Here is a 60,948-nt window from a genome sequence, read left to right as displayed (position 1 = left end):
GCTCAGGATGTTACAATATTAAAAAACATTGTGAAAAGTAACAGAACAAGTTGACACACTTTCAAATGTGACATTTAAAACAGCAATATTGCTTTTCCAATTTTTAACTCTTGAAGAAAAAAAATCAACCGAAGTATTTCCTGAAAATTTTGGTCAAACCTGCTTTTATGTTTGCGAAGTTGAAAAGAATACACAGCTATAGAATGCCTGAAGCACTCATGCTGATGTTTGAAAATTTTTGTAAAGCCTTCTCATGTAACATTCACATTGTAATCTGAATCTTTTCAAAAAATCAATCTCATTATCACCCTAGCCTCAGTATCTGACTTTCAGTTAACAAGCAAAGTTAAAAAGCAATGTTTTTTAGACTATAAAGTTACAATTACAAATACTTGAAAACTAAGTGACAAAAACACCCATTTCGCTGAGATCTTAACGGTTTTATTCACAAAATAAACAGCTTCGTCTTTTCAAAGGAAGAATTTAACAGAAAGACTCAATGCAAAGTTATAAAAAAGTGGTACTGAAAATTTGAAAAAGTCTGATAAAATTTACAAATGCAAACTATCACTTTGTACAAAATTTTTTTTAAAGAAGTTCAGTAATAGATTTTAAAATACAGTTTTAACAGCTCAGAAATGCACATTTATTTCAAACTCTGGTTAGGTATTATTTTCGTCTGTGTGGGGAATTCTCCCTTCGTCTGTCCTCATTCTTTCTGGGTTCTCTGTACTGCTCAGAATAACGGTTGTACTTCTCTCGGTGTTTTTCTGAACCATTTCTGTATCGGTCTTCCTGTTCCTCCTCTCTCGGACTTGAATTATTACGGGCTCTCTCTCCAGATTTTGTTCTTTCTCTTTTTCTACTGCGATGTCCATTATCTTTGCTCCAGTGTCTGTAATTTTCATCATCAGACAAAGAAGCTCTTCTCTCTGCTTTCTTCGGTTTTGAATTACTGTGTTTATTTTCTAGATCCTTACTTCTTTCATGGTTCCTATCCTTCCCACTATGGTAACTGTCTCTGCCATTGGACTCATCTCTGTGATGATATTTTGATACGTCATCTCTCCTGTGTGATTCTCTCACATTTCGGTGATTTCTTTCTGATTTGCTCTCAGTATCACTTCTTTCCTCTTGCTGCCTCCTTCCCATTTTCTTTTCAAGGGATTTCCTTTTCCTTTCTTGTTTTTTCCTGGAAACTTTATCAGATTCTCTATTTTTCTTTTGCATTCTCTTTCTTTTGGCTTTAGGAACATCTGAAATTGTAACAAAATTATGGGAATAAGGTTGCATTTTAATGTATTACGCTGAACTTGTTAAACTACATAGAAAGTTCTAGAGAGTTATTTTTTTGTCAGAAAACTTTTGTGGGTATCTGGACAAAGGTTTCAAAATAATGTGCTTTGATTTTATTGCTCCCCCTCACCCCCAACTGAGTGTCTCATGCAATGGGGGAAAATTCACCCATTCTTTAATTGAGCAGGTACTGATCATTTTTAAATGTCTGTCTGCATTACAGGCTTTTTATTTTACATAAGGAGAAATTCTCCATAAAAGCGTGAACTCACTATCAAGCCCGAGACTACTCTCCATTTTTCCTCTAAGCTTCACTATTTCTCAGTAACTCCATTGTTACTAACACAAGAACCTCACGTTAACAAAAAGCAAGGTCACAACGCATCACCCCAAAACCTTAAGAGCATACAAATAAGAAATTAGGGAATAACCTTCTGCATTTCATCCCATTTACAATGCCTATACAGGTATTGAGAACATGATGCAGCTCAAACTAAAAAGAAACTTCTTCCTCAACTTACAAAAACCCCAACAAACCTGCACTTGAATGCAAAACCTTACTAAGCAGTCGTATCAGTGTTAAAATAGAGTAACTCACTAAATGGGAATCTGACATAAGATCTGCAAACCTGTTGATCCAAGAATTTTTTGGTTACGTAAGATGTGCTTTCATATTTGAAAAGATTTGAATTTCTATGTACTGACAAAACTCCAACAACCTTGCCTCTCCCCCTCCCACCCAGTTAATTGCTTAAGAGGGAACAACTCAAATTTGTAGATGTGGCTGCCACTCACGAGTGTCCATCAGCAGGGCTTTTATCCTTTAGCTACCTGCAAGTCATGCCTGCCTTTTGAGAACCTCTACCCATCATCGTCCTCTTGTTGACTTGATACAAAAGGACCAGGCATAGGCTGTAAAGTCATACATCAAAGCACTCTCACAAATAATTTTTTTTTTTTTAGAAAGATCACCTTTCCCAGACCATCCAGTCTCTTAAAATCATTAACTTTTCCAATTACTTCCTGGAAAAGCTTATCAGTCAATGGAGATTAAAAACAGCAGATGGGGAAAAATCGCCAGCACTATCCTATGAGGAAACAGAGACATGCTGAAATGGCTTGAGATAGTGGTACTGCAGCAACATAACAATGGCCCTTTGGCTCATTTTCAGGAGAAAGAGTGACAGCTTTGTAAACAATTTAAGATTAAAACTAACTTCTTTATTTCTAAATACACAGTAGTGCTCATCTCAGTGGAAGAGGCCTTACTCTTCCTGTTTGCTCTTTGTAAGGAACCTCTAGATGTCACTCGACAGTATTTATCAGTAACAGCCATTTAGAACAACTATTAATTCACCTTATTGTATGAACTATAGTATCATATCAGCTAACTGTTTCTAATCACCTTTTGAAAATATCACAGCCATAAACTGATTTAAAGTACATCAAATATCTGAATTCTACACCAGCTGGCTAGTCTCATGTCTGAACTAAGGCTTCCTGGTATTCCGATAAAACGCAATGATGGATCAATTCAGACAGATTTTAATACATTAAGTTTTTTAAACAGTGTTTTCCCTATTATTTCACATCCACTAGAATGCAGAAAAAGACCTATGAAAGTAAATACAAAAGAACAAGCTGCTTTGATAACAGACAAATTTCGTCCTCTGCTGGACCTGTTTTGGTTGACCTCTCCAGAGCAGTGCCGAGCTGAGCTAACTGGTGAAGTTCCACACATTAACTGTCAGTAAGACAGTAATCTCTAATTTAGCTGTATACTCAATTTCTCCATTTCTAATCAGCAGTTTTTCTATTTTCTCTTACACACTGCACTGTTAAAAACACTGAAATACTGTAGCACATTCCTCTGAAAAATGCCTTTAAACTCTACCAAGTTATTTTAAAGATTTAAAAAGCTGCAAATAGAGGAAGACTTGGAGTTATAACCAGTAACGGACCTGAACCAAGTTTACCATTAAAGAATACAGTTATCTCCAATTAGTGTTCTGACCACTGTATCTAAGTACACAAGGACCAGGGGGGAAAAAAAAAGTGAAACCAGGCTGCAAAGATATAAAAATGCAAGTTTTAATGAATGTGTTCCTGAATGGAGAAAGGACAAGTAGTAAAAGGGAAGGTCCTAAACTTAGAAAAATAAAGTGTTCATACTAGCAGACTGCAGACTCAGTTGGTTTGTCACTAAGGACTTACCTCTCTGGTTCCTATCAAGCAGTTCAGCAGAGCTGCAGCTGTCTATGCAGGAGCCATCTGGCTCTTTGCTGAACCAATGCCTTCTCTGACCCTGTTTAACTGCGCCCTCCTCTAGTGCTTTGTCGTCATTAATGCGATTAATGCGATGACACACAAATCAGACTTTGTACAGCAAGATTGCAATGGAGAACAAAAACGCATTTCCAAAGCGTGAGCAGTTCACACTGCTTTTATTTTATTAACATTTTCATTTCAAAAGCATGTAATGAATCAAATTAACTTTGAATCAGCAAGCTTCTCTACTATAGAAAGTCATGCTGTGTTATCATCTGCTCATGTTATATACAATGGGGGAGACTGCACACACAAACTCATGCTAGCATGTACTTCATAGATTAAGCAATGTTTATGACACTTCACATCAAATAGAAGGTTCTACATCAGCAGGATGGTATAAGATGTTAAACACTAATTATAATGCATAAAACTACAAAATACTAAGTTGTCAGCAAAAGCTAATTCTTCCTTGGAGATTTCTCTACAGACAAGAACCTTCGCTATATCACCACACAAACTCTTCCTGAGGAAGAGGAATTAGAAATGGAGACTCTGAAGGAGGATAAAATTTAAACACACTGCTAGACCTGAACAATGTCATTTCTGACCCATGAAGAAGCACATATTTACAAGGAAGGACACAAGTAGTATCAAACTCACTCAATCAAGCCAAGCAAAAAGAGAGTTTTAGACATTAGTCTCTACAGTTCACCAGTAAGCATCCCACAGAGATATTGACAGGGAATGACTCTAATCCCTCCATCCTCCAACGAAACTGAAATGATAGTACTGTGCAACAGGTATCAACTGTGTAAAAAAGTAATCTACAAAACAATGCTCCTCAGATATTTAAGTATCTAGAAATGGAACTCAGTTTTTCTAAATTCTAAAATAAAATTTCCATGAGCAATATTTAATATTTTAAAACTTGTAAGTTTAAAAAAATTGGTTAGTTTTTTAAAGCAGAGAAACTAACACTGTCTATAGCTAGTTTTTCCTTAAAACAACTATATATAGAATAGAACTAGATAAGTATATAGAAGTAAATAAGAGAGAAGTACATAGTTATAGCTCATGTTTAAGTACCTGAGTCACTGCTGTTGTCACTGCTAGATGAGGAGTCACTGCTGCTGGATGACTCTGAGCTACTACTACTGCTGCTGTCAGAATCAGAATCTGAGGAAGAGTCTGTCTCTGAAGATGAAGAGGAATCTGATGACTCAACATCTTGTTTCTGTGTCATTATCATCTTTGGTGCATTTTTAAGATGCTCCCGTAACTCATCCCTAATTAACAAAAAAAAGGGGGGGAGTTTTCAAATTTTTTTTTCCTTTTTTGGCAGGGGGGAGGAGAGAGAAGGAAAGTAAATATCAAATCAGAAAAGTGTTCCTCACGTTAGTCCTCCAAGGCCAATAGAAGTGAAGAAATTGATGGCAAAGCGAGTGTTTCTTGGGTTATCCCGAGGCAATAATCCCTCAAAGAAAGGCTGCAATGTTCTGATGGAAACAAACATCTAAATTAAACACCATGCCAGCTTAGCACTAATTCTCATTGACATTAATAAACTGAAAAAGAAACTGTACGGATCTCCATAGGACAGCAAAACTTTTCTCTTCATGCACTTTTCAATACTTTCATTGTTTATATCTGTGATGTATCTGATCAAAATGCTATTTGAAAACTTGCTCTTTTATGAAAAAAATCTTCTTCACACACAGAATTACATACATACTGTCAGATTATGGCAACAGAAAGCCTGATTTTGTGAAGCCCTGAAGAGTCTTGTGAAACCACAGTAGCCTGTGATAGCAAAGGACAATACTTGTTGACCAAGAAGTTCAAAGATCTAGGTACCTATGCTGAAATCCCAAACAGGGCTCTAAGTATAGTTTCAAGTTTAAGTTTACATGAGCTAAAGCATCTACTAAATTCTTCATCATACACAGAAGAAATCCCAACTTACAGCAAATAGCTCAAGCAACTGCAAGGAACATTGCCAGAATGCAACGCATTCAATCACATACAGGCTTAAAAGAATGTGTTATTTACACTACACTTAAGGATAAGCAACCAATCCTAGAAAGACTGTTATTAACAGTTATGTGCTTTTTTCTAAGTTTTGTCAGAAAAAGAAACATTTATTAAACAGCTATATAGCTGACAATACACAAAAATAGACGTGCACTTGGAAAATTCTTATTCAAGCTGAATATCATTGGAGAAAAAAATGTAAGATACATCTTGCAAACAGTCATGCACATACTTGAACCCAAATTGGTGGTAACACACTCAGCTTAATGGGACTCTCTGCAATGACTAAATCTATACATGAACTTATTCTTGAAGTACTCCAGCTACAGAACTGCAGTCTTGGTTGAACTTGAAAACAAAGTTCTTATTTGTACTTTTTCAGATAAAGAAACTAATTAGATTTACAGTTTTGAAAGTAAAATTTCAACTTACTCATCTTTTAATCTTGCATTTAGATTAGGAAGTCCCATATATTCACTGAGTTCCTGAAAGAATATTTTGACAAAAATTCTACTGGAGGATGTGGTAGTTTCTTCACTCAGTATTATACATTCAAGGACCTGAAAATATTTAGAAACATATTTAGAAAAAAAACTTAAGTTTAAACATACATTCTTTTATTTATCTTAAAAACTTTTGTGCTCCTGAAATAACTAATAAAGACTGATTTTTTTTTTTTTTTAACACTGCCCTCCCCCCAAGAACATAAACCGTGTAATTCCTAGTCAAGACTTTCTTCCTCAAAAATTCTTTTCTACCACCTGGGAGCAGTTTCTAATCATATTTATGCTAATAATTCTTTAAGGATTTATTTCATCCAGGAAAGCTCCATAAGAGAAAATCAGGTCTGTGAACTTCTGGGAAGTTAAAGATTTGGGACTTAAGTTCTAAAGAGGTGAAATATTTGGACTGACTTGTGTGTGCCTGAAGAATGACAATTAGACTAGGCTGTGAAACAAGAATAAAACAGTATGAAAAGAGAAGTTACCTTGATATTTATTTCTTCATTTTTAATGTTATATAATAATATCTCAGAACGCAAGATTGCTTTTATTTGGCAGTTAAATCACAAAATAGCAGTATTTTTATATTTCTTATAATTCTATAAAACTTTAAATTTAATATATAAAGATAATTTTAAAAGGTTTCTTTAGGCTTTTTTTAGAGACATTTCTGCTATTTACATTGCTGATTAAAAGTTCAAAATCCTAAAAAAAGTACATTTTAATCAACCAATTCCAGCTGAGCTCCATAAAATAACAGCTTAAATCAACTACTTCGGAATGGGGAGGGAGGATGACGATGCACAGGAGGCAGAAAGAGGAGATGGAGCAACACAGAATTGTTCAACAGTGTCTGAGAAGATACTTAAAATAATCCAGTTTGCTACAAATACAAGTAGTTCCAAATTGTAGAATAAATACTAAAACTAATATACTATATATTATTTCTGAATACGGGAGATTAATTATTGAAAAAGAAATCTAGGACAATAGCCTTTTTTTACTTACACTCCAGGGAATGGAATCGGTGTACAGTAGATGAGCAAACATCTTGGCAACGTTCCTCAGTTTGTTCGTTTCCAAACGATGAATAGTATCATATTGCTCTTTGAAAATAGCTTCAAAGGATTCCATATATTCTTTTTTTAACATGCAGAAACGCTGAGACAACATTGTACAATTTAAACAACCAGATTAAACAAAATATTAAACAAGCAAATAACCTACATATATGTGACCTAATGGTGCAAATATTTACTGCAAGATTTTCCTTTTAAATAATGCTTGGAGGAGGAGAAAATACCTTCAAATGGATACGTTTCATCGCTTTCAGCGGTTTGTCAGAACAAGAAACTTATCTGCATTGCAAAGTAGTAATTACCAATTTTGAACTACAGCAAGTTATCCAGCAATTTCTTTTACTTCCGAACATCCAGTATTTTCACTTGATGTAACCCCATCAAATGTAACTTTTTTTCATGACATCATTGAATGAGTATTTAAAATTTGAGAGGCAGCAGGGAACACAGAGGTAAGACATTTTGGACATAAACATTCCAAAGAACATGGAAATTAACATTTATATTCTACTGAACATCTAGATGCATATGGTTAGTGCTTTGTAACTGACCGTCAGCAGAAGTACTTCCTCAAATACTGGATAAAAAATACAAATGGAAAAAACCACTCCCTTTCTGCATAACTTGCTCCCTTGAGAAGGCAAGTATTTTATCTTAACTAGTCAGATCTATCAATATCATAGATAGGGAAAACTTAACTCAGAAATAACTGCAACTAAATTAGCAATTAGTTACACAAAACCAAAGAGCTAGCATTTACTGAAAAACAAACAAACAAAAACCCCACCCACAACCCCAGGACAGTAAGTATTCAGTCTTGTGCTCTAAATAAAACTGACTAAGCAGCTTTCAACGAAGCCTAAAAGACAAGCATCTCCAAAATTCATCTTCAGCACTGCAAAAAGGATATTTTCTGGTAACTCATAATACTTTTACCTTTTTTTAGTACCATTCCTTTGCCACTGATTTATTGTTCTACCATAATGAGAAAAGAGGGAGGCAAAAAAAGCAACAATATAAAGAGAAAATGAGTTCTCTCATTCTGCATTCACTATGCTTACTACAATCAAAATATTAATTCAGTCCACTAATACAACCAATCAACTAATATAACTATTTTCAGAATGATAAAAAGACTATTAGTTTTATTTATCCATTAAAACTTAAGTTTGACATGCACAAAAAATAGGGTAAACCAGTGATATTATCTACCATAAAGTGTAAAATCTGAAAACAGAACTCACCCCTGCTAGTAACCCAAAGAATTTCTCATATGTTCTTTGCTGAGCACAGCAGTCAAGTATCATATTGCAGAGTTCTTTCTGGTTTAAGACAAGAAAAAAAATATTTCTCCAGGTAAATTCACTGTAGCAGCAAAAAACCATCATTACTAAGTACCAAAATATTGAAGAAATATTACATGGATGCAAGCTTTGAAACAAAAGCATTTACATAAAACTTCATTGGCAACATCAGTAGTTTTCCAAATTTCTCATGTTTTAGAAATTATCTGGCACATGAATATGAACTTCTGCCATTCAAATTTCTTCTTCTGCTTAAGCTAAAATTTATGAGTTAACACATTGTACATCTAACCAAAGAAGGTCAAAACTAATTTACAAACTGACTTTACCACAGTGCAAAAAGGAGGTATAAGATAAAAAGGGAAGGTTTTGAAGGTGCTTTTTTGTGATTCTGTTTTTTTGTTTGTTTGTTGTTTGGGCTTTTTTTTTGTTTTGATTGTTGTTTTGTTTTTTTTTTAAATAGCACAAATCCCTGCATTTATAGAAAATGAAGATTCTTCGCAACTTCCAAACGTCAAAATGGCTTACAGACAAGCCATTTGGAAACTCAAATATAATGTGCATGCTTAGCAGCATATTTCCAAAATCAGAACTATCTGTAGATTTTGGTATATACTAACATCTTTAATTATTCAGCCATAATTTTCATGACAAGCTCTGCTTACCATAAGCAACTGGAAGGCAGTGTTTCACTGCAACTGCTTCAGCAGAGAGGCCTGAGGGTGACATTCAGAAAGACTAAACTCAGCCTTGGGAGGTCGATATGCCTAGACTTCCTCTATAACCAAGAGAGTGAGAGGAACTTTTCTAAAGAAGGTTGTTTAGGCTCATGTTCTGAATCACCCTCTAGAAAAGCATCTCTCCTTCTTGGCTAGGAAGGAGCAGAGGAAGCCTAGCTAGATTAGCCTCCCAAAACTTTTGTGCATCCCCCATCACTGACAGCCTGCCTTCCATTTTTCCCTGTCTCCATGGTGGTCATGGATGTAAGCACCAGCTACAGCAGTCCCGCAGAAGATGCTCTCCTTCCATTGATACTAACTATCTAGAACAGTTAGTCCCAGTCTTTTTGGAATACACTGGCTGTAAAGTCTGGCTCCCTTTCTCCTTGTTCCCCAATACCATCACCCCAAGATCATTACTGAATCACCCTCTGGCAACTACCTCCTCCTATTCTTTCACACACACCAAACCAAAAACCAGAGGGAAACACACATGGGTGGATTCTGCTTTGTACCTCGCCTCTAGGACCAGAGCCCTGCAGTGATTTAGGCAAGTAAGTATACACGAGTTTAAAAACAAACTTATTCCTCTGACCTACTATGTAAGTTGCAGATTGTCATACAGCTATGAACTGGTTTAGGGCACATTTTGAAACATTAATTAAGACAAGTGAAGCAAACATTTTTATATAAATTAAGAGCCATGAAATACATGGTGCTTAAACAGGACTGCAGTTTTTCCCCATTAACTTTTTTTATTATTATTTTCTCATAAGACCAACTCCATCGCATAAATCAATTTATGACATTCCCAAATAGGTTTTCAGCTGTCAGTCATCTATCTTTTACAATTAGTTTAATTTCCCTTTAAACTAATAACAACACTCCCATTAAAAATATTGGATAATTTCAAGTATTTTGTCCTCTTTACATCTTACACTAGTTTACTGTAACATATACCAGATTTCATATTCTCCCACTTGTGCCATTCCTCCAAGCATGTATTCTGAAAAGAAACACTTTGCCCATCATAAAAACTCAAACCAAATAAAAAGCCAACCATGCTGAACATGAAAAAAATACCCCCTCCAAATAACAAGGCAGTAACGTATCAAACAAACTTACAGATGTGTTTAAAGGCATTCCTTTCAACACTGTCACACTGTGTTAGTGTGATGTATTAAAATGCATATTAACTTTTTATATTATCCTGTTTTACAGTAATGCTGCAGTTAATCAGTTTTTAAACAATAAAAAGGGTAAAGTGCTGATGCCACTGCTAATAACGTCAGCAAGACTTGAAAAACAAATTACTTTTCTGCCTCATCTTAAATGCAATTACAACATTGGTGTCCCCTGTGGTTTACAGTAATTAAGTATTTCAACATTTTAATTAAATATTACAATGATTTCTAGAACGGTATCTTGAATAACCACACGCATGAAAATAGATTTGCCCACAAAGACATTCTTGCTACTGTTATCTAAACAACTCGAGGTTAGGTCTAGAGTGACTGTCTTCCAGACTAAAAATTAACAAACTTTAAAATGACTTAATTGTTTGAGAGATGTGACAAGTTCACATGGCAATTCTAGCTTCATTTATAGCTTTAAAGGTTAGTTAACTAATTTCTGTACTCCCAATGATAACACTTCTGGTGATGTTTATGGCAGGAAGAGCCTGTGATTTTTAGTCCATCGCTTGCTTTAAAGAACGCAATGGGTTTGTTTCCCAGTTTTACAGGCAATTTATATACTGTGTTGTTCAACAGTTTTCATACAATGCTCAACAAGTGACTGTTCAGCTTAGGTAAGAAGGTATGTATAGCTATCCAATCATGAAGTAAAACGCTTTGAAAATATCCCAGGTGAACAATCTTTTGTAAAGATCTTTAATTCATTATTGTATCATGGAAAAAAATGGCACTTCCCAAAACTGCTAGAGACAGAAGATAAGGAGAAAGCTCCCTCTAAACACACTGCATGTCTTACAGTTCTCCCTAAACATTTCCTACTAGCTCTTACCCAAACAGGATAATGGTTTAGATGGACCATGGCTCAACCTAACACAGCAAGTAGCATCATACATTTAAAGATGCTAAAGGGTAAACTAGGAAAATACAGAAAAATCGGACTCGCTTTTTTCCCCAGCTTCATCATTTAAAAAAAACAAGCACACCCTGCCCACTCTGTATTCTCTCAGCTTCACACAAAGGCTATGTTCACTGCAGATAGAAGAGCTAAAGCAACTCGGCTTTCTCACTTCCTTCTGATCGTGGGTTCCTTTTTACAGTTAGTACACTTTTTTCCCATTTCTTCCCTTATTTTTTGCTCTTTCTTTTCTTTAAGATTTGCATTCAGCTAAGGCTGCAATTTTGGAGCTGCCCCACAGGCTGCCTCTGAGAGGAGGTCTCCCTCTCCCCTCCCTTGCTGGAAGCGATGCAATTTCCACCTCCCCTCCCTTGCCAGCCACACAGCTCTGTTCCATCCATTGCATACACAGGCTGAAGCAATCATGAGACATCCCCACCCTGTAAGCTAATGTGGCTTCTTAAAATATAAAACTATCAATGCCAGCACTCGGTTTCTACAATGATACAAGGAACTCAAGGAATTGATTTGCTGGAAGCAAATCTAGTAAAGGACATAGGTTGGTTTAAATCAATATGAAATTGGAATTATGTGAAATTAGTGACTTGCATTTTATACGCTTGCACTGCTTTTACAGATGCTACATTTTTCCTTTTTCCTCTTTTATTTCAGCTGAAGCATTTTTTACTTCCACTTACTACCTTAAAGCTTTCCCTACTGCTGCATGTTTTATGTGTGTAACCATCACATGTGCCTATTTTTTCCAGCATCTCTCCTCTTTCTCTTCTTTATTCATTGAATTACCACTTAGAGCCAAAGCTGGCAAAGCCACAGAAGGTGTTTCAGTAGCAGGTGGCCTCTTGGCAAACTATATGCAGTGCTTTCAGCAGCTACTATACTGTCTCCAGGTCTGTCCCATGTTTGGTCAGCTAATGGTCTCTCAACTTTTATTGTCCCTTTATTTACCATTTTTTACCTCAGCTTGTTTTATGTTTAGAGCAACGTATGCTTAAAGCTGAACATGGTTATCAAAATCCTGCACAAATCAGAGCTACAACATTTTACACAGGAATCATTAACTGGATATAAGGATAGATATTTTTAATCATGCTGCTACAAGTTTGCAACACACACACATGCACAAGAGTCTGGTGAAATAATACATTAAAGCCTCACAGTATCTGCTTCCCTTCCACTTCAAGGCTACACATGCAAAACTTAAAACTAAGTGATGCCACTGAGGTAATCTGAGCAATTCCATCTCCTTAGGTTAAATACATACATACGTGTTTGGAAGATCAAAGTCTAGTCAGAATTCTAGCTAACGCCTGTTATCAGTAACACATAAATACAGTGTAATTCTGTATGTCTTCTATACCTACATTTTGTAGACATCAACACATATCACAACATACACAGAAAAGGCAATGAGCTTCCCAATTATAATGAAACTGGCTATTTTTACCTCATTAGTATCTTTAATGTCATAAAGATATGCAATTTTAGAAGACTTTATTTTATGCTTATTGGAAATACTTTAACATAAATATCCCCTGCCACATTTATAAAGCACATGCAGCCTATTTTCCAAAAAATACAGTTAAGCTTTAAGCACTCAAGATAGTTGAAAAGCAGTCTTAGATTTTTAAAAAAATTATTTTCTGGTAGAAAAGATCAGTAAGAGCTGAAAAATTTAAACTCATTAGAAGTTACGATCATATGCTTAAAATAATCTTATCTAATAGATATCATGTATTTAAAGAAGTACTTTTTAAAACTTAAGTTGTGTTTCTGGGACTTCATGCTTATAGGTATGGCTTAAAAGAGCTCTTTTAATCCATTACTAATTATTTCAAGTGATATTTTGAATAATCCATCTATATGTTTAGATGATTTCTCCTGTCAAAGCTCAGCCCCTTTGTGCGATCCACAAGCCTATTAAGACTAACCCCTATTCCATCCTTCAGGTCATTAAAGAAATTTCAGGTCAGCCAAAGCAACTAGTTCATTCATACCTACCGAACTATTTAGAAACTGTTTTCAATTTTAAATATGTAATCTCCATTACTAACTGGAGAGAATGAAAGAGGGTATACTGGTTCCACTAATGGGTCTTTCCAAATTTTAACTCAATATCCCAATTCTGCACCTATATGTGCATTTCCTGATGTTCTATATCTTCAGGGATTACACTGATGTTAACGGCACTGTATGTTACATAAGCTAAAGCCACTGAAGAAGTAAGACCTAGGATATAAAATTTTGATAGACAAACTATAGAGTGTTCAGAAGCAGGTGGGGTTTTTTTTGATGTTGTAGTCTTCTGAGGCTCCTACATGTGTGAAAGCCAGGTCAAAAACACTATGCAATTTGTAAAAACTTTGATCAGTGTAAAATGGCCAGACAGTAACATAATATAAACAAGTATACAAATCAACACTTTGAGTTAAAAAATGTCAAAGTCAAATTTCTAGTGGGAGTGTGGACCCACCTCAAAGTCAAGGCTACTGATAACACTAATAATTCTTTTCTTTCTTCAATACCTTTTGAAGACCCCTGAGGAACAGACCTCAGATTGCTTTTCAACTTGTTATCTACACACCTCTAGCATCAAATATATTATTTCCATTTTAAAGATATAATTCACAAGCCATATAAGCTAACCTATGTATCTTATGTACTGAACAAACACCCTGTAAATTGATGGACTGTCAAAAGTATTCCCAGGATCATACAGGTCAAAGAGATAGCCAAACAGTTTAAGAAACTATGCCCTCTAGGTAGGGATTAGTTACTGCCCCTTGGATTAGGAAACAGCTGTAAGCACACAGTCCTTTTCAACACAAAGGAAATCAGGCTGAGGGCCAGCTTCTTTCCAAAGTTTTGAAATATATTACAAACATTCAGTTATCAATGTTTTTAAAGAATTAAGATTTTTAAAAATATATTAATTACATATTATATTTTATATAATATATAATACATTCTTATTTTACTGTTATTTATCATACTAAAACATCTGGAAGCTAAGATAACTAATGCCTTGAGCCAGGCTGATGTTCAGATGAGCAGTTTGAGAATAAGATCATTCTGATTTCGATGGAACTTGCAGGTTTAAGGCAACGTATTTGAAAAAGAAGTACAGTTAAATTTAATGAAACATTTGAACTAAATGCTATGATAGCCCAGGCTAAAATAGTATATGGTTCAGAAAATTAGGTGTATCGATGTCATTAGACTTATACTTCCAGACATTAACAACAACAAAAGAAGCAGGGAAATAAAGGAAGTTTATGCATTAAGAGAACTCCAATTAAACATACTTTTAACCTCAATGTCAGAGTTACTGGTACGTACTTTTTTTTTTTTTTAATTGTAAATTATGAGAATTCAGATTGATTCAGCATCTCAGGCCCACAAAAAGTCCTGCTTCAAAAGACAGGAAATCTACTTGAGGATGATCCCCTTTTACAGGCAGTAGCAAGTCTGTAAACTAATCATGGTGCAATTGCCAAACCAATCAGTTGCAATGCCCTACAGTAACAAAGGAAACCAATGAATCTAAGAAATCATCAACTTGATCGGAACATAATTATCAGCTTTAGACCATCCCACTCTATACCAGTTTCCTGGACTACATTCTCACTGAATGTCAAATCAAAATAAATACTTCTGTTATCTTCAAGACTCGATGCATAAATAGCACAAGAGAGACACTGACACCCTCACCCCTCCAACTAGGACTGTTTCGAGCAAGTGTGACACCATCCTGTAAAAATGAAAATGTGTCAAAGGCATACATAATGCTTTCAAGAAGGCTGTGCCTACAATAACTTTTCTCTTTTCAAGTAAAAAAAAAAAAAAAATCCTGTGACCCATTACTTTTGTCTGGGATAACTCCATTGAGGGGCAGATATTCTTATAGAAAAGGCTCTAATTTAATTTAGTAGAGTTCCAAGCATTTTTGTATACAAGTTTAGTTCTCATCACAACTAAAAAAAGGAACAAAAGCCTAAAAGCCAATCTGCTTTAGGCACATTTTCAAAAAGCAAGAACAATGTATGGTTCGTTCTTTTTTTGGTTGGTCATCCCCGCCCCTCCCTCCCCCCCTTGAGGGAGACTGGACAACAAGGTAAGACATTTCCCTTTCTGCTCTCAGCTTGAATGATGCTAAGAACCTTTTAAAATTAAGTATTCTGTAGGCAGGAGCATCTTTCAAAAAAAAAAGAAAAATCTATATCCCTCATATATGTTTTCCTAAAGAAGGATCAGTTCTCTAGCTAAGTAGTTGTCACTCCTGTCTAGATTTGTATTACTGTGCGGATCCTCAACTCCTTTTCTTTCAACTAAAAATAACAGAAACTGAAATGTACTCCTCCAAGAACAAAGGCAACAAAAATCTGTTAAGGGAAAGCATAAAGTAAAAAGCCTGTTTCTGACATTTTAGTTGGGCTTGTTTGCTTGCTTTTCTCAGTTCAGAAGCCAGAACAACTAGTAATACCATACTCCTCTAACTACAGTTTTAATTTATTTAAATTTTCTTCTTTGGTAATGCATGGGATTAATGCAGCTTTAACTCAGATACTAACAGTACTTTTTAAAAAAGAGAAATAGTGTGCTCTGCCAAGACTGAACATATGCCCAAAGAAGCAACTGTAAGGCTTGTTTAGAACAGCTTCTCACAGGCTGTAGTACAGGCTACAACAAAGCTTTTCAACTTTTGATCTGCAGGCTTCAGTTGGGTCTAAATAACATCAAGAAAAGCAAGCTGCCTCCTATTAAATTTACTGAGAAAAGGAAGAATTTCAACTATTTGAATTTCTTTTTCCTTAAAAAAATAATCAGAAACCAACACATGAGAATTAAATTCCGAGTATTTGACATACTTAAATACTACCGCCTAATGCAGAAAAGCAGAACTAAGATACCAAAGTGAGTCAAATCAACAAAAAAAAAAAGCAATAAACCCCTTTGTTAAAGCTTAAGAATCCACTTGGAAGAGTATGAGGGAACAAGAAAGTCCCAATGCACAGGAGATGCATACAATTGTCTTCATATCTGAGTTACAGTAACAACATTCACAGATCTGAAATAAAGGAAGCAGAGGCATGCTAGTTTAGCAAGAGTCCACTTGAAACCTACTCCTCAAGTGGGGATGGATATCAACACAAGAGATAAAGAAGTAAAATTTAAAAGGTTTTCATACCTAGACAAAAATTCAGAAAAGAGGTCAGAAACAAAGGAGGGGGGGGGGGGGGATAATTAAAAAAAATCAGAAGCAGGAAGACAGCAATACCATTGAACCTGCTGAAGTCGTAAGAAACAGAGTAACAGGGAAAACAAAATTAATTTGAACAGGCTTTTAGTAATAGATTTAGGAAAAATCATCATAATAGAACTGAGAAAAGTTACAAGATTTTTTTTTTTTTTTAAGAAAGACAGTGATAGAACAAGAGAGGATCTACAAAACATCATGCACAGGGGGATCTTGAAAATCTGTAATATGGAAGACAGCGTGAAAAAGGATCAGGAAGAAAATCTGTGACAGAAAAGTTTTGAAATGGCTTCCGGACATTTATATTAAACAGACCATGTAAAACCACAGAGGAGTAACATTTTTGCTCATTTAAGGTAACTATGCCATGCCAAAAAAGGATACAGACAGAAGAAACCTGAAAGGTTAAAAAAGGACAAAAGATAGAGAAACAAGGAAGCACATTGCTTACATCTATCAAAGATCAATAAAATACAGAAGAAAATTATGCATTTTAGAAGATTTAATTTTTAATGGCTAAAGAAGGGCCCTTTGACACAGAAAACAACATTGAACATGCTGGAGTCATCTAAAAAAAAAAGGTCGAGAAACAGATCACGTGTAATCAGGAAGACAGTTTAGAGACAAAGTCCAGGTACAAGCAGCAGGTATTTCCAGAATCCTGGAGCAAAAATAAATGAATGAGAAAGAGTCAAGGAAAAAAGAAAAACTGGAAAACTGGAAGTGAAAACTGAGCTTGTGAACCTGGAAAAGAAAACTGTGAAAAGAAAAAGTGTTTTCTAGAGAAAGAAAAATAGGACACTGTAGTAAGCAAAGTTTTCACCTAAAAAAAAGGGATGTGGGAAAAAATAAAGGATGAGGAGACAGAAATAAGTATTTTGAGGGAGGAGAATATACAGCTGGAGACTAAAAATTAACTGCATGCAAATCAGATGGGAAATGGAAGATGGATGTTTCTGTTTAACAGCATCATTCACTTCTGAAAAAAGCAGCATTTCAGTTCATGGCAAAATGAAAAATGTGTTCATCTCAAGTCAGAACACAACAATTTTAGGCTAGTAAATAAAAAAAAAAAGACTACCGACATTCCCCTCAGCACCCAATACTAAATTGCAATGCCAAAAAGCAGTATTATGTTGTTCTATTCTGTAGATTATCCATCTGAACCTTAATCCTCTTTCCGCAAGTCAAGAGCTGTGCAACAGATCCATTACTGGTATTAAGCATACAAATACTTGTGTTGCACAGCAGTTAACATGACACGATAATCTGATAATTCAACCACTGATAAAAACTGCGAAATATATTCCTGAACTCAGCCCTGCTAAATCACACCAAAAATCTCTGTACATAAAGATTTCCAGAACAATTAACCTGCAAGAAAGTCGTTAAGACTATATTAGTCTCAAAACTGTTGTTCATGTCTGTCTTTAGGTTTTGAATATTCTTACCAGTTTTTAGATTGGATTTAATTGACAATTCATTATTTAAAACCTGTGGAAAACAGTCCTAATGACAGAATTAAAGATGGTTTTATTAAGTAAAGCCTTCCAGAAGGAAAACACGAAGTTACTGTAAAATTAGACTTAATTTGAACAAAAATTTTGTAATGAGAATTTTAAGTTTCACCTGATTTTTAAGGAATAGAAACTGCATTAAACAATACTTCAGTAAAACACTCTAGTACCTGCTTCTCATGATAACCGCCACTCACAGCAGGAGTTGGCATAGAGAATAAGCTCTTACCTACAGGGTCTTCACTGTAAGAAACAACCAACCATGACATTATCACCTCTCCTACACTCGATCTAAATAGCAATTTTCTTACAAGCATAAACTAACTTTGGAGATTCACCCAAGAGTTAGCAAACATTTCAGGAATTTCTCAAGATTGGTTAAAGCTTTGAATCATAAGATGCAAAGAAATTATAGATAAAGACATAACATCCTGCAATATAGGTTGCTGAAGCTTTCAGTAAAACAGACAAAAAAAAGTGCTTTATGGCTAAAAAAAAAAATCGTGTGGTTTGCTTTGATAATGAAGGCAGTGGGAATCAATTCAATAAAGGGTTCAATCAGAAGATATTAACTTGAAAGAATAAAAGATGATTTTCCTTGTTTAGAAACTGGCAGTTAATTCAACCAGAAATTTCCTGCTGAATGCACTCAGTTTTTTATCCACATGGACAGACTCAAGCCCCATAAATCCTTGAATAATTTTATTGTCTGTATCTAGTTGTTCTTTCTACTCTCACACTGATCAGGACACCTCGGGTTTTTTTCTTTTTGCCCCCATAAACACTCCTTAGGAGCTGTAAGTCTATACAATGAGCAGGTCAAAGCTCTCACATCTTTGATTAAGGAGAGGTGAAAAGTAATGATGATTACTCCGGAAACAAAGAAATCAGCACAAAGAAGATGCCTCATGTGATAAGAAGATGCAGTTTTACAGCAGTTTTGAACCTTGAATTGTAATAATTCCTACAACTAGTACTGAATCATAGGTTGATACTGATTTATTTTTATCACTTCAGATAGATATACACTTGCACACACACACAAAATGCCAAAAATAACACTACTGCATTTATTTTAAAAGCATTTCATTTATAGCAATTACAGCTGAATCATAACTACATTACCTCAGATTCCTCTCTTTTTAATAGGGTGGTGTGCTAACCAAAATAAATTATCTAAGCACCACAAACTGTAATATTCAAATACATAAATTCTTATTCATCTAAATGTAGTCATTTTCAAAGAACACTATAAATTTTAATATTAAAAACTGTGATGCTTAGTGAATTTTACACATTTTCCAAAGCACAAAGTGACAGGAAAGAATCTGTTGGAATGACATGTTAAGGGAACAAAGTAATATTGTCTAGAGACTTGACTAGACAGCTAGTGGGATATCATATTTTGTTTCCTCCAATCATTTGTTCTCTAAAGAGACATGAAGGTCAGTGGAAACATTTCAGAGATTATGGGGCTGCTGGTCACAAAGCTACTGTACTCTAAATTAGTTAGCATTGTATTTAATTGATTCCCAACAGTTCCATATATATTCAAATTTACACACACTTTCTTAAGTCTCAAAACTAGACCTGGGAGTTGCTCTGAGAGCTTTCCTACAAAATTAGGAGTAACAATTTTTGTGTTTGCAGTGCAGCAGGAAAAAAGAAAAACATGTTTGCACATTTATTTTTGCATACAGTAACATTCATGTATTTTTAATTTGTGATTGATAGGGGAATATAAAGTTTCTCAAAGCTGAGACAGAAATAAAGCCCTTCATAGGATTATGTAATACAAAGACTCATATTCAGTAAATTAGCACCCCATAAAGTATATGAAAAGTAACACCTTAAATTCATCTCTGTATGTCTGGTTATTTTTACTTGCAGCAAGCAAAGGATTCACAGAAAGCAAAAGAAAATAACCTGGCAGCAAATATTAAGTCAAATCTCAAAAACACCAAATAAAGCGGTGAAAGAAAATCTACTTTTTTTAATGCGCCTAAGACTCTGACCAATGGGTTAGGTTTTTTTCTTCCTCCATTAAATTTATTTTTTCTGAGTAGATCTTGCCCACAGAATAGTTAGTAGTTGACAGAGACTGCGATGGTATTAAATACCAACAGTTAAGTAGTTCTCTGAGCGGTTATCTAACAAGCAGTGTTACACAAGTTATACCTCCGTTGTATGATTAGCACGTATATTCTAGATTGTTCTCTCTATTCTTTATAGCTGAATTGATTTGCTGGAAAACAGGATTTTTTCCCCTTTAGAATTCTTCAGGTTATGCTTCACTGAGAAGCATAATCCTATGAATGCTTAGTATTGCATTTCATGCACAGAATTAAAGAATTACGTAAGAAAATACACAACAATCATCTGAATTCTTAGTTTACTTCCATGTAAATTGCTTAGTAACAATATAGTACAAGAACTGAAAAAATAATAGGCAAACCAATTTCTGATTACTAGATTAAACCAAGTTTTCAGAGAACACCTAACTGTAGCCCAGATCTCCACCTACTAGTTACTATTATACTAATAAGGTTACTTCTGCACACATTGTTTCAAATAAAACAGAATAGTGATAATTAAAGACACAAGAAAGTTAACAGCTCTCTCAAGTGCAACTCTCATGATGATAGCTTACAGCTGACTGAAAAGCTGTTTATATAATTAGATGGGTATTTACATTCTACTAGGATCTAGTATAAGTACTAGCTGAAGGACAGTTTTCTTTACTTGAAAACATAGCAATTATATTGATCTTACACGCAGTGTCTGAACACAAAACCGATTTTGTCTGATGATCTCAAAGATTACAACAAAGCAATCATACTTACAACTGCTTTAATTCAATACACTATTATGCAAAGAGGACTGTGAAAGCAACAAAACAATGCATTCTTCTAGCACTATGCCAAATTTCAAGGCCCACTGATAAAGTCTACAGCTCCCTGCAAATATGTTCTTCAACTCTGAGTTCTTTCAGAGACAGAGCTCTGAGAATGACTGCCATGCTACACTACTTTCGTCACAGGATAAACGTTTCAACAGCCCAACCAACAAACCTTTGAACTGCTTGACAGGAAGGAGCAATTGCATAAGACAAATGTCTTATGAAATATGTATCAGCCTGTTTGCTCTAAGAGTTCTAAGACTCATTTTGAGGAACAACAGCTGTAAGGAATCACTCTCGTTCATCTGCTTGCTATACAAACTAGGTCCCAGGACAAGAGTAAGTATTCTAGATACTACCATAGTACTATTTCTTAATAATGTTAGTAACAAAAAAGAGTAAGAAGCAAGGCTTACAGTCTGACTTTCGGGAAAGTCCATCTTCAGCAATTTGTGAGCACATTCCTCAAAGTCTAAGCTGCAATAATAGAAAAAATACTTCTCATTATCTGTGCAATATACGCTACACTAAAAGCGTTTCAGAATTACATTAATATTGATTGTTGGTGCTGAAACTTCAACTGTTTTGAAATAAAGTATCTCATTAACATTCAGAAAGCTGTTTGTTTTGTTGGGTTTTTTTGTTGTGGGTTTTTTTAATAAACATTTTGCATTTCATGAGTTTACATCTGAAAATTAATCTGAAGTCATTACATTTGCAGACAATCTGAAAACAAGATGACTCACGTCATTATTACTATTACATCATCTTACAAAACTTAGCAACACACAAACATGTGAGCTCGTTTTGCACATCCCGAAAAACACTGAAATGCAAGCACTGTACATAAGCTCCAAAAGCACTATATACCACACTCTGCACTCTCGTTCTTGCATATTGAAAGCCTTTAGCTACCAGTAAGTACCTCCCCCCCCAAGTACAAGATGAACAAACTTATGTATAGCAAGAAAGTATTGAACAGTAACTTTGAGAAATATAAGAGCCTTTCATACATCTCAGTATGTTATTAATTCATATGTCTAATGATCACTATCACAACTACATTATCTCACTCCTCACGCAGGTTCAGACCTGCACAACATTGTGGGCCATGCCTACTTTTAATGATGGAATTGAGTGGCATGCAACAGATTAATCTCTCCTTTCACCCAGGCGACACAGGAGTTATACCACATTTTGATTAGCTGTGCCATGTAATGCAAGGGGATTTCATTCTCAAGATGAATACAACTACAGTACACTTCAGGGTTGGTATCTGTATACTTATTTTCCAAACAATGCAGATGGCAACAGGCCTAAAGAGTACCACCCTGCAGAACTCCTTACTCTCAGAAGTGGAGAAGCTCTACAGCATCTCTACTTTAAGTGTGACACGCATTTTTTTTCAGAAATTCTTAAGATGCTGTATAATCTGAAGATCACTGACTTTTGTTCACTCAGAAAATTCCGATTACAGCAATTCTCATAGAAAAGTCCCAGTGCACTACTTAAACATTTTGAAACAAACAGGATTTATCTTAGAAAGAGAATTTGGGTACCCATTTGTCAAAACAGTCTGCTTTATACAATCAGGCCAGGCTCCATTAAGAACACTTCCCTGCCTTTTTTTTTTTTTTTAAATTGCAAATTAAAAAGGAATTTAAAAAGAAAGAGCATTCCAGTTCACCCATTTCAAAAGAACTACACTTATAGGTGTACAAGTTATATTATATTTACCTTGACTGAATAGCAAGATAAATTGTACGACGGAAGGAGACCAGGTTAATTTCTGTTTTGTCATGGACAGTAACTTTCTGACCTGGGAAATAAAAACATGGTTTTGTAAAGAGCAAAACATTAAGGCAGATATATGTAATCTCTTAGAACAGCTCTATTTACTAAGTCTGTAGCACACTATGTAACACTTTTTCTAGAAATATTTAGGACTGTTTAGCAGGTTTATGTATTTTTTTTTCATTATTTTTTACTTTTACAGAGAAGGAAAAAAGAAATCAGATTTGCCTTATCTGTAACTAACAGGTAAATACTTAGAGATACAGTTTTAAGAGGATAATTCTCCTTTTAAAGACCTTCCACGTGACTTAGCCACTGCAACCTCTGGGTTTAACATTTCTTGTCTACATTATTAGCAAGGTATTTTCTGCATAATTTAACTATATAATGCTTCATGTAGCCTCCCTGATTTTAACAGGAAATTCTTTGTTTCTGTTATGTGTAGGATCTACGTTACAGCATTCTGCAAAATTCTGTTTTGTCCTGGAGCAAGTGTAGAAAAAATCCGTTCCAAACCAAAACCATTCTGGGAACACCTTCGTTCATAAGGTATTCACTATTCCTTCATTCTTTTAAAGTTTAGTAATAGCATAAATGCTGAAAAGTTATGTGAATTCTCATACTTTTTATCAGCCTAGAAGCTCTGCTCTTCTGTGAAATACTCCAGCAAACTGCTGAGGAAATCCATTCCTGGTATTCTACAAGAACAGGACTTGGCTGGCTTTTCAATTACTCACACAGTCTGCACAAACATTTCAGTTACGCTTATCCATTAATTTTTTTTACTGGGAATCAAATACATTCTTTGAAAACATGTAGACACTGACTGCTTCCACTAAAGATCAAGAAAGGGGGCTAAGAAGTGAGATATAGAAGATGTAAATACAGTTGGAAGAAAACCCATTCTGATTTTGAAAGTGACTTAAAAATATGACAGAGCACTAGAAAGTGTCCAGAAATGTCGTCCTCGCTAGTTTTTAAGGAAGTGTTTTCACGTTTATTATTTTTAATATCTTATGTTTGCAAGGCTTTTCTTGCACGAAACCGATACGGTCAAGAACAATCAGGCAAAGTTGCTTTTCATTTTCTGCCTGTGCTGAATGCTTCCTTTTACACCGTCACTTTCACACTATTTGCTAGTAAACGCTTAGATCTGAGAATAATTTAAGATGAAAACATCCCTTAACATTTGAACATTCTTAGTTTTGCAAAATGCGTAACAAGTTAAGCTTTTCTTTCCCATTTAATCTACAGCTAATCAATCACTAGTAAGGTGCCAGTCATACACTTACCATCTTCATCCTCCTCTTCATCTTCTTCTTCATCTTCCTCACTACTTCCAGCCTCTTGATCTGCTTCAGATTCACTGTCACCTTCATCAAGAATTTCTGAAAAAGCAGTATCCCATATTAAAGGAATATAGACCCCAGTAGTTTCATTACCAAAAAAACTTGATCCAACACCTAAGAGTGAAAGGGTATGTCAGGTGGAGAACGTGGCAGAGCCAAAAAAATAGGTATGTCATAACCAAATGAAAATGTAACTGGAGAAACAATACTGAAGAAAATAGCAGGAATACATCAAAAAGGTCTACGATGACCTGACAGACAGTTATCTGGGACACAAATATCACCCACTGTTAAATAAAAGTTAGTAACAATAGTTGGATAAGTAAACGCCCTATAAATAAGCATGTAAATATATAAATTTTATATATAAAACGTGTATACACACACACACCCCTACCTTTCTTCAGCATTTTGTATTTCTCTTCATTTTCCATAAAGTTCGGATCCATCTTGAAAACATCTTTAGAATAAAAGAGAATCTTTATTTAAAATACAGAATGAAGACAAATGAATATTTAATCTTAAATTTGTTTTCATGGGGAATGCACTCATAGAATTATCTTCCACTTCTAACTTACTAAGAACGTCCTCTGGGTTGTAGTCATCTTCTAATGGCAACATATGAGTAAACTGATCCTCCTCTTCCACTAGATCTAATCCCTCCGGAATGATTGGATGATCCTTGAAGCCATCCTTCCGTACAGCAAACATGACTTCTATCATATACTGAACACGCATATCAATTTTAGATTCATGCAGAATGTGTCGAAGACGATCAAAGATTGCTTTCGAAAAAGACAGAAATGTAAATATGAAAAAGATTTACAAATACAAACACCAAAAAGACAAGTGTTCTGGCTAATTATACTTACCATTAATACCTCTAGGAGAAACTTCTGTTAATTTGAGTCCACTCTCTTTAATAAATCCAATTGCTACTTCAATACTATCATCAGTAGGCCTTTCAAGAAGCAAAGTGAGCATTTCCAAACATAAAACTTCATGAGCCTATGGAAAGAGTATCAGTAAAGTATTAGAAACTACAATGTTACACTATCATTACAGTGATTTACTTGACAGAGAAGTCCAGCCTTTGAGAATGCCACAACACACTTGTTTAATCATACACGCAAGGCAACAGTAGTGGGACAAAGCCAATTAAGAGAAAGTCAAAATTTCAAATACAATTTTACCACCTGTATTTGCACCAACTTTGTAGTGAATATGAGTCAGCTATTGAAATGAACAAGCAAGCAATGAAAAACATTTTGCCATTAAGAAAAAAAATAGCATGTGTTTCCAAGAAGCAAATAAAACAGCACTTACATTACAGAAACTAGCTGTAAGTGCATTGTGTCTATAATTAAATCAGGTCTTCCAGGATCAGGTATATAAGCAAATGGCACATCTCGGATTAGTTTCCTCTTTACCAAAATGCTTTACATTCCCAATGCATTCCTGAAACACTGCTTCTTGCCATTATTTAAATTGGAGTATCCTGATTTCTAACAGATAAAAAAGTGGCATAGAGCTGGATACAAATTTGATTTGGATGCAACTGAGTCTAGTTCTGCCTACACAGATGTTTACGACAGATGACAGTGTTGCAAGAAAACTCTGTTTAAGGTCTGTGGGATAGAGCCTCAGATGACGCTTGCTTTGCATCAAGATTTGTCTTAATACTAGCCCAAACATATTTACGAAGTCTGGGGAAGCTCTGGAGCGTAAGTGCAATGGTAAGTGATGATAACTATACAGGCAATTACCAGTGTCTTTTCTAAAAAGTTCGTAACAACTTAAAGCAGGCATTAAAAGGAAACCTCAACTCAGATTTTCAGTAACCTTTAGAACAGGGAGAGCATCTTCAATTAGGCTACTGCTGTCTTGAAACTAAAGAAATAGCCATATAGGGTTTGGACTGAGTAGAAACATGAAGTAACATACCACATTCTGATTCATCAAATGTGCAACAAATTTTGAAGATGTTAGACACAGTTGCTGCAAAAGAAATAAACCAGGAAATTTTAACACATCATATATGGAAGAAAAAAATTTGTAACTCAGACATACTATAGATTTGTGCATCTCACAATCAAATTAAGTCATGAAACTAACTATTTTGGGATACTGACAGTTATTCACAATTAGGACTGTACACTTTCCAAAAAAAAAACCCAAACCCCAACAACAAAAACCCAACAAAAAAAGAAAAACTATCACGGTACCAACCCAGAATAGGTTGTCAAGCTTTCATGATACTCTAATACTACTATACTTAATGCACTAATGATAGGTTCCAAACCACAGGTCTTGGCTGTCTTCCTTTGAAGTATGTAATTTGAACACACTTGATATAAGGTTAACACAGCAGAATTACAAGTTTCAGCATGTTGCTTCTTCACATTTTACATACCTTATCATTTCTGCGATATCCTTTGCGAAAATTTAGTATCAACCTCTTGAGAATCAATTCACCAATATTTGGAAACTTTGAATTGATAATTGCGACAAGAGCTGCATAAACATGAGTAAAAATTGGAGAGGCGCTCTGAGCTTGCAAAATGGATCTAGATAGCAATCCTCTGTAAAAATACATAAGTTTAAGATTTTTCTGGTAATAAGACATTTAATGTTTTTATTCAGTACGTATCACATAAAATAGTATTGTACAGTTGGAATAGTTAGAAGATACCAGATGGTCATTTTGAAACTGTTGCTTATCACGCCACAAATGGTGTTTTGCAAAATCTGTTGCCTAAATGTGTCTGAGCTGAGAAATTGTTAAACTGATACCTTAATCTTTCATTAAATATTGCTCCCATTAGAACTAGATTTGAAAATGATAAGCATGTAAGTCTTCCTCTTGTATCCTGCAATTATCCCTTTTTTAACCCCAATGCGGGCTCTTCTTAGCTTTGAAATCTGTATGATTGTGCTGTTTCTTTTCCTCAGTTGAAAAAACAAAATCCTATTTGTGACAGAAAAAACATCTGCTCTGCAACTATTTATGAAAAACACAGAATTGTGTTCCAGTATAATGATAACTTAAACAAGCAAAACAAACTTCTAAGAAATAAAAATTATATTTCCATAAAAGGTCCCTAACAATAAAGATCTACCTAGGAGTAATAAAACAGAATGTTCAGTAAAAACAGAATGGGCAAAGTAATGCTTTTCAACGCTTTTCTCAAATGAAACTGTGTATTTTCAACATAATAATTATGTTTTGGAACTGAGAACTGATTATAAAAGACTACTACTTAGAGCCTAAATGAATGTAAACACAGGCCTCATGAGATAAGTTCTTTTATTATACTAACAGTCTCTCTTACATTTATATCAAGACTAAAGTCTGAAAAGAATCTGAGACTTCCCCCCCCCTCAGTTTTGCTTTTTCTAATGCTTTAGCACATAGAATTTGACTGTTGCTGTATTACTCCATTATAAACGGGCAAGGGGAAAAAAAAAACCAAAGCCCTCCAAACGTGAATCTTCAAAGTGCACACTGGTATCCAACTCTATCTTCTCTGTGGTCTATCGAAACCTTCCAAAAAAAATCTCCTACATGGTACAATACACAAACTGCATAAGGACCTTACTCCTACTTACTTTGGAGCTGACAAATGGAATAGAACTCATTTCATACTAGTGCACAGAATCAGAATATTGCATTTTGAAACTATTAGTTACTTCTTGCTTATGAACTGAAACTGGTCTGTTTTACAGACACCTGTAAATTGCAAGTCATTCAAGTAAAATGCATAGGTAAAACCTTTAAGAAAAGGAAACGTATACTATCTGTTGCACTCTTTTATTCCTCCAAACATACAATCCCTTTCCCCCTTGGCCCCTTCCCCAAGTAGGGGACTACTCTGTGTAGGACAATGTAGCCTAAGGTTAATTTTAAAATCTGACTAGCAACCATACACTACACATTGTACACATGAACAGTACACATATTAGCAGAAAAGCAAAAGAATTGTTTTAAAATACTAAGACTTACCTTCCCCGAACAATATTTTCCTGAAGGAGCTCATGAATGATATTTTCTATATTAGAAACATTCACTTTATTGACAAGACCATTGATCGACTTCTTCAAGGCTTCCCAACTCATCCTCTGATATGCCAAGCTATTACAAAGGTATCACAAATTATTAATACATAAATTTGAGGTAGCACTGAGTGAATTTTTTTATATATATATATGAAAACGTGAATGTAAGTTGTAATCAGTAAAATAGCTAAGAAAATATTCACTGCATAAATGTGAAGACTAGTTCACAATTACACATTTAACTACTAGGAAATTACTGAACCAACATGACATACCAAAATGTAGTTCTCCGCAGATATGGTATAACCCAGTATACTCAGTTTTCTAAGATAATCCAGAAAATCCCTAGTTATGTTCTGTATCCCACTTTTCCATTTACACTTTGCAACAGAAGCAGGTACAGTCATAATCTGATTCTCTTACCTTTCTTCTGATAAAAACATACCTTCAAAAGAATGATCACAGCCCTCAAAAGGTATCCCATTTTCACCAACAAGCACTAAGACCCTTTACTGTTTTGCTTTCAGTAAAAATTCTAATAGGTTACTTTCGACTCACCTATTTTTATCAGTGATTTGCTCTTGCATCATCCTGAGCTTGGCAGGTGGAATATATGCACCACCTGTGCGAGTAAGGATTGGATCCACTTCTTCTTTCTTCTTCTTTGAAGTGGTCTCATCATGAGCAAGTGAGCTCTGGACTGTCGACCTCTCTGGACTCCTACGATCAGGCGATGAATATCTTCTCTGTTTCCTTCGATCAGATTCTCTCTCCTCCCATTTCTCATGGTGTCTGTCTCTCCCCCTTTCCATCCTTCTAAAAAAGAAAAAAACCCCACCAAACACCCAAGGGTTCATGAAAAGTTTTCACATTTTATTCTTTAAAATGAGTATTTTGTTACTGATTAAGAAAGGGCTTGATACCTTCCTTCTGAAGTTCTGTCATCATAGTATTCCCTTCTTGAATATTCCTGATCATATCTGCTGTCATCAGAGTATCTTCTCTTTCTGGGAGATGGAGACCTGTCACGCTCTATATCCCTATTCACAACCCAAGACACAAAATTCTTAGCAATAGACTTTGAAAAGCAATGCTATTAATATCTACTTGCAATACAATGTTACAATACAGAACTGTTTCACTTCTGCAACCTGAGTTTCAATATACGCATCATTCAAATAGAAGATGCTCCTTTTATAATAATTTGTTGTCAGCAAAAAATAATCAAAAAATCAAAGCAGCACTGTAAAAGGAAGCTCCTCCTAGAACTTAAAATTAAATGCTAAATGGTAATAACATCAAATACCCAAGGTAAATTCAGCACCATGCATTCCTTGGAACATATGCATTAATTTTTTTCACCTGCTTTTGCCTGTGTAGCATGAAACAGAATAGACACTATTAGGAAAAAATGATATTGTGTTTCATACAAGAGGTTTCATTCCAATTAAAACGTGAAATTAAAAGTAAACTCATAACAGTTCATCTCATGCCTCGGTAGATTGCACTTCAAATGCTATTTCTCCACCTCCTGCTGGCATCAATAATCTTGCTCTAAAGTAACAATTGTGGTATCAGCAATATGCAAATCCAAGCAAAAAGCTGGCATCCAATTTCATTTTCAAGTCCTGTGACAATTTAACAGAATGCTAAGGATTTTCTAAAGATTTAGTTTTAATAACAAATCTATTTAATTACTGCTATATTGACATGCAAGTATTCTATTAAACCTACACTTATTTTTCACTGCTCAGTTATGGTAATATATAAAAAGAAACAGAACCCCGGTTTTTTGGTTTTGGTTTTTTTTTTTTTAAACTTATCTAACTCACTATGTGAGGTACATATATAGAATTGTAGAGTATAAAAAAATCAATCATTCTACCTGTCCTCTGGAGACAAGCTTTTTTGGCGTGAACCGTAGTTTTCCTTCCTTTCGTAATTGGAACCATGCTTTAAGAGAACAGAAAGAAAAAAATCAAGCCCCAACATTATATATTAATTACTGTGAGCACATATATCTTGAGATTAAAGCATACCATGTCTTCAGTTCCCTACTCCTTTACAAGAAGTAGGGGCCGTCAAATAAAGCTAATAGCAGTCAGTTATGACAAGGAGAGCTGGTTCTAAATAACAAGTAGTTAAGCAGCTGGACTCCCTGCTACAGGATGCTGCAGATGCCAAATGCTTACATGGGTTCAAGACACTGGACAAACACTGAAGAAAAATTCACATGGGTTACTAAAAAAAATTTATCTGGCTCAGGACACTGCAAATAGGCAGAGACTGGGAGAGTATGTGGGCGAGTACTTTTATGGTTGCCCTGTTCCTAAACTTCTCAAGGCATCTGCTGTCATTTACTGCTGGAGACTAGAGTAGATGGACCTTTGGTCTGCCTTTCCTGCTTCATTCTTCCATTTTACACTTTGTTGCATCACATGCAATACTATTAACAGAGTTCTACCACTTCTTGTTTGAAGAGTGTCTTTCCTCTCTCCTAAAAAACCCCTTTATTGCATAATTTCTCCTTACCTTCCCCCTTTTTACTAACCATGATTTCTTTTCCTCATGAGCCATTCCTAGCTTCATACATTGTAAACATCTAAGTTACACTGTTCCACTTGACAGATCCTGGAAGTTAAATTTAATTCCAGATTTTTTTGAAATGTAAGTTTGCAGGATTTTTTAAGTGATACACACTTAAATAGTTCACAGCAAATTCTGTGGGCTGAACCATGACATATAGAAGTATGGAGTCATACACAAAAATCAGAGCATCTACAACACACATAGAAAGACATTCACCTCATCAAGATGTTTCAAAACTACTTTGGTACAGCTAAGAAGCAGCTTTTATAACCTCTACACTTTCATTGTAAGGATCCTCTCTTCCCTTAAAATATTATTTATGATTTTTCAGAACCACCATCTCACGTTATCAGCCAGTGATCAGCTGTGAAATAGGTAACACTTCACCTTGATGCAGAAACTCAACGCAAGGACTTGCTTATGCACCTTGACTGAGCTTTTTGCAGAAATACTCATCTCATTTGTTGAAGTGGCATTCTATCCATTAACATGCTAGTACACTAGTTTTTGCCCCACCAAAGAACCAGTTAAAACTATTGATTAGTAGAATACAATGACACCTCCTTCATAAGCAGACCCTGACGGACAGTTATACCCAATGATCTACAAAAACTTAATTAGAAAGAAAAGTATCTTTACTAAATGGCAAGTGTGGTGTTTATAATGAGCTGTGCAAGTAAAACCAACATTAACTGAGGCTTCCTAAAGAAACAATAGCAACACAAAGATTAGGAGCATCATCCTATCGATACACCAATGAGGCTGACTTGCTATCACGCAAATCGGGGTGCATGTATATATATGCAAATATATATTTACATTTTTGAAGCCACTATAACATATCCTAGAATATGACCTTCCCTAGGGTACATTTCTAACACTGTGTTAAAATTATTCCCAGTATTACCTTGCCTTAATCAAGACAATGGTACAAAACAAATGCATTGCATCATTTACTGCGAGTATGCATCCCTACAAAAGTAATGTCCATCTGACAATGTAATTCCAGAGTAACATTATCTTTGATGGCAAAGCTAGTACAAGAAATTCACATATTTTCAGCAAGGTTTTCTTCCCCCTTCAATACTCATTTGTGGGACTATACCATACAGCAGATCACTGAAATCATTCAAGGTTAAAAAAAGTCCTTAAGTTGTTGTTTTTTTCCCCCAAAATAATATAATGCAAGATTGTATCCTAAGCTTCCAAGAAAGTAGCAATAAAAATCTTTGAAGAACACAGCACAGTTACTGTATTTAACTATTTAGCAGATAGAGAGAACTGGGTCTCTTTAGGATGATCCATTCTCATGAATTCTACATCATCTGCCTTTGCCCAAGCAGACCCAAAAAGACAAGTGTTCACAGAAATAAAACGTTATGGATGTCTCTGTATTTGGCAGTTATCACGTCTCCTTACAAAAGCAGCTGTGTTTGCTGAAGAACTTGTCAGCCTCAGCTCTTTGTGACCAGGCTTTCTGCCACAAGTTACAGCCTTCTTCCTCATCCATTTTAATCAAAATGATTAACTGAAAGTGTCTAAACAGTGTGCTTTTGCTAACTGGCTTACTTTGACAGATGAGGGAGCACTACCATAACCACCAGTTGGGAAGATATGAGAAGATATCAAACTATCCCTCAAGCATCCCTATTAAAGGCCACTTCAGTCAGAAAAGGTGGAACCAAAACAGTGAAGAAGCCTATGCAAGGTCAAACTCTAGAAACAGAGGCAGAGAAATACCATAGATTTGAGACAGTGTATCAGAAAAGTACTGCTCCACTAACCCGTCCCAAATTTAGTGTACTTTACAAAGGTGGCATTTCTAAACCATCATTTTAGGAGAGTACTTTTAAAGCAATTTTTTTCTTCTTCCATTCCTAAAAATCACTCCCAACCATTCAGAAATGTACACACAGCTTTTAAAAGGGAAAGCTTTAACTTTCACAGTAAGAAATACAGTTGCCACATTAACTGCTACTTGCTGTCTCTTTTATCTTTTCATTTTAGCATCATGGTTAATTTTTCAACACCTCTTTTCTCCCTTCCTCCACATGCTTATGTTCTCTGTTGAGCCATCACTCAGTCACTTTTCACCAATTACTTCATCCTTACATGCTAATAATGTTCAGAACTTCCATTGTTAGGACAAGTGCTAGAAACAGCTGTAATTCACTGACATCATAGTAATATTTCTTTTGTGAACAGCTGCTGTCAATTATGGATATTGATCGCTTTACATTCAGGGAGTTTCATTTAACATAACGCCAACTACAAACCTAATCACCAGTAATAAGGGAATAATCAAACCCTACAATTTAGGTTTAAGAACACTTACATTTACTTGTGTCACCCTGCTCTTCATCTTGACTTCCTACTTTTTATGAAGTTCTGAATGTGCAGCAATGAGACAATCCAAGGTGGAGTTCAGCATATGAAAAACATTTCATCTGTAACACACAGAAGACAATCAAAAACTTTATACTGCACACGGTACAAGAACCCGCGCTTTTTCTTCAAAGCTATGCCCGCATAACTCCTTAAAACAAAAGAAGCAGCCCGCCCCAAACCTAGTCAGATCTCTTAAGGTTACACAGCACCTGTCGTAGGAGATAAAGGCTATAAAACGGCAGCCCGGAGCTCACCGCGGCCACCGCCGCGGCCACTCGGCACAGCCAGCCGCGAGACCCGGCGGCCAGGCCGCGGCAAGGGATGCCGAGGCCCTGCCTACGGGCCCAGCCCCACGGCGCCCAGCCCCGACCCCGGCCGGCCACCGAGCTCTCCGCGGAGCTGCGTTACCGTCCGGCCCGCGTCCCCGCGCCCGCTGCTGAGCTGCAGCCTGGGAGGGAAGGTCGCGACCACCCAACCCCCGGGCGGACCCGGCCGGCGGACCCGGCCTGCGGGCGGGCGGCACTGGCGGGACTCCCCCCACTCCCGGGGGGAATGCGGGAAGGGGAGACGGGCGACCCGCCGCCCCGCCCGCGGGAGCGCTGTCACCCACCAACCGCCCGCGGCCCACCGAGCTCCGCACCTACCGCCCACCGCTGCGCACTGCCACAAACACCGTCACTTCCGGCGGAACGCGGCGCACAATGAGCGCGCTGTGCTCAGGCCCCGCCCAGCGGCGGCCTTCGGCGCGCGCACGTAGACGGCTACAGCTCTGTGAGCAGCGCCGGGGAAGCGCGAGGTTCCGGCCGCCCGGGCACCGCTGCACGACGGGAAATGTAGTTCTGCCGCGGCGGTTGGGCCGGCGGCCATGTTGCGCGCCGCGCCGCGGCGTTGCCTGGGAGCTGCGCGGCGGCTGCGGGGGGAGCTGCGCGTTCACCTATTCCCTTTCAGTCTGTTATTCAGAATAAAAATGTTGGTAGTGGTTGTTGCAGGGGGGGAAAAGCCAAAACAGCGGGAAATAAGCCGATAGAGTGACTCCTAAGTGAGTAGCTCTGTAGCAGGCGTATTGCTACTTTCAGTTCAGCCTGTACTTCTCTAGTACTGACTTCTCAGCTGAAGGCATCTCAGAAAAAACAACCCCATTGCTACCAAATGTACAAGGTTCCTGTCAGAAATATAGGTATAGCAAACAAGCAGTCAACTCATTTCCCTTAAGGATGAGAAGCTGTCCAAAGTCTTCCAGCATCTCTGTAAAATTTAGTGAATTTACTGAGTGAATTTAGTACACCTGCCCTTTGAATAACACCTATAGCGCACAATTCTGTCACTTACACATGAGGTGCTGGTTAAACACTACTTGAAATATGTCCAGGACATACATAATACAGTCATACCATGTTCAGTGGTACAATGCTGTTAGGATACCTGTTTATTAGAGGGGTTTTTTTGGCCTCTGAAAGTTTGAAGTAATTGAGCACCACTGATTCACGCTAACAGAGGGCCTGTGGTTTATTATAGGCACAGATTTGTTTGGATTGTGGAAAGTAATTAAATGCACAGGGAGGGAAAAAAAAAAGGAAAATGCTATGTAAGGTCTTAAAATGCTTACAGTTCATTTTCAGCTCTTGTGAGATAATGAAAATAAACTCTTAGAGGACACAGCAGATCAGGGTCAGAAAGGCATTAATTCAGCCAAGAGCCAGATGGTTCCTGCAGGGACATCTGTAACCGAGCTGTGCAGCAGTACTGCTGCGCTGCGCCCGCCAGCATCCGCGTGCAAGTCCCTGTGCAATGCATATGTAGTGGGACACAATATTTGTTGAGGGGAAGAAGGTGGCAATGAGGTGGGAGCAATACTGGAAAAATGCTACTCACAATTCCCCCTTTCAAACAGAAGGGAGAAATGCGTCAACAGCAGCGTAATTCTGATGAGCCGTAATGTACATTGGCCTTATGCTGACTCACAGCCAAAAATACGGTGTTATCTGCTAATGCATTCCCTGTGTACCTCCCACAGCTGAAATTTGCTCAGCTATGATATTCATAGACCAATCCACAAGATTGTTTCCCGGAAGCAGCAGGTATTTGCCTGCAGCATCCCTGCAAGGACGGTGGGATGAAATCGTGTCCTTTTATGTGTTTTATTCCTGTTCTCCCTTCCCCTCCTGTGAGAACTTCACCCTCGATCGTGCACTCCGGTCGCGGCAGTGGGAAAATATCTCCTTTACTTTCTTGCAGCTAGGTAGCTGTCAAGAGGGAGGTGTCTTCCGCAGTACTGTAGAGTCCTTGCCCTGTCTCAAGACCCCGGGGCAGCCCAGGTGCCCAGGTCTGGGACCCAGAAGGTGGGGGACTCCTGGTTGTGCCTAGGGTCATGTAGCCTTCCTCTGCCGCATGTTTTGCAGCCCTGATGCACTGCCTTGGTCCTGCAGGTTGGTGATCCAATCTGAATAAGTTTTTAGTGACTGTGGTCCTAAAACCTGCAAAACTCGAGTCCTCCCTAGCATTTTATAAAGCAAGAAGGGACCGGATAGCTGAACCACTCACTTCAGGTGCAGAGTGACTAAGAGGGGCATAAGGGCTTCATCTCCTCTTTGTGTTGTGATGTTGGCCAGTCTCACATGCCAGACAACAACAGTATGGGGAAACAGTATGCATGGGGAAAAAAAGTAGAGGTGCATTATTTCCTGAAACAATAGGAAAATGTTATTGAAACAGTGCAGAAAACCAGCTAATTCAATATACCACAAAGTATGGAATAAACAGTGTAATCAAAACGGTGAACTAAAGAAAACAAAATGAAGATGTTTCATTTTTAAAAAAATACTAAATTTTGAAATTTATGACACAAAGTTCTGTAAGAAAACTCATGTAAAGTAGAAGTCCTATTCAGTACTTTTGAGGAAAGTATTCCTCAGTATTTTTGAGGAAAATCCCTTCAATACAGAGTTATTGGAAATATTCTATTGACTTATTCGGTAATATTTATTGCTTAGGCTACAAATTTTAAGCTCCACACTTTTTCGGAAAGCATAGTTCTCAGTATCTTCTTGCTACTTTCTAAAAATTATTTACTGTCAGGAATCCCAGAATTTTTTTCTTGTTCACAACAGCTCATGCTTACATGCAATTGCTGGAATAGCTACCATTTTTTAAATGACCTTTCAGGACACTGATTTGCTTCCTTTATTATTCAGCAGTCTCATTCTTCTGTTAGCGCTTGATGTATACCCATGTGAGTCAGTTCTTATTGTGGGAATGATACAAGGCTTCTGCTTTTGGAGGATTAAGATGTTGATTTAAAAAGGTAGTTACTGAAAGGATGGAGATATTTGTTACTCTTAATAACAAGGAAACTTTAATTTGTACATGTTCTGAAAGATTTGTCATGGCTTAAATACATGCATATAGAGCACTAGATGAGAGTATTAAAAAATTAGTTGTGTTTACATATTTAACACTTCACATTTTATTCATTCTCATCAATATGGAAATACAGTATTTGTTTTGTGAGAATTCTCTTGGGACAAGCCTATTTGTACTGAAAGAAAATGTTTTTAAATCCCAGTGATGCAAACCACCTCCTCATTGTGCCCTGTGGATTGCTTTGCAAAATCAGGACTACAACATCCTCTGTATCCAATTCTTGCTTGAAGTGAAGTGTGGGGCTGGCGAATTTGCAGAGCTGGGGCCTGACAGCTGTGATCTTGTAAACAGCATGGGCTTAGCGTGATGACTTTGACTGGGGCCTTACTGCTTAATTGCTTATGGAATGTTTTTTATGTTTGACTTGCATATTTTCTAAGGGTAAAGGATAGGCTTAGTTATATAGCATGCAAATGCAACCATAATTATGCTTCACTTTAAATAGGGCTTGATTCTACCACCAGGTTCTGTCAGGCAGATGATTATCAGTGACATTAGGACATTATATCACATAACCAGATGTTGTGAAATGCTATAATTTAAAAGAACCATTCCTCCCCAGCATTTATGCTCACATTGAGTATACATTAGTAAATATGAGGCTGGGATTTTTTGATGCAATATAGGAAAATGTTTTAATCATGATAACTTTCATGCAGTCATACCATTTAGTTAAAATTCAGATCCAGCATTTCATTCTGCAGAGGTACATGGATGCCATTAAGAGTCCATTGTCACTGGTGCTTTGTGAAGAAATACTGGTTTTCATGAACACACCTAGTTGGCTTGATTGGCTTACAAAATATGTAAAGAAGAGAATAGATGAAGTACATAACCAAATGATGGTTTCTACATATTTTTATGAAACCCCGATATTTGTTTTGATTCTGCTGTCATCTGTTCTTAGCATTCCTAAAACGATGCTGCCTCTTACTTTTCTTTTGGACATGCACATCTCTGTTTTAGTAGGGTCACTAGTAGTAATGAAAGCCATATTCAAAAGGCGGATACATCTCCTTTTAGTATAAAAAGAGAGGAGTTTGGCTCAAACTCATGTCTAAGAGGTTATTTACTACAATTTTAGAGCCTACAGTCCAAATTTCTGGTCATTTCTAGAGATACTTTTTCCTGATTTGCAAAGCATATGCTTTCCTGCCCTTCTTTCCCTCCCTCCTTCTTACGTGTCACTCGCTTTCCCACTGCAGCACTTTTGTCATACTGCATGCTTGACTTTCGCTTTTTCTCTTGTAAACTTTCAATTAAGAACAGCTTCTAAAGAGCAGCTCTGGTTTCTGGTCTCTGAAGGTGTGATTCTTGGGGACACCACCTGTACTGCTTTCTGGGGAATGCTGCTTATTGTCTGCTACAAGAGATTGCAGATCTTATGGAGGGAAGCCCTGGATCCTAAACCTGCTCTTACAATAAGGAATGAAATGTGTCCCCCGACTCTACAAAGATTTCCAGTTTACCACTCATGAAAGAACTTTACTGTCATATTGTACTTATCAGGTTACCTGGAGCTGGTGGTTTGGGTTTTTTTTGGTGTTGGGTTTTTTGTTTTGGTTTGGGTTGGGTTGGGTTTTTTTAATTAGATAAAATATTAGGTAGGGAAAAGACTAATTTTATTCTCTTAAACTATATAGTTTCAATAGTGGAAACTGTTGATGAAGCAATAAACACATTTCTAAGATTACACTTGAGTCAGCATCCTTTGTGACCATTTCAGTGTCTCAGCTAACTTGAAAGGGCAATCGCTTGGCTCTGCACCCTGCCCCAGGAGCTCTCAAAGCATTCAGAGCCCCATTTTTTCTTTCAGTGCTGAAACAACCAAACATTCTCAGCACTCCTTTCTCTTTAGGTCAGATGAATTGTAGTTTTGGTAGCTAATCTTTTGCTTGACCACTTCATGTAGGCAGAAGAAGGACACAAGACAAAGAATTCTGCGTACTTCTTTGGGTTTGTTTGAATAGGAATCCATCTTCCTGTTTTAAAAGGCTTGTTTCTCATTCCCTGCTCAGGCAAACGACTTGCCTTTTCCCCCCCTTCTTCCCTAAATGTTCTTAAGTTACATATTCCTCTGTTCCTTAATGATACCACATTCCTGGGTGTGGGAATGGAATAGCTTGTTTTCTCCTTGACCGTATAATTTCTGTTCAGGACACCTGAGTTGTTTTTCCAGTTTTGCCAATGACTTGCTGTGATACATGGGGCTAATTCCTAATCTTCCTCACTATTCAGATAACCCTTTTGTAGAACAACGCAGAAAACAACTTCCTCGGGTGTATTGGGGAGTTTTGAGGTCTAGCTTATATTTGATCACAGTTTTTGTGGGTTTTTTGTGGATGAAACTATATGAATGCAATGCAATTAATATTTTTAGGGTTTTTTAAAAAATATTTTCTCGTAATGTTAATTTTTAAAAGTATCAACTGAATTTAGTAAAACTTTCTGAAGGTTGGAAAATGCTAGAAGTTTTTCTTTTTGTAGGTTCTTAAATCAACTTATTTATTCTCTACTGAACTACAGTACTATATACTTTTACAGTACTTCTGTTTTGTCACATCATGTAACACACCTGTAACACTATTTTCATTGCAACAAGAATTACAGGCTTAATTCCTCAGTGTTCAAAAAAAAAATCACAACATAGTGAGGAGGGGACATTCATGATTTGACAGATTAAGTCTGGTTAATCTGGTGCAGCAGTTCAAGAGTTGGCCACCAAGATTTAAGCTGTCTGCCCTGCTCTTCTGTCCAAGACTATGATCCCACAGAAGAGTGAGAGAAAGGGAGCATCAGCCCATGACTGAGATCATTGAGTATGCTATGCAGCACTTTAACTCAAAACCGCTTTGTTTTAAACTAAGGTACCAGCACTTTAAATCAAAACTGCTTTTGTTTAAACTAAGGTACCAGTCTTTGTTCTCCAGCACTTGAAGTGTTAACAAAATGAGTACAAACATGTTCTCAAACTTTTCCAAAGGCCAGTACTGCTATCATAAAATTGTGCATCATACCAGATATAAATATTCTGCACTCCAGTGATAATAGGTATTTTAACTTACAAAGTCATAAAAGTCAATTCTCTCATTTACTTTGCATACTAAGAAGAATAATCAATAAAGCAAGAAATCCGTAATCAAAACAAACACAGGGACAGGATATGTTAAGTAATAATAATCAGAAAAAGTACATGATTTTTTTTTCTGCTTATAACTAAGTTTTAGCTATAGAATTTGATTTCTTTGGCTTTCAAAATGATTTGCAACTGTGGCACTTACACAGGAGACCGAAACCAGCATGTATCTGGATGGTTATACAGATTCTGACAATATGAATTGTTAAATGCTTTCACTAGATATTCCGTGAACCCACTGCAAATACAACACCGCCTGCCCGTGACCACTTTATGGTTTCCCATTCTGCTGTGAGAGTAATCTTTTTCCTGACTCACACTGTGTAAACAGGTGTCGTGAAATAAAAAGGCATATGGCATCAATGTGGCAGCAGCATCTCACGAGAAGGATGTCCTGTGGCTGATGGCGCACGTACCATCACTCAGGCTGTCCCTCCAAATGCCCTGGGAGAGAGCAAACATGGACAGCTGAGCATTCCCCTCAGAGGGAGCCTGAGGACAGGGACGGGAAATAAACAGTCTGCTTCGAGGTGCCTTCACCAGGAGACAACTGATTACCTCTGAGAAACAAGTTTCTGTTTTGAAAGCAGCTGAGTAACACGGGGTGACATAAATTACACTCTTCAGTTCTCTGCTTAAATGTGGAAAGCAGAGGAGGGGCTGGGAAGGTGGGATTCGTTGAACAAGACAGGGAAAGGGCAGTTTAATCCTGAATAGAAGTAGTGAAGTGAGGTTTTCCCTTTTTCCTTTCCTAAGTTAATGCTTTTACTATTGGATTATGGAGTGAAGCTCTCTTCTGCTCATTTCTTCTCTGGTCTGCTCATCTTGCGGTCCCTTTTCTGCAGTGTGTCACCCTTACATTTTATTCCTCATCAGGGCGAATGCAGAATACCTTCAGTTTTATAGTGGGTCTAATCTTATGGTTTGGCAACGTGCTTTAAGAGATGTAAGTTTTAATTCTGTGAGGGTGGAAAGACATGCATGTCCGAAGCCTGCACTTCCTGAGTGAATGCTTTAAGGAGTAGGCAGCAGTGCAGGCTGAATACCCCAGACCAGCCTTTTTTGAATCTGCTACACTCAAGATCCCAAATGTACGGAGTCTGAAGTAGAGCCATGACTGTGGTTTCCAACTTCTAGAGAGTAGGAGGAATTCAGGCACATCCTCTTGGTTGGTGTGTCTTGCACAGCTTCTTGCTCAGCATGTGGGCTGCCTTAATTGCCTGGGAAGCACTCAGGTCTCTGTGGTTGTGGTGGATGAAGCATCTAACTGTAGCAATCCTAATCACCCTGCAGGAGCCATGCAGCTCGTCTGTAAGTGTAAGAGATGGCTAGGATCTCTTATCTCTATCTCAGTCTGAAGTAAATTCTTGCAATTGGAATGGAGCATGATAAAAACCCAAAGACAAAAACACACAAGAAACAAGCAAAAAAAAAAAAAGAAAAGCCCTGAAGAAGTGTGTACTCAATCATCAGTCCTACATGTATGCACAAGTAACCCCAGTGACCTCGCAGAGCTGCCCCCACGTGCAAAGAGCAGGTCCCCAGGTAACAGCACCTTCACCCAGTGGAACCAGTCAGAGCGTGGCAGGACTCTGTTCAACCCTGTACTGAAACTTGACCCCCCCCATTCCAGTAAAATGCATAAAAGCAAGAGTAACTCATGAACATTATTAAACAACCACATACTGCAAGAAACTGCATGAGAATGCTCTAACTAGAGCTCTTTGGAGATCACTTTCATATGGGTTTATATGTATTTCTGAGTTATCTCAGGGCATGTCTACTGGACAGTGCAAGTGGAGTGGAGATAAATGAGCTAAGTTAACTCTAAATGAGCTAGTTCCAGTACCAGAAACCATATAGCCACACCAAGTAGAAATCTGTGCTGTCTGATACACCTTGTTTCATTAGGTTAGCACAGTGCTATGGATAGGCTAGCAGGATCACCTTGCTTCTGGTATCTGAATTAACTCATGTCAAGTGGCTTTATGTATATTTAGGACAGCAATAATCAACATAGAATGCTTCTCCTTTTCTTAAGTGAGCACAATGATAGATCAGACCTTAAAATACAATAACACTCAATTCATACAAAATTAAATCAACATGAGAAGTTGTGCCTTCAGATAAGGCAAATTTAAAATACACATTTCTACACACTGAAAATGCTGAAAGCAGTGACAATTCAACTGAGACTAATAGCAATTAAACCAAACATAATTATAATCTTTGAAACCTGCACAAAGGGAGAAAGGATAATGTGTCCAACAAATTCATATTCATCAGCTTAATGTTGTGCATGAATACTCCATTAGTAAGCCACAGGAAACATAGTTTTAGTCATGTTGTTTTCCCATGGCAGTTTTTGTCATTGTGCTTGAAATGATACAAGTTAAAAATCATCCACGTGCTGCACTCCCTAGGCTGGCGCCCCTCCTGGCATAAGCAGCTGTAGCTCCGTCAACTCCCAGTCTTCTACAAATGAGCAATAAAGGTTTGTATCTAGAAGCTCACTGAAAGTACCTAATACTACTGGAAAAGCAACCATAGCTGCTCCAATACCTTATTCTGGTAGCTGATTCTTTGCAGTTAATATTGCTTTATTAATTAATCACAGAATGATGGATTGGAGACTGGTTTCCCTGCCTGCTTTATTAGGAGTAAGGCATTTATACACAACTAATTCCCATTAAAGTTAATCGGTGTGACCTTTGGCATGCTGTAGAATTAAAATTATGTGCAAGGCTCAAACTGTATTTCCAGATAGCTGTTACAATGCACCAGCCGTAGGATATTACTCCACTCTTCGGCTGAGACAAGAAATCGCATTCTCTGTGGTTTCAGTACAAGGTCAGATAAGTGAGCGGGGCCTAACCAGCAAAGGAGGTCTGAGACACCAAAGCTGAACTTGTTCAGTAGCGGAGTGGGACGTGGCCGTGCAATCCCTTCTGCTACCTTTTTTGTGGCAGCAGTAATCTCTGCTACAGGGTGTTAAGAAGCAACATGTGGGAGAGAGAGGGAAAGAAAGAAGAAAGCTCTTACATCACGTACATACCACTGTTTCAGAGGGATCTAATATCTATGCTGAGAAGTCCCATCACCGTTAACATTTTAATAAATGCTAGAAGATCATGGATTTACAATACCAACTGAGAAATATCTTTTTGGTACCTCAAATGGGTGATGTTCGTGACACTTCATCACAAATTTTCTTTTTCCCAAGAAAGCGCCAGCAGACTCCTAGCTTGTTTTGAAACCTCATCAAAGCAAAGCTATCCCCATGAGCTCAGTGGGTAGGGATGATCATATGTGGAACTGCCACACAATTTCCACTGTGTGAAAACACATCACATATGTTTTCTATTATTTTTAATGACAGTCTCTCAGCTGCTTCTCATCGTAGTCAAAAATCTGCTCAGCTCCTGTTTAAAGCAGGTTCCTAGTCTGTATGCTAAGATTTCCTTTCTTTTAATTTTGTGGCAATGCTGTTCTCCAACCAGCTTCTGGGACTGGAAACAATTCCTGTCCCTTCAGGCACCTTCTACCTTTAAAGTAATATACAGGCTAAGCATATTATTCAGAAAAGGAGGACACAGCCAATGCAGTTTGGCATAAAAAAAGGTTTTTTTACTCTCAGGTTTTGCTCATTAGTTTTGTTAATGTTTTTTTCTTTGTTTGTTTGAAGTCATTCCTATTTAGTGGTGTGGACTGAAGCCAAAGGTAGCGCTGTAGGTACAAGTCACTCCTGTCTGTGTGAACCGGTGTTTTCATGTCCTTAGTTTCACTTTGTCCTTACACACTGGAGAAGAATGCTGGTTCTTTTCCACAGTGGTAAGAGTTCATCAAACCAAGGTGTTACTCTACAGCCAGCCCCCTGAAGTTAGAATAAGTCTGTCTAAAATTTCGAGGCTATACCATGAATTGAGCTGTGTCATCATTTGGCAGCTTTAGCTTATTTAGCAACTAAAATCCTTTTTTAGCAACTAAAACCCTTTCAATTATGTTTCTGTTCCTGTGTGCTGGTTTTTTTTTAGCCTCTATGAAGTATTTTTGTATCTCCTGGCCTTTAAAGAAAAAAATCTCCCTGCTGTTGTGCAGAGCTGGGACAGTACAGCCCCCTCGTGGGGACACGACGTTCAGTGCCAGAAAGTGGGTTTGTGCCCAGAAACCGTAGGACAGGGTATGATGGATGCACTTTTCTTTTGGCCTACCTGCATTAAACCAGTGATTGTATAGCATAATGCGCTGGGTAGTGGTTTGGGGGGTTGTGTCCACATTCTTTGCTAAGCGTGCAAAGCTTATGTGATGTAATTCTTCTCACTGAAATATTGATATATAATTTTACTCAAATTTTACTCTTTAAATAGAAAGGGAACACGACTGTAAAGATATCAGAAACAAGTATATTCCACCTATACTGGAAATTCCACATAAATTTTGTCCTGTATTAAGGACCAATGAATTAGTTGTTACATGCTTCTAGAAATGTGGTTAGATGGTTAGACCATTCTTCATCTTTGCTCTTCCAAGCTAGAAATGGAAAACACATGTTCTTCCCATAGTTTATCTTTCACAAAAGTTAGAAGAAAAAAAGAATAGTCCCCTGTTCTTTCTGTCACTTTTCTGGTGTATTTTTATGATTATTTCATTGAGCAGAAGCAGCCACTCAAGCCTTCAACTAAAGGACAAGTTGGCATAACTATTTCTCAGCTACTAAACCGGCATTTGGATGTTGTGTTCATCTTTCATCTCTTCGGCAATGCAGAGAGAAAGGTACTGTCTGACTGGAGCTAGTGACAGCTTCCAAACGAATCTCATGTGAGATTAAAGCATAAATACATGAGGGTAGATGGTATATCATAATGTACTGGAAAGGATCTGACTATATATAGTTTGCCTTATGTTTAGTGGACCTGAAATGTTAAAAACTTGTGTATTAATTACTTCTTCTGAATTCCTTCAGTTTCTTGATAAATCTTATGGTCCTGATGTCATGACAGAACATCCAGATATTGGCAGGACATTGAGCACCCCTTGGAGCTCCTGGATCTTGAAGCGTATCCAGCTATTCTCAATAGAGATTTAAAAACTTAGAAGGTTGTTTGAAAACATTTTCTTCAGAGTTTAAACACAGTAACAACACTGGGAAGACCCCCTGAAGTATTTCACAAAGAACTTTATTATATACAGAACAGTAACATAATTGAAAAAATAAAGGCAGGAAAGTATAGTAACAATAAAAGTAACAATTAAATTCTAAACTTAAGCATATTTGTGTTAAAATATTTAATTCCTCTATAACAGCCAACTAGTGTTGCAGTAAGTACTAGGTTTTGTACAAAATGTGATGCCAATATTCTTTTCTTGGAAGTGACACATTTTAAGTATATTAAAGAGCAGCTCTTCACCACGTGAGATCAACACTTGTGTTCAGGGTGAAAGTGATCCAAGGATCTTCCCTGACTTGTGATTGTACCTGGTCTAAATCCTCACAGAGCCTTAATGCTGTCTCCTGTCTCTCATTTTAATCTTTTTAATCGTAGTTCATATCATAGCAATTGTTCCTTAGTCCTACCCAGAAGACTGTCTTTTTTTTCCTAGATTGAACCTTCTTCTGGTAGTGTGTAATGGAAGAGTTAGCACTTCAATCTAGAAAAGAAGATATTTCAGTCAGTAAATAGAGACGTGCTAAAGAGATAAAAACAATGACTTTGGAGTGACAGTGACAGCATGTATGTAATTCAATATGATTTTGAACAAAATATGGCGTTTCCATCATGTTTAAAAATGTATATATTTAAAAAACAATTTCACAGAAATTGGCATAATGACGTGTTTAAACTAACGAAAACAAATGCCAAAATGTTGATGCTCCTTTGATAGTTTTACCAGTTGTAGTGTGGTTTTGCACACTGCATATTCAACAGTAAGAGCTCTTGGCCTTTTTCCACTTTACGTAGAGAGAGATGTAAGATCTGTTAACATTTTTTTCCCTTTAAATTACTATGGTATATTGTCTAAAATTTTACTGAGGGCAGTGTTATCCAGAAGAAGTCACCATAACAAGCCCCTTTAGGAATGCGTTCATCATGTCATGAAATGCTACATTTGTTGATTATCTTTTCTTAGCGCTATAGCAGACCTTCAAATTAATAGCTATCGCAAACTATAGGCAAACAGTAGGCGCCTGACTTAATTAACTCTGACTCTGTGTGATGTGATTTGTATCTCGGTGTTGCTTGTGCTAAAAATGGGCACTGGTTTTCCTACGGCATATGGCTGTATTTCTCCAAAGGGCTGTGATATAGCAACTTTAGGATCTAGAATACTTTATTGTTATTTGATGATTTAGTTATCGTTATGGCCTGCAGATCAGAAGATCTGCAAGCACCAGTGCACAGAATTCGAATGCAGTAATGCCAAACTAATTGCATGACTGTTTTGATGAAGACCTCCTATAAATAACAAATAAAACCCCTTTAATAGGAATACCAGAACAGATTTGCTGTACGGTCTAAATAGAAACAGACTGTATGATGACATGGGTGGGATCTTCTGAAGGGCAGAATCCCACTGCACTCAAGAGATTTCTTATTTTCCCCTGCAAGGTTAAATTCTAATCCCAAGCATTGCCTCCTCCCTGCACCAGTGTGGCCATGCACAGTTCCTCTCAGCTACCCAGGGTAGGAAATTCAGCTGCTCAGCTGCCGGTATGGTTATACATCTTTGCTGTCCTATGACTGGTAAAGTATCTACTTCATGAAACTTCTGGGGACACCATGACTGCAGTTGAACACTGACAAAAAACTGTCTGCTTCCCAGGAGTCCTTCTGGACAGATAGATTTCATCCTCGCTGTAGGGAGGATCATGTAAAATAATGACACTGTTCTCTTTTGAAAGCACAAAGCAATCATGAAGAGTGCTCACAAAAAACCTGTCTGGATACAGGTGGCACTCTCTATCAGTCACCTCTGTGTCCCGCTTAACAGAGGGATTCCAGCATACCCACACATACTTCAATTTTTTGCAAATTTGTAAAGATTTGAGATTTTTTTTCAAAATATGTAGTTGTGAATGTCCCATCCTTTTCTGATCATGGTGAAAAGACTTCTACATTTTCAGGCATAAAATGCAGCATGAAAGTATACATAAAAACAGTAATTTACTTTAACATTTTGCTACAGAATGTGTGGTAAAGTCCATATCAGAAAATGTCACATATAATAACTATCAAGCAATTAACCAATAATTATATCAATACTACGTGTCACACCACATTTTAATACCTGATGAATATTAATATTTTGGGGTTTTTAATGGGCTTTCTCCTCAGATGTTGAATTTGAAGGGAGGCAGTATACTCATCTTATGGTTGGTAACTGTACTTTCTATTTTGAGTTGAGTCCTTACGGTCTTTGCAAAGTACCAAATGTTCCTATTTCCTATGAGAAGGGTTTCCAAATAAGCCTTTGGCAATATTTCTGAACAAAGTGGGACCACTGTAGAAATAAACTGGCTTTGCGACTCAAATCTCCATGGGGCTTATGAGGCAAAATGACTTCAGCAGAGAAAGTAGGTTAAAGCAAGGACAGACAGCCTCCTCAATTAACGGAGCTGAAAATAAGCACAAATACTCACCCCATTCAGTACACTTCAGATTCAGTAGTTCTAAAAACCAGCACAGGTCAAAAAGAATAAAATTACTAAGATTTACAAAGACATGTTCCTTAACTCTTACTTGGATGAGGTGTCCTGCAGATCTACTATGACTCAGCTTTAAACTGGGTTTACTTTACAGATGTAATTTAAAAATCTCATTTGATATAATCTTAAAATTTGAAGGTAGTCTGGTTTTGGACCTGAACATTTCCTGAAAACCTGATCTGATTTTCTTTTTGGTGTGTGTTCCTGCCAGTATGCATTAGTAAGTGTTGGAGGGTTTGGGTTTTTGTTGTGGTTTTTTTAAGCATTGGATCATAGGTAATTTGCTTGTGTAAGAATTAATAGGAGAAAGAGTGGCTTGTTAATCAATTCTTTTCAGAATTTCTTCCTTCAGGCATGGATTCTCTAGGAATTAAAATGTATTCCTATCTTTTCCTTACCTAATCAAATAACTGTTGTTATTTTCTACCATACCAACTGTTAGCAACAATATGGATTTTTTCGCCGCCTCCTACCTATAGCTATAATGAGCTGTTACTTCTGGAAATCCTTTTGTATGTTCCCTAATATATTGTTCCACTGCTTCTCAGCTCCATTTATGAATTACCTTGAATGTAGTTATTCATTTTTGACACTGAGGAGTTTTCATAGCTCCAAAATGTACTAATAATGCTTCTATCACTTATGTGTCATTCTCTATAGCATCACTGTGTATCATTGTGGGAAATTAAATTCTGAGAACAGAAGCATCCTGTTTTTCTCAGCTTTTCTCCATTCTTTTCGTAATGAAACAGTGCCCCCAAGAGCTTTTATTTAGGAAGGGGCAGTTTAAGAAAATTAAGTGAATTAACTATTCACCAGTATATTAATCTCTAAACATAAAAATTCTGCCAAGCATTGCAAGCAGAGATGTTGGTTTGAAGGACAGTTGAAAGACAGTTTATTTTGGTTTTCTTATTTTATGCCCAATAATAGAAAGTTAACTAAATGACTGGATTCTGCTAATGTTTCCAGGATGGAGACCTCTGCCTGCAGAGGACATCTGTGCTGGCATTCTGAAGAAAGGGAGGATGCGCTGTCCGCCGAGGCTGCAGAGCATTGCTTCTTGGTGAGTTTCTTTATTGCTGGGCTGGTTTTGTCCTTTGCCGGTTGACATCAGGACAGCTGGCAGCGGTCCAGGAGGCAGCGGGGAAGCACGGTTGGTTTGTTTGTCTGTGGATAAGCAGAGAAGAAAGATGGCATGAAGTGAAGAAGAATGAAGAGAGAGTAAACAAGGAACAGCTTTAGCTAGAGTCATAAAAATACAAATAACAAACCTATTAGGCATTTTCCCTAAAATACATGAAATACACATGAAAATAATAATGAATAGCCTCTAAATCTCATAGAGGCAGATTTTTATAATAACCTGAAGCAATATAATTTTTTTTCCATTTTTAAGTGTTCCGAGTCATCACTACTTTTTCCGAGTAATACACAACTGTTGATTGACAGCATCATGACTGTTGAAAAACTGAGGAATCATCATCACAGCATCTAGTAAATTCATCATCCTCAAAGGAGGAATTTTTTAAAGCAAAATTTGGAAATGAAAAAATGACAGTTTATCTGTCAATGAGCCTTTACATTCAGAGAGAGCATGAGGGAGAGGGGAAGGGTAAGAGAGAAAAAGAGGGCTTGAAAACATGAAAGAATGCCACTTGGGAAAAAAATCCCTTCATTAATCTTTGCATTCAGTGTAGAATTGAATTTAATGTATTATTAGCACCACAGAGCACAAGAAGAGTCATAAACAAAAAGGAAAGAAAAGAAAACTGTGGGGTTTGTGGAAAATTAATCACTGGCTTCAGTCTGCAAACGAGTTTTGTAAGTGTATTTAATTATAATCCAAAGCTGTCTGCAGATTACCTACCATATACAGACAGGACAATTTGGACTGCAGATCTTCCCGGAAAAGATGATACTCAGTCTAACCTGACTGCTTGATAGTATATTAATGTAGTTCTCTACAGAAAAGTAGCCATTTTCATGGTTAAGTGAAAGGGTGTACATCAGAGTGATGCTACAAGTTTGTGCATGGGCACTAAACATTTAGCTCTGATTAGCTCATTGCTGGGAGCGCCAAAGGAAGAGAGAGGGAGAGAAAGGGACTGGGGGTAGTGGCTGACAGGCTGAGGTTGGGTTTGTGAGAGGAACAGCCAGGAGAAGCGGGCACGGCCCTTCATTTCTTTGTAACGGTCGGTCTTCTCCTGGGGTAACAGACCTTACTGGAAAGGAAAGCAAGAAAAAGATTCCTATCAATGAGCTCCACACCAATGAAAACTATTTCAAAATAATTTAAAATGAAAGGTAAGAGCATCCGCCTTACACAGCAGTTACCCTATACAGCAGTGACAAATTAAAATTCATGAAACGGAAAGGAACAACTCCCTGTCCTGGCAGACAGAGTCTCCCCGTCAGTCCCGTATACCGCAGTCACTGACAAATGAGCTTTGCAGCATGCTGTGATGTTTAGCAATACAGGCTATTTCACACCAAAACTGAGGAGCTGGGAGCGTGTGAGCACAAGGCTGTCAAAGTCACACGTTCACGCACTTCAGCTGACCTTCCACTGCCCAGCTGAGGCACCTTCTGGCTTCAGCAGGGTCCTCTGCCACCTGCTGAGCTGGTGACCCCCCGGCTTTGCTCACTCTCTCTTACTGCTGGTTCAAGACAGCTGCCTCCTCCACAAACAAAATTGTTCCCCTCCAATATTTCTGACACCACCCTGGTGCCCTAATATTCTCTAACCCTGAAAAACATCTACCACAAACAGAATTTTGGGTAGTTCTATGTCTTTCTCTCCATCCCGTTGCATGGGTTGGCCATAAGTTGAAATTTATAAATGAAATTAAAAAACATACATATGCAAATAATTGCTTTAAATGATTTTCAATAACCTGTCACAGGAACAGCTCAGGACTTCATCTACCACAGAAGTAGGAAGTTTAAATAGTAGGCATGGTCTCCCAAAATAGCCTGCTAATAGCTCTCTTTAGCAGAGGGATCTTGTGTTCTCAGGTATATCTCAATTTAAACAACAGGCTATTTCCAGCCAGGTCCTAGGCCACTGAGAGCTTTAGAGGTTGAAGCCAGCACTTTGAACTCTACCTGGACACTATACAGAGCATTTCAGACTGATAAATAAAGAGTAAAAGGCTTGTGATGTGATAAGATCTGTGCCAGAGCAGTAATGCAGTAAACTAGATGATGTTGTTCAGATCAAGCGTGCAGCTGGCCAGATGTGGTTATTTCTGAGTTGTACAGATCTCTGTGAATGAGAAAGTACTATAAAACACACATACAAGAAATAAACCACAGCATTCCTAGGTACTCCCAAGTTCCAAAGAATAAAACTATGCTCTTGGTCGTGGGAGCACCACCAGAATTAAGCTTAACTCTGTTTGTGACACGTAACTTTGTTCTCTGCATAGGACATGTCCAGATTGTGCAGCTTCCCTCAGCTTCATTACACATTCACTAAATATTTTTACATGGAAATTACAATATCATTTTGGGTCGCAGAGTGTGTCCATTCTTTATCTCACTGAGTTAAAAAACTTAATTATTCCTTGTTGTATTAGAATTACAACTAATTAGATTCCCTAATAGGAATAAATGTGCTGTAATTTATCTGTCAAATGCATCTATGCAAACAATCTTTTAAAGGCTATACTGGTTTCTCAAATAAATGTAAATAAAGACCTACTCTCTTAATCACTATTTTATGGATCTTCATAGCTTTGACACCACACATCTAGTTTTTCCAGTCTGTTTGCATCACAGCACATATCTTAGGGGTGGAAGAATAAACTCTACTCTGAGAAAATTAAACAAGCACTCTTTTAATTTTTACGTGCCTTGTGATAGTTACAGACACTTCGGGGTGAGTCGCTTGTGTTTTGTGCTTGATATAAGCACAGGAAAGTTGTGGTACAGCTAATCAGCATGCCTTTTCACTAAGCATTCAGTGCATTATTTGCAATTCAGTGGATTTATTTTGTTCTGATTAATAATCTGACAAATTTCTGAGCTTTAGGAAATATTTCACTATCTAACATTCATAGATATAAAAATAACTTGATCCATTTATTTTCTAGCATTCAAAATTCAGCATTTGCCTTTATCTGGAAGTTTGTTCTCTTTAGCATTAACCTAGTCAAATACGAAACTTAAACAGGTGTATTAGTGAGTATGACATTTTGTTTCCCAGTACAGCAAATAGTTCTGCTGCTCTTGAAATTTCTTGCCCTTGACAACTGCAGTCAACATTTGCCAGTGATCCCACACAGCAAGTCACTTGCTGGTAGAGCAATGATCTGCAAGCATGTATGTAGTGTTACTCCTGCTTGAAACTACAGTATTCCAGCTTTGCATTTGTTATTTAGTTGGGGGGGAGGGGGGAGAGGAAGTCTGCCTTTTTTTTTTTTTTAGGAATATTTGTAACTAATTTCCCCATCTATAGAAGTAATTTCAATCGCAAAAGCAGGCACTAATTTTTCCCTTTCTTGATTTGATTTCTGTGTGACAGTAAACTCGCCAAAGACAAAATGTTGTGGAAGAAAAGGAGATAATGGATGGTTTTATAACTGGGGTGGAGTGAATTTTACAAAATATGGGAGAAAGGTGACCTCTGTTCAGAAGCCTCCCTGCTCATTAGCAGATGGCTGTGGTTTAATGATTCCACTGTGGTGCAAAGAAGGAATCAAATTAGATGTTGTGTGAAGCTGTCATTACTCTGTGTGTTTCTCTGTATAGTTCCAGCTTAAAGCACGTCGTTCCTTTCATAGCAGCCCCTCAGATTACTGTATCGCATCCTTTCCACATCAAAGTGTTGTCAGCACTTTTATAGTATAAAAAGGACGCAGAGATAATTTTACAATACATTCTCTTCAAACAGCGTTGACTTGTACACTTGCAACATTTCTTTTTATTCTGGGATTTGCAAAAGAAGATGCACTGAGTAGCATCTTAAAACTGAACAAAACCAGGAACAGAAATATCTATTTAAAATTGGACCAAAGCACCTCTGCAGGGATGGTAGGGATTTTAGAAAGTCAATCCTTCTCAAGTGCTGTCTGAATTATATTTCACTCAGCTAGTAAGAACCATTGTGAGTGTGGAAAACATGTCCATTCTTTGAAAAGCATGGGTCGTCTCTTTTTATTTACTAGCTGAAAAAAAAATGGTACCTTAAAAAGTCTTCAGTGAAATATATAGTAAGTCAGATCCCACTCCCAACATCAAAGGCATAGCCTCAGCTAGTAACCAGTGCGTAGAGAGCTGGGCTTGCTGTGTTGACCTTATTGCTTTATGACAAAGTAAAAAAAAAATAAAATAATGAATACAGGAATGAAAAGAGTGAAAGGCAGCAGACAGAACTTTGGAGGACTGGCTTTAACTTTGTAGGACTTTCTCTAAATCCACTCTGCCAAGAAATGTGCTTTCTTCTTAGAAACTCATTATGCAGCTATGCATATATAATCTGTAAACGTTTCACATTGTATTTCCTAGCCATGTTTGTCATTTGCCAGCATCTATATAAGAGGTTGTCACAGAACAGAGTAATGATAGGACAGGGAACAGAAATGTGAAAAGCTGATAGATGAACTTCAAAAGGGAAGGCAGCCTGTGTGTTGGCAAGCAGAGAAGCAAAGTGCTGTGGTTCATCTGCCCATCTCCTGTTTCTGGTATTCTCAACAGCTGGGATTGGAGTGATATGATGCAGGACTTTGCCTCTTTCCCTTGGTGGAAGGATAAAGGTGTTGGATCTTACTATGCCATTGGTGCTGAACTGTGCTTACTACAGTCAGTCTTTCCAAAACGAGTAACATACTTAGTTTTTCTGTTACTCTTCCTGCTGTTTTCTACATAGGCAAGTGATAACGTAACAAGCTCTGGAGTTTCAGGTGGATGTGGTGTACCATTCTGAGGAAGACCTGGGGATCTCTGCCATGCGATGGCAGTTGAAGGCAATGCAACACAGAGGAAGAATTCTGGACAGGACAGACCTACGTACTGCTACAGAAAGTATAAGGCTTGGTCAGCAGGCAGGAACTGCATATTTCTTTCACAGAGAAATTCTAGATTTTTCAGTTTTTTACAACAGGAAATAGAACTACAAATCAATAAATAATTACCAAAGTGTTGCATTTCATTTTCAAGGTTATAATACAATATTCAAAGAATTTTTTTCAAAATAAAAAAGCAAAGCATTACTGTGAAGTAAGGTGAGCATGTTCACATGAAAGCATAAAGTTCAATGAGCGAAAAAGAAAAGTGAATATTTGGATAACTCATTTTTTTGAACTTGACAGAAAAACCATTTTGAAATCATGAGAATGAAAGTTTAAATCTATATATAGTATGTTTGTCAGATCCATCTCTATCTAAATTCTGTTCACCTTTGTCTCAGAATTATAAAAGCTTTGCACTCAGAACTATTTCTTCCTTCCTCAGTTGTCTTTTGCTCCCTCATTTTATTAGCATATGACTGTCAGTAGTGTGTCCTTCGCTCTTCATGAACTCAAAATGACAAATACTTAATAATAACGTTTCATCTTACACAGAGGTCACAAACTGATCTCGGTTACATCAGTGTAAATCTGGAGAAACTCAGCTGAGCTCAATGGACTTACTCAGGCCTGAAATCAATTATTACTCTGGTGTAAGTGAGATGGAGCCCAGCTCATCGGCCCAGTTCTGGCATTGAGATGCAAATGGGAACCGCGGGGAACGGCAGAGCATTGCCCAGGCATCTCGGCGGCCGCGCAGTGCTCCTTGGCACTACTCGTGCAGAACAGGCGAGCAACAATGCTGGGGCGTGCCTGGGTGCTGCGTCCCATGTAGCTACACGGCCAAGGGGCAAACAGGGAGAGATTCAATAGAAGTCGGTAATTGTTATGCAGCCATGCAAGAATAGAAACAAAATGCAGCTTAAATACTCCTCCCCCAGCCCAGCCCCCGCGATTATGCTTCCAACAACCACAGTGGTAGCTGCGGTGCCCGTTTTTCCATTTCAGTCTCTGGCATCTGTGGGCACTGGCACTGAAGCAGACCCCAGTGGGATGCCTGGAAGGCAGTGCTGTGTCAGGTTAGTGATGGGTTACATCAGTTTAGATAAACTGATGCTTCCTGACACCCACGCTGTGAGAGCCACCTTGTAGGAACAGGCTGCAAACACACACCACAAAGTCCCTTTCCATCTTCTTCCTGTGTCTTACCTCCTACCACCAACCGACAAGCAATTAAGAACATCAAGTAATATATTGTACCAGCTTAAAAATTACACTTCCCACCCCATGTGTATCACTACATCTCTTTTTACACAGAGAATTTAAGCCAAAGTTGCACATATCTCCTATTAGTGGCTGAGTCTCAATTGTTCCCGCAGAGGTACCCCAGTAGCACAACGGGATACTCCAGGGTGTAGGGATTTGCAGAAACTCCTTCCCCAGGGAGCCTCCTCTCAAGCTTGCATTAGCTTTCATAAAAGGCAGAGGTGCTTAAGAGTTTTGTTTCTTTTGCCATATCAGTATTTTCCCATATAGTAACTATTACTCTATATATGACAAAATAACACTGAAATAGATTTTTTTATCCTTGGTGATATTTATCCACTAGTGATTTTTCCCCTCCAGTAGCTGATGTAAGTAAACGTGAAGAGCAGAAATATTGATTAGGCAGCTAATTCTGAAAGCAAAGCATGACATCAAATTTAACAGCCAAACTAATCCTCCATTTCTTTTTGTTCAGTTTTTATTACACTTATTTCGTGTTGTTTACCTTTCTCCATTTGTTATTCTACAATTGGTAAATCTGGGAAAAAATAGTAAATAAATACATAAGACCTTGATAAACCCCTTGATCTGTGACAAGCAGAGGATAAAGCCTCATTTGGAAGGGATCAACAATAAATATTAAGGAATTGCTTGGTTTTTCGGAAGTTTGCTTTTTTTTTTTAAATTAAAGTGTACAAAATATTAACTTAATTTTGCAGTAAATTTGAACTAACTTAGCTTATTCTTTGAAAATGGGGGAAATCCATTGTGGACAGTATTTTCTTCACTGGATTTGCCACTTTATTTTGAAAAATCTCTCTAATAGGGAAACTTTCTTGTTCCCCATTTAACTCCCTACTGCAAACTCCATATGACTTTACAAGCTGTTGTCATGCCTACCATATCAATATGCTGCTACTAAAACTGAGGGTGGTCATTTTCTTCATCCATAGCGCTTCTAGACAACCTGGAACATATATCTATGTTCTGCCCACTAGTTATGTAAAAAAATATTCATTGTAAATGCAAAAGAGAAAGCTGCCAACTCCTTTATTATCACCTCTTCATTAAGCTCTTGCAGTTAAAAGATTTAATATGGAGTATAAAGATACCAAATTAAAGCCAGTGTTTCAGGCACATCCTGTTTTGGTGAGAATTATGTATCTTTGCCAAATACAGGCCTCAGCTAACCAGAATCAGGATAACAAATGATTGCCTCTGCTCCAGCCCAAAGTCCCTGAAACATCCAGGGCGAGTCCCTGGGCAAAGGCTGAGGAGGGCAGGGATTTCCCACTCTACTAGGCTAAAGCCCCAGACGTAAGAAGGAAGATTGTTACTAGAGCCTCTGAGAACTCCAAGGTGGTTGGGGCTAATAGGTCAAAATAAAGGCACTTTCTTCACATCAGTATTACAGAATGAAATTACATGAATTAGTAAAAAAAACATACTGAGGGCACTGAAGATAGATAGAAAGTGTTATGTTTCTAGTTATGGGGTACAAAAGGCTGCATCACAGCCATGCCTGCAGTAGATGTTGTCACGCTGTGGGCCATATGCTTTTAAGTTTCTCAGGAATTAATAAAGTCATGACTCTGCTTCCCCCAACCTCCCCCACAGGTCAGCCAAATTACGGGGTGTGCTGCCCTGGCATGCTCTCTCACAGTGGTGATAGTTTGAAAATCAAATCTAAATACATCTTCTTCTCACAGGGAACACATAATAATTCTACCGACAAGTATCAAGGCAGACTTTGCACAGCACCTTTGAGATGCAAATATCCTAGCTGTGACTAGTGAGGTAATCGGACTGCGTAGGAGGCATACAAGTGGAATTCCAGTTTTATGTATGGGCACACACTAAATAATTTTTAGGTACTGTGATCTAGCTAACCTCCTTTCTGCAGAGCTTTAATCCATCAATCACCTACCAGATCTATAGCATTTATTTTCTGTTGCTAGCCACAAATCTGAGATGGTCCTGATACACGTCAGTCAAACTTCTAGAAATATCATTCATCATCCTTGCCACTCAGTGTATTGACCATACACAGAATTAAGTGATAGGCTGATTAGTTAGTTATCTGAGGGCTCTTGCAGTGGCCAGAAGTAAGAAAGAAGGACTGCATTTAGGGCCTTATCCTTCCTCAGCTGCCGAGTCACATCATTTTCTGTAGATTTCAGTGAGCAATGGGGGACAAAAGCCCCTCATGGAACGGTGTCTTTGGGGAGGAGCATTGTCTCATGACTGCACGCAAAGCTATGCTGGCAGTGGGGACAGCTTCTGTGCTCGCTATACATCTAATATTACTCATGTGACATTACTCAGAATATTACCTAGTGCTGGTATGTCAGAGTAGAAGGGCATTGCTGTCGCCAAATTCTGCACTTGTACTTACTGAAATAAAAGCCATAATAGAATATATATAAAAATCCCTTTCCTCTGTTACTATGGTGATTAGTCTTAAAAGGTACTATAATAAACACAATGAGTAATAATTATTCCATGTAAAAACAAACAAACCAACCCCTTGCTCTAGTCCCCTTGAAATGTCAAGCAATTCTGACGGGAACGGGAACTATCTGCTAAGAACAGTGGATTGTTATGATGAAGCTGGAGGGTGTCTGCTTTATAGAAGTAAAACTAATGAATTAAAAAAACCCCAACACTGATATGATAAGCTTGCTTTACTTAAATTAGTTGCTGTGAAAAATCACTGAAAAAAGAGGCTTTTACCAGGTTTTTTTAAACTGGAGTATGCTCATGGTGTTAAAAGGGTGAATGTATAAAAGCCATGAATTGTAGAATCTTTAATGTTGACCTTCTTTTGATAACTTAGCTTTGGCATAGCCTCTGCTTTTAAATGAGAGCACTCAGTTTGTAGTGCTGGCTTAAATTCACTGCATGGCTAGTGAGCTTCAGCAGGTTTAGTGCTTCTCTACTGAAGACACTACCATTTGTATGTTTTTTTCCTCCCCAAAGAAGTAAATTATTTATACAGCACCAACCTTTTTTAACCTAGCTTCTGACAGGCTGGGATTTTTCCAATCTCAGTTGAAACTGCCTAAATAATTTATCAAGTATTCCTTCAAAGTACAATGAATTCTGAAACCTAAGAAATGTTAAATGAGATTCTTTGCCCTTCCAGTGTGAGTGGGTTACTGAGGTTAAGCTAGTATTTTCTTTGAACTTTTCTCAGTCCCTGTTTTCTCCCATTGTACAGATTCCCCTTTTTCTCTCCTACTGTCTGTCTATTCATTTTCATGACATTTCTATTTATCAGACTTTTCCTTTGTGTTTCTGTATCTCTTGCTAACTCTTCCCTTGCTGATGTCTTCCTATACCTTTTATTCTTAGTTACAGTAAGACAGCTTTCCCTTTAGATGGTCCTCCAGATAGAGGAACCATTAGATTTCTGTGTCCCAAGCGGTACAGGCAGTATCAGTCCCGTCAATGTTCTCAGTGCCGGATTTTTCAGCCCACCCTCAAATTTAACTGAACCTTCTCCCATCCCCATAAAGAAAACAGCGATGAACAGTCTTAAGATCTTTGGTAAAGATGAGCACAAAGAAGTTTGCATAGAACTTGGATCTGCAAACAACATGTAAACTTGCAAGAACGTATTTCCAGGTCAGGTATCTGACACCCCTGCCTCCCCCACGTCTGTCTGGTCAAAATTTCCTCAAAGACAGATTTTTCTATAAAACTTGGATAATTATGTCTCAAAGTACCAATATAAGAAGCTTACAAAAACACAAAAACCCACCAAAACAGAACCAAAATGACTGGGACTATAAACAGAAGAAAACAACAACAAACCAACCCAAAATGACTTGAGCTATTCCAAATTTTCCAGCAGGTATTTTAATCCTTTTAAAATTTTGTCAAATGTTTCAGGTGGCTTCCTTTACCTGAATCAATTCATCCAGTTCTACTCACAAAAGAACTTCCAGTTTTCTTTTCAGAAGGAAAAAATAATGAGGTAGCACCCCATACGGATTTTTACTTAGACTCAGCAATTCAGTACTGTATCCTTTATAAATTAATGATACCATGAATTATGCTTCAAGACGTCTGGAGTAGTATCACAGTCGAAAACAGCAGCAGAAACATAGACTAGCAGCTGAGTTTCTGTTAACTCTGCTGTATGGTAACTGTTTAAACTGAACATTACTCCTTTCAGGAAGCTATTTAATTTTAAGGTTTTAAAGCAAGTCACAAGTTACTAAAGGGAACAACCACAGCTATTGAGAGACAGCAACATCTAGTAGATAACCATTACTGAGCCACAAAAGCTGATTTTAGAGAAGTTGACCTGCATGAGTGCCCATGTCAGAGAGGAAATCGAGCCCAGGCATGACCTTGTAGGGAACACTCAGTAAGAAAAGGCAGTAGGTATACGTGTAACCCAGTAACTATGAAATGGAATAACCCCTATTTTCTTTGTCTCCTTCACTTTATTCTGATGTCATACAGCATTTTTCAGAGGTCTTGCAAGGCAATTTCTTCCCCCCTCTCCCTCTTCATCTTAACTTTTTGTTTCTGTCATAGTCACAATAAATACCTTACATAAACTGAGCATAAATTGACCAACTCTCACTACAATCACTCTCCTGCCACCTTCTGCTGTCCTAAACCCGCAAACTGCGGGCTCCACTGTTTGGCTCCACTTTTTCTTGAACAAGAATGGTAGAATAGGAATCAGAAATGAAAAAAGAAACCCAACAAGAAAAGGGGATGCAGACAGCAAACTAACTAGCAGGTAAGCTCCCTATAATTATTCTTTGTGAATTACAGGTATATTGCAAAGTTTTTTATTTTATGCTTGCTGAATTTTGCCATCTTCTGACTTACATTGAATTCCTTTTCTGAAGGTTTCCTTACACAAAACTACATTCTAGCTCTAAGTCTTAAAAAAAGCGATTTGTTACATCATAACTTTGGGTTATTGTTTCACCATATAGAGTAAAAAGATCAGTCAAGAATAAAGCTTTGATCTTAATTTGGGGAGTAACAGTTTTTCCAATGTATGGCTACCACAATATTACTAAAAATACTTTAAAACTGTATGCGTAAAGATTTGTTATGAGATATGCAAGTTTGCATTATTTAATGATATCTATTTGTGGATAATAATTTTTTAAAAGTCTACAAAATTTTAATTTCACTCCAATACTTCAGTTTCCCTTTTATATTTGATAACAATGTAGAATTTAATTATGAAGAAAGGTTTGTTTTTCACTTAATAGCTATCCCCACTACAGTATTTTTCTTTTTACAAAACAATATACTTTGACCTCAAGAAACAGGAAAGCTATGTTCATTAATTCCGACTTCCCAGTAGATGGTGCTCTAAGTACAAAAACACACGCTTCAACATGTTCATAAATTTATGTGTGAATTACTTAAACACATTACGTGTTCATTAATTTACAGCTCTTATGTGTTCATAAAGATTGATGATATGGAGGCACAGTGGTCTATGAAAAATTCGAAAAACAGTGGTTCTTTGATTCAAAAGTTTTGGAAGCTGTTGGCTAGATATTTCCCCTAGTATGTCTATGGCTATTGCACATCATTTGACTTCACTATTAATGGTTTTGGTCACTTGTGGTACAACAGACATGCTAACAGCATTATTTCTTTTTTTTTTGCTTTCTTGGAGCTTATGCATAATGTTGTTAAATGCCAAAATTTACTGTGCTCCACTCCCGTAAGGTGTAGTAATTTGAATAGCTATGTAGATATTAAAATACACCATGAATTATATACAAATGCGCACACTCACACAGATCCACAAACTGGAATACACAGATAAATGCTATTAAATAACTACGCATTCAACTGACACCTCACTCCCAGATATCTTTACACAAAATATAGTAAAGTACCATAAAGGAATTACTGTCATGACAATGCCTTCCTTGTAAAGTGTCTTCCGCGTGCAATGTTTCTTTATAAAAGATGTAAGACAAAGTTATGAATACAGAACTGCATTGGAGAACTTGATCTGTTTGCAGTGCCAATTGTGTATAGTTACTTCAGTGCTGTAATTGTTTATATTTTGTATCATCTATTTTAAAAAATGACTATTTTAAAAAATGACATTTCCATCTTTCCTCATTTAAAATGGCTGAAATGCTTATTGCCAAAAGACAATATGCAAAAAGAAAAAAATCTCTCTAGCAAAATTTCAACCAGAAAGGTTACTATTCTAAGCAAACAAAGCTGGGCTTAAAAATGTTTTATGTA

At 37.3% G+C, this 60,948-nt stretch overlaps 1 protein-coding gene across 1 annotated transcript; it reads right to left on the bottom strand.

The window, feature by feature from the left end:
- Positions 1-419: 419 nt before the first annotated feature.
- On the bottom strand, positions 420-33,216 carry CWC22 (CWC22 spliceosome associated protein homolog). Its single transcript, XM_050900008.1, has 19 exons — positions 33,109-33,216; positions 30,070-30,137; positions 29,108-29,224; positions 28,743-29,000; positions 28,132-28,260; positions 26,542-26,710; positions 26,073-26,126; positions 25,001-25,136; positions 24,707-24,913; positions 24,526-24,588; positions 24,072-24,167; positions 22,723-22,804; positions 21,402-21,462; positions 8,425-8,502; positions 7,110-7,262; positions 6,031-6,158; positions 4,962-5,063; positions 4,654-4,853; positions 420-1,256 (listed from the first exon to the last, which is right to left on the bottom strand). Exons 1-19 carry the CDS (start codon positions 33,133-33,135, stop codon positions 670-672), a joined length of 2,715 nt encoding a protein of 904 aa, XP_050755965.1. The 5' UTR covers positions 33,136-33,216; the 3' UTR covers positions 420-669.
- Between the last annotated feature and the right edge of the window lie 27,732 nt (positions 33,217-60,948).

The sequence above is a fragment of the Gymnogyps californianus genome, chromosome 7 (genome assembly GCF_018139145.2).
Source record: "Gymnogyps californianus isolate 813 chromosome 7, ASM1813914v2, whole genome shotgun sequence".
NCBI classification, from domain to species: domain Eukaryota; kingdom Metazoa; phylum Chordata; class Aves; order Accipitriformes; family Cathartidae; genus Gymnogyps; species Gymnogyps californianus.
This window is presented reverse-complemented; position numbering and strand designations above follow the sequence as displayed.

Bases quoted from the DNA above. Each gene is read 5' to 3' on its own strand.
- CWC22 (XM_050900008.1), bottom strand. From the start codon at position 33,135: ATGAAGAGCAGGGTGACACAAGTAAAT. The intron at 24,589-24,706 runs GTAAGTTAGAAG...TTTATTCTAAAG, and splicing joins CAACCCAGAGGACGTTCTTA to ATGTTTTCAAGATGGATCCG. The intron at 21,463-22,722 runs GTAAATATAATA...CTATTATTGCAG, and splicing joins TATCTTGCTATTCAGTCAAG to CTTAGACTTTGAGGAATGTG.